The 72,089-nt window shown below is 47.0% G+C and overlaps 1 protein-coding gene across 2 annotated transcripts; it reads right to left on the reverse strand.

Moving 5' to 3' along the window:
* Nucleotides 1-14,573: 14,573 nt before the first annotated feature.
* LOC144807246 (uncharacterized) lies at nt 14,574-41,855 on the reverse strand. 2 transcript variants are annotated; one of them, XM_078673096.1, is made up of 3 exons: nt 41,809-41,855; nt 29,684-29,748; nt 14,574-17,686 (listed from the first exon to the last, which is right to left on the reverse strand). In XM_078673096.1, exon 3 carries the CDS (start codon nt 16,967-16,969, stop codon nt 16,136-16,138), a length of 834 nt encoding a protein of 277 aa, XP_078529222.1. In that variant the 5' UTR covers nt 16,970-17,686; nt 29,684-29,748; nt 41,809-41,855; the 3' UTR covers nt 14,574-16,135. The 2 variants fall into 2 exon arrangements, with proteins under 2 accessions (XP_078529222.1, XP_078529223.1); XM_078673097.1 differs by lacking the exon at nt 41,809-41,855 and adding an exon at nt 41,660-41,748.
* Nucleotides 41,856-72,089: the final 30,234 nt, after the last annotated feature.

The raw sequence follows: 72,089 nt of genomic DNA on the forward strand, positions 1-72,089 counted from the left end.
TGGTTGAGGTCACACGTGCTTCATGATCTGTGGCCAGGCTGTGCGTCACGTCCAGCTCCTCTCCTCCGGTGATTGTATCTTTGAATGGGTACAAAACAAGTTTTAGAAAAACTGGCAGGAGAAGACATTTATACATCTCAATTCCGTCCCCAATCCTAAGTAGGTGGGGGATAGGTTCATCGGTCACAGTCAGAAGTCATCACTTATGGAGCATGTAGGAGGGCATTTCCCCTGAATTCGTAAGCCTATTTGGCGTTCATTCGTGACGTACGTGGAGAGAAATCGGACTCCCATCGACAGTGTATTCTATCAAACTCGAAATCGAGTCCTTAGGTAGAGACTCGCCCCTTTTTTTTTAACCCAAGTACTGACAATCTTACATTTCCTTTCGGGGTCGGCTAACTCTTGCAAGCAGGGGGGTTATCATCATGAGAGGGGGCAGAGGTTAAACATGCTTTTCTTGGGGAGTGACGGTTAATCAAGGTCATCGATTACGCTTTGGGGATAGCTGATATGGAGCTGGGGTCAATCGGGAGAAGCGAGGACGCTTTGGACAGGGAGCTGGGGTCAATCGGGAGAAGCGAGGACGCTTTGGACAGGGAGCTGGGGTCAATCGGGAGAAGCGAGGACGCTTTGGACATCCGCACTTAAGTGCAGAGGGGTGAGGCAATCTGGGCATTGGGGATTGCATTTCTAACGAACTGAAAAACAGAAGACCATTGACGTTATAGTCCCCCTATAAAAAGGCCAGATTAGGGGACATCAGTCGTCTTACCTGTCCTTTCTTTCATTACCAACTCGGGTTCTATCGTTTTGCAGAAAGGAGAGGTAGTAATATGGCAAGTTACAATCGTTTTAATTCCTGTTAATTTTGCCGAACACCTTTGTGTTCGAAGAGACCCAATTAGGTTTGTGCCGGTGGGGCACAACGTTACCACACAAGGGAGGAGGGAACAGGGGGACCCTCAGAGAGAGAGAGAGAGAGAGAGAGAGAGAGAGAGAGAGTCGTCCGCACTCTAAACGAACCATTCGGTACACGTATGACATGGAGAGAGAGAGAGAGAGAGAGAGAGAGAGAGAGAGAAACGTGTACAATAATAGGCCATTTAGTGCGCACACAACACAGAACAGCAGGGGTCAAGTAATACGGAAACACAGGCAGAGGGACGACGTAGATCCATTGTGGGCTTTGGGTTTGGGCGGACCGGAATAACAGGCGTGGAGGCCGTATGAAGTGAGCTATGTCTTCAGCTCTTTTTATTAACACAAACAGATATAGAGTTCGTAGAGGTAGAGGAAACACAAGATTGAAGAGAGAAGGCTCCGGAGGGCAGTCGTCAGGGAGGAGGGATCCGCGATGAGCAGGTGCGGGGCGTCTTCTTCTTCCAGACTTGGGGATCCGGTGGCCCTCGGAGTTAAAGAGAGACAAAATAGGGCAGTTTAGTTCTCGACGTTGAGTACTGACCAATGACACCAACACCCGGTTTGTGATGGGGTAGAAGAGAGAGTGAGGAGCGGTCGGAAGGGTCGAAGACGGAAGGGAAGTCAAGCGGGAAAGGCAAAGGGTGAAAGCCGTGAGGGGTCCGGTGGCGGTATTCACTATATACAGTGTCTCGGGAAGTGCGCGTATATACAGTGCTCCTAGGAGTGCTATACAGTGAGGGGATTGCTTATATACACTATGATACAAGTCGACCTGCAGTTCAGGAGACAGGGTACATACATGCCCCGCCGCAACTCTTCTCCGAGTTGCGGCCGCTCTCCAGCCACCTCCACAGGACTCCACCAGTCCTCGCTCCAGATCTCTTCCTCCTCGCCTCCGCTCTTCTCTTCTCCGCTCTCTCCGTCCACCGCCTTCAGTTCTTGGTATGCTGTCTCCTGCCACGAGTCCGCCGTCAAGAACCCTGCTCCTTCTCCGCGGCGTCCTTTTCCGTATTCCGGTCCGGGATCGTAGGCGGGACTTCCGGGGTCAGCGACAGGTACTTCCGGGTTGCCGTCACTCGTACTCGATTCCTGCATGGAAAGAGAAAGGGGAATATGCCGGGTTGCCAGGGACGCGGTGGGACCATCATCGGAGCCCAGAGAATCGGTACTGAGCCACCGCCCAATAGAGGTAGGGGAGGGGTCCGTTCCACATCCCTTTCCCCTAGCCATCTTTCTACTAGAGTTAGTTGGGGGTGGGTGACGAGACAAGTAGTCGGCATTTCCCTGTTCCACCCCTTTTCGGTGTAGTGTTTTAAATCTGTAGGGCTGAAGAGTAAGGAACCATCGTCGAACACGGTCATTGTGTCCTTTGTTTCTTGCCATCCATTCTAATGGCGCATGGTCCGTATACAGGGTGAATTCGCGACCATCCAAGTAGTAACGAAGGCTTTCTACAGCCCATTTGATAGCCAAGGCCTCCTTTTCGATAACCGCATAATTCCGCTCCCGGGGAAAGAGTTTTCGACTTAGGTAGAGGATTGGTCTCTCATTACCGTCCCTGTCTTTCTGGGATAGCACGGCCCCTATACCCTGGTCTGACGCATCCGTTTGAAGGATAAACGCCTTGGTGTAGTCGGGACTAACTAGAACTGGTTCGGAAACCAGAGACTGCTTCAGTTGGCTGAAGGCATGAAGCACCTCCGGGGTTGGATGGCAGAGGGCCTCCTCGGCTTTTGTGGACTTCTTGAGGAGGTCTGTTAAGGGAGCAGCTGTATGGGAAAAGCGGGGAATGAACCTCCTGTAGTAACCCAGGAGGCCCAGAAAAGCCCTTAATTCTTTCCGTGTTCGCGGGAAAGGGATAGATTGTATGGCATCTATTTTCTTACTTTGAGGTCTGATGACTCCCTCGCCCAGGAGGAACCCCAGATATTTTACGGTTTGAGTGGCCAGCGTGGTCTTGGAGGGGTTGATGGTAAAGCCATGGCTTCCCAGCGAGGATATGACTTCTTGTAAGTGCTGTAGGTGTTGGGTCCAAGTGTCACTATAGATGATAATGTCATCCAGGTACGCCCCGGCGTATCGGGAATGGGGTTGGAGGACCTGATTCATGGCCCTCTGAAAGGTGGCGGGGGCACCGTGAAGGCCAAAGGGCATCACCTTGAATTGAAACAGGCCATCCGGGGTTGAAAAGGCTGTTTTCTTTTTGTCCTCTGCGCGGAGTGGGATTTGCCAATAGCCTTTACAGAGGTCAAGGGTACTGATGAACTTAGCCTTGCCTATGCGTTCTACCATTTCATCAACCCTGGGTAACGGGTATGTATCAAAACAGGATATTTTGTTGACCTCCCGGAAGTCGATGCAGAAACGTACCGAGCCATCCGGCTTCGGTACCAAAACAATAGGGGAATTCCAGTGACTGATGGACGGTTCAATGACGCCCATTTGTAGCATCATGTCAGTCTCCTCCTTGATTACCGTCCTTCGAGCCTCTGGAACTCGGTAGGGCCGTTGTCTCACGGTTTTCCCCGGTTCAGTCCGAATACAGTGTTCTACAACCGTGGTATGGCCCGGTAAGGAGGAAAACACCTGCTGAAGGGAGGTCAAGGCAGTACGTAGGTCTTCTCTTTGGGATTCCCGCAAGTCGGGATCAAAACAGACCTCATAAGGAAGGGCTGTTGGGGTTGCATGACTGGACAGAACAGGTCGGGGTCCTTCCCATCGTTTTAGGAGATTTATATGGTAAATCTGGGAGACCCCTCGTTGGGGATCCAACTCTATTTCATAGGTCACAGGGGTTACCTGACGTAGGACTTCAAAAGGACCCTGCCACTGACCCAGAAGTTTATGGTCTGAGGATGGCAGAAGGAGAAGTACCAGATCACCTGGGTTGAATGAACGGGCCCTAGTCCCCTTGTCATATTGACGTTTTTGAGATGCCTGTGCCGTCAACAGATTCTGACGCACAATTTCTCGTATTTGTCCCAAGTGGGTTTTCAGGTTAGCAACATATTCTGGGAGGGGTTTGGTGCGATCAGGTTCGGCCTCCCACGCTTCTTTTGCCATGTCCAACAGGGTTCGGGGAGCCCTTCCATACAACAATTCGTATGGGGAGAAACCGGTGCTTCTTTGGACCTTGCATCGGATTGCAAACAAGGCTAGGGGTAGCATCTCTTCCCACCTTTTGCTTTCGAGGGCCAGTAGTTTCTTTAACGTAGTCTTTAGGGTGGCATTATAGCGTTCAACCAGGCCATCGGTCTGGGGGTGGTAAGCAGAGGTCCTTATCTGTTTGACACCAAGCTGTGAGCACACCTGTTTCATGAGGGAGGAAACAAAGGGGGTCCCTTGATCCGTTAGGATCTCTCGGGGAAAACCTACTCGTGCAAATATTGAAATAAGCGCTTTTGCAATGTTCTGGGTGGTAGGTTGTTTTAAGGCCACTGCTTCTGGAAAACGGGTGGCATAGTCCACCAGAACCAGCGCATATCGACACCCACTTCTGGAAGGAAGCAGAGGACCGATAAGATCCATGCCAACCCGACTAAAGGGTACGTCTATGAGGGGCATAGGCAGGAGGGGTACTCGGGGAGGGCGATATCGGCTGTTTTTCTGGCAGACGGGACATTCTTGACAGTAGCGTTTTATCTGCTGATGGACCCCCGGCCAATAGAACCGGTCGAGAATGGATTGTCCCGTTTTTACATCACCAAAATGTCCCCCTAATAGGTGGCTGTGGGCCAGGAACAACACTTTCTCCTGAAAGGGGCCAGGGATTAACAACTGTGATGCTTGCTGAGGGCTGCCCTTCCTGTATAACAGTCCGTTCCGTTTATAGAAGTAGGGACCTACTTGAAGAGGGTCTTCGTTATCCAGAGCCTGGTTCCAGGCATTCTGTAACATGGGATCTTCTTGCTGAGCCGCTCGGAACTCCCTGTCAGTCTCCCAAGGATGGTCGTTCACTTGCACGGGATATGCGGTAGCGTGCTTTCTTTTCTCCTTCTTCTTTTGGCTCTTGGTTTTGTAGGGTTTGTCTGGCATGTTTGGATTAGCACTAGCTTGGGGAAACGGTGCTTCTGCCCACCACTTCTCAAGTGAGTCAGTTGTTTTCTGGAGGAGGTGAGGAAGTCCGCTATAGTCACTGCCCAGTATTATTTGTTCCGGTAAAGTGGGTACCAAGCCTACGTTCAGAAGGCTTCCCTGGTCTGCATGATGTTGTACCTGCACCCTGGCAGTGGGATATGTCTTGGTGTCGCCGTGTACGCACTGGATGGCGACAGTACCGGTCACGGGTCCTATGCGAGTGGGCAGTTCCTGAGGGCGCAATACGCTTTGCCGGCAACCGGAATCAGCCAGAGCGCTCAATGGTTGACCGTCAATCCTCACTGGACAGTGAAAACGAGGGGGTTCCATCTCCGGGGTGTCACATACCAGATTCCTAACCAGCCCCACCTCCATGGGTTCTTCTCTCTGGGGGCAAACCCTGGCGATGTGACCGTAACCTCCACAATGGTAGCACTGGGGTCCGGGGTTCGGTGGTCGTGGTAGGACAGGGTAAGGGAAAAGGGGAGTTGGTTCTGGTTTTCTAGGTGGCGGAAGTCTTTGGGTTCGGATGTGATTGGGGTGATGACCTCGGGTTGGGTGCTCATCCTTTATCCTTTGTGTCTCCTGGGCACGATTGAAAGCGCTGGCGATTTCCACGGCCGTTTCTAGCGTTAAACGGGCGTGCTGGCGTACCCACTTCTGCGTGGAGGGATGCAAGGAAGCCAAAAATTGCTCCAAATATATTTTGGCCAAAATATCGTCTTTGGAGGAGGTGGCGGGTTTCAGCCAACGATTAGCCAAATCCTGGATACGGAAGGAAAGAGCCCTGGGGTTTTCTTGTGGCCCTTCCTTCACTTGTCTGAGGCGTATCCTATAGGTGTCCTCGTCGATTCCTAGGCGTTCCAGAATGCATGTCTTTATATCAGCATACGGGGTCTGCCCCTGGACGTTGGCCTGCTGGTAGGCTGCCTGTAACTCTCCGGTAAGCAAAGGACCCAAATAATGACCCCAGCGGTCGGCTGGCCAAGCAGCAGCGTGGGCCAAGCGCTCAAAGTTTGTAAAGAAAAAGTCCGGGTCTTCGCCCGGAACATACTTTTGTAGCACTACCGACGGAAGGGAAGTAACGGGCCTCTGTTGTCCCAACACGTCAGTAAGTTTTCCTAGGGCTTGGTCCTGGGCCGTGCCTTGACCCTTCAGGACGTCGTGTAATTGCCCACGGTCCTCTTCGGCAGTTTTTAGGAATTGTTCCATGAGCTTTCCCATCTGCTCCTGGGATTCGGCCAGCTTTTTTACTGCAGCCTCCATGCTTCCGGTGTATCCCACTTCTGACACCACCTGTGGGCTTTGGGTTTGGGCGGACCGGAATAACAGGCGTGGAGGCCGTATGAAGTGAGCTATGTCTTCAGCTCTTTTTATTAACACAAACAGATATAGAGTTCGTAGAGGTAGAGGAAACACAAGATTGAAGAGAGAAGGCTCCGGAGGGCAGTCGTCAGGGAGGAGGGATCCGCGATGAGCAGGTGCGGGGCGTCTTCTTCTTCCAGACTTGGGGATCCGGTGGCCCTCGGAGTTAAAGAGAGACAAAATAGGGCAGTTTAGTCCTCGACGTTGAGTACTGACCAATGACACCAACACCCGGTTTGTGATGGGGTAGAAGAGAGAGTGAGGAGGGGTCGGAAGGGTCGAAGACGGAAGGGAAGTCAAGCGGGAAAGGCAAAGGGTGAAAGCCGTGAGGGGTCCGGTGGAGGTATTCACTATATACAGTGTCTCGGGAAGTGCGCGTATATACAGTGCTCCTAGGAGTGCTATACAGTGAGGGGATTGCTTATATACACTATGATACAAGTCGACCTGCAGTTCAGGAGACAGGGTACTTACATGCCCCGCCGCAACTCTTCTCCGAGTTGCGGCCGCTCTCCAGCCACCTCCACAGGACTCCACCAGTCCTCGCTCCAGATCTCTTCCTCCTCGCCTCCGCTCTTCTCTTCTCCACTCTCTCCGTCCACCGCCTTCAGTTCTTGGTATGCTGTCTCCTGCCACGAGTCCGCCGTCAAGAACCCTGCTCCTTCTCCGCGGCGTCCTTTTCCGTATTCCGGTCCGGGATCGTAGGCGGGACTTCCGAGGTCAGCGACAGGTACTTCCGGGTTGCCGTCACTCGTACTCGATTCCTGCATGGAAAGAGAAAGGGGAATATGCCGGGTTGCCAGGGACGCGGTGGGACCATCATCGGAGCCCAGAGAATCGGTACTGAGCCACCGCCCAATAGAGGTAGGGGAGGGGTCCGTTCCACATCCATACATTACGTACACACAAACTCAGGCGGGGGAGACAGTACATGTATTATTTACAAAAATCCAAGACAAAACATGGAACAGTTATTGGCAAAAATGATCTCTTCCTGTATGCTGCGCATCCTTAGCATCCTAAGCTCTTTTTACCTTTTTCTTCTCTTTTATCGTCGGCTGCCTTCACTGGTGGCTTTGGTTGTACACACTTACGCCTTTGGTAATTGGTCAAGAACTAACCTGGTCGGGCTAATGTTCACGGTGGGCTGAGGCAGCAGTGGGTGTCAGTTGGGGGAACAATGGGGCAGCTTTGAGTTTCATGTCTATGAGGGTGCGAAAAGGAGGTAGTAGACTTTAAACACTGGCAACATTCCTAGTCCTCCAAGCGGACGGTACTTGGGTAAACCTCACCTCGGAATATTCCTTAAACTTTCCCTATTTAGTTAAACGTAGGAATTTATTCATTAGTGCACGTCATTCTTGGTTGTATTATTCGGGGTGCCAAGCGAAGTCATATTTTGTAGTTTCCGCTTCAGGCTGTCCTCCCAAACGCTAAGTTCAGGGAGAGAAATAGTCATTGTTCGCTCGTCGTGTGTAGACACCATAATCGAACCCCTTTTTCCCATCTCTTCGTCCGCTAGATCACCATTTTTTTTTTGTACTTTAATCGACGTTCCGATGTGACCTGCAGAAAGAGGGAAAAAGAAGGGGGGCGGGGGCAGCATTTAAAAACACATTAGCGCACATAAACCCGAAAAGGCTTTTACTTACTACATACTCGGTCTATCTCCACGGGACGCAGTCCCTGCCAACTTGGCGTTTAAGCCCAGGTGGACCGTTTAGTGTGGGAGAGATGATTATCGGAAGCCTGTGGATAGCATAGGTCGCCCAAGTGTGCTATTACGGATCGTGTGCAGGGGGGGGGGGTCAGAACAAAGGGCAGTCGGTGCAAAGTGGGGCACGAGCTCGTGCTCTCCTTTGAGGAAAAGGGATAACCTACAGGGGTACGGGGTCGTTGTCGTTCGTACTAGGGGGTTCAGGTGGCACTCCTTCGGGGCGACTTAGGGGTATTTTAAAACAACTTTCCTGATACAGGTAGCATATAAAGTATAGGCTAAATACCAGGATCTTTAGCGGTTGCTTTAGGCTGTACAAAAATGAAAAACACATACAACAAAAACCTGGACCGTTCATATTTGCAATATTTCTGCGTACCATACTTTTTAACCCTTAACTAATCGAGCTGAGCCATTTCACCTGTATTTTAGTTATATCGGAAATAGTGGTCATTTATTCGAAACTTACCAATCTACGCGTGACAACTACGTTTGCTTTTTCCAAGAATCTTTAATAAGAATGTCGGTGCACAAATACGGGCCTACAACCACGTGGGCCGGCCACGGAGCAGGCTGGAACTGTACATGTGGGGATACTTATTAGTGGAAAACCTAATGGAGTCGGTGGTCGTTGATTTCATAATAAAAAGTGCGACAAGTGCAATAAAATCATATCGAAACTTCAGTGTGAGCGAGTATCATAAGTGTTGAAATTTGAACTTTCAATAATCATGATGCGCCAAAACTTTACAACAATTCATTGTCCGAATGTTCAATCAGTACCTATCTCATGTCAATTCATTGTCCGAACACATAATCAGTACCCATCCCATATCAATTCATTGTGTCTAAAAAAACTGCATACATATCTCATGACACCAAGGCTGAGTGATCGGGGTACAACAAGGAGTTGAAAGTTTCATTTGTACCAGCGCCATTTTGGGAGCAGCCAGGCAGATCCAGGCATAGTCAAAATCTCCACCAACTCGTGGTTGGCCCAGAGCCTCTTTCGGCAGTCCAAAAGTTCCGTTAAAGGGTAACAGAAAGGATCGGCGGTATGAACCATCAGTCAAAGGGGGAGCGAGGTAACAATTTTTTTTCTACCGGGTCATACTGGGTTTTCACCGGAACTGATCCGAACTGTAGTCTGCAGGATTTTAGTCATTCAAACTGAGGCTGGCGCCAGCATGGGAGCGCCGACGTTTTGCGGCTACATTTTCATCGTTCCGTGGGCAATCATGGCAGTCATTCCCCATCGGGGGTGTCCGCAGGGGTCGGGGGCCCCCGTGGCTCTTATAGAATCTTCAAAGTCGAGGAGAACACTTCTGATTGTGGGACTCATTTCTTAATTAACAAGCAACCGGGCCATCCCTTCACGCCGGGCCCGCTCCTGCAGGGTCGACCGCCATTTTACGAGTTCCAGCAGTCACTGCATCACAAGAGTGGACGAACCCTTGTTGGGTGAGTGGGGCGTTGGGGGTGCCGCTGGGGGCCTCCACCTGGGGAGGTGGGAGAGGCTCGTTCGCGCCGCCTCTCCCTCCCAGCGCACCCCACGCCGTTTTTCTTGGCGTTAACATTCATGATGGCCGGACCAGGCGATGAGAGGGGGGGGGTCGGAGGCATAGGCAAGACATCCCCCCCGGTGGCCTGCAAGGCGCCGCTTCAGGGCCGAACGGGGAGCCCATACCAAGCCGGGGCTGGACCAGGAGAAATGAGGGGGGGGGTCGATGGCATGAGCAAGACATCACCCCCCCCGTGTTGTCGCAGCCATTATTGAAGAAAGAAGAGGAGGGGACGCCCGGATCCCGTCGGCCTCGGCTCCTCTTCTGGCCCACCTTATGCGACGACCTCCCCGGCTGACGGCTGGCAGCAGGACCCGCCCTACACGTGCCGAAGATCTCGTCTTCCGGATGGGCGTAGCCGCGGACCTGTTGCACTTCGGGAGTTTCCAGAATGGGGGTAGGTATCTGCTGACTTGTATCTATCTCATGTTACCGTTATTGGGGCGTGGCAGGCGGTGGGACAGACATGTTTGGAGCAGTGAGGGGTGGCGAAGCCTAGTTGCCTCGTGGCCGTCGCGATGTCAAGCTTGGCTTCTCTCACCATTTTCATGTTTCTTATTACGGGCTTATTTCTAACATTTCTTATTTCTAGCAAAATCATGTGTTTTATCGTGAGCTATTTCTAACGTTTTCCTATTTGTAGCGAAATCAAAAACTCATCAGTGGCCTACTGATTTTGCTTTCTTATTTCTTTCTCTTTTTTTTTTCTTTTTCTTCCCTTTCTAGCGTGTTTCATGCTAAAGTTTCTGTTAACAGGATACAGTGATTACTTCGTTATTGTTGCATATGTCCTTTTTATTAGGGGTGCCCTCCGGTCGAGCCAGATGACCTACCTCTAATAAATGGTCCGGGTGGAACTAGTTTACCAATCAGTGGGGAGTAGATAGGCACGAGAGATTACAACGGGGGACAAAGGTCCACATTACCTACCCTTCACTACTTGCAAAGATTAGACAGAATATTTCTTTTCTACGTTATTTGCAAACAGGGAATGCCTCGAACGAACTATTCCTTTAACAATAAAATGTCCAAGTAATCAATCAATCAGTGGGGAGAAAAGATGGGCATGACGGATTACAATAGGGGACACAAATCTGCATTACCTATCCTTCACTATCTGCAAAAATGGGCAGAATATTTCTATTCTTCCCTGTTTGTAGTCAGAGAATATCTCAAAGAGCAATAATCGATAAAAATCGATAACAAACAATCAGTGGGGAGAAAAATAGGCATGACGGATTACAATGGGGGACAAAAGTCTGCATTACCTATCCTTCACTATTTGCAAAGAGAGAGGAACGTTCCTATTCATCGCTGTTTGCAAATAGAAAATGTCTCAAAGAGAACCAATACTTCAAGTACAATCAATCAATCAATCAGATGGATAAAGTCATCCTACCAATCGGACGTAAAGATGTCCTACTTAACCTTACCCGGACCGGACCGTGTGGGCAATTCTTCGCCTTCCCTTTTCCAGCGCCCAATCGTTCTCTTTCTCCATGTTTTTACCGCAGCATTCCTGTGGGATTCCAGTCAGGACAGTAGGTCACTTGAGAGAGGTCCGTTCGGAATTGGTGAAGTTCATTCAATCGGCAGCCGGACGAGGGCCCTCTCAAGGCAGGTATACTCCAATCGTTTAGATGTTCACCCCATCGTCTGGACCTCTCTTACCGGACCCTATGTCGCTGATGGGCCCCGCGTTGGGACGCCAATTGTGGAAAAGTCAGCCCATAACGCACCTGATGCCCAGGCTGCTGGCGCAGGACGCCTCTTAGTTCCCATCTTGAACAATTACCAAATAAAGAGACGGGCGCTGGAAACAGGAAAACAAGAACAGAGTTTTATTTCTCATGAGGAGAGCCTGTCATTTCGGACACTCGCATAGTGTCTTCAGGAGGTGCTCTAAAAAGTTTCTCTGAGGCTTCGTCTTTTATACACATGTTTATGATGCACAAACATTCCTTATTGCAATAAAGACGCTTTGAAGTAGGAAAAAACATGCTTGGAATCCCAGCTTCAGGCCTATTCCCATACCAGTCGCTCAGATGTCATCCTCCCCTCCTGAATGTAACAAGAGATTGTGATCTCTCAGCCGGACATTCCTACAGGACACGAGGGCAGGAGGGGATGATCAGATCAAAGGTTGGGCAGGCGATAAGATCGGGGACTTCGGTTGGTGTATCACGGTTTTGTTATGCTGGGCAGGAAAAAAGGGGGGGTGTACATCCACGAGGCTTGGTCTTAGGACTTGGGACTGGGTCGAAAAGCCAAGTGCAGCTGGGGGGGGGGGCTCGTCAGCTGAGGGGAAGGGTGTTCTTGGGAGGAAATGGGGGGGGTGTGGGTCAAGCAGGAGTGTTACTTCTAGAGCAGGGTCACGCAGAGGGAGAGGGTCTTATGGCCGATGCATGAGCAGTGCGCGCGGGGAGGGGTGCCGGGGGTTTAACAAACGGGCAGAGAGGCCATGGTGCCTAAAATGGCTGTCGTGTATGTGTGTGCATGGGTCTATGCTGGCGGGATAACACAGTCAGTGTTTCGCGATATCCGTTCTACTTACAACAGGGGGTACAGTGAACACAAATGAACGCCGCTTATGTACATATACATTGCCATTTTCAACACCTTGGGGTCCGCGGACCACAGTTTGGCAAACACTGGGCTAGTGCATTGGAAATGCTAAATTAGAGGATAGTGATAAATATATAGATCCATAGGTACATTGAAAGTATATAGATACATAAAGGAAGTAAGTATATTTAGATTAAATATATTGATAGAGGCACAGGATGAGAAATAGGGTAGTGCATTGGATATGCTTTTTCAGGAGAAAAGTAACAGACACACAGATCCAAGTACATGGAAGGTACATAGATGCACAATGGAAGTATGTACATGTAGACCAAAGATGATTTTTATTTATTGATTAACATTTTTATTATTATTATTTTTATTTATTTTTTCTTTTCTCTTAACAACATAATTATTTCACATGTTTTATAAAGTAATACACAAAGATAGGTACATATCTATATTGAAAACAAATGCTTATATACAGAGGGATATGCTGTAAATTTCTGTTTCCATATGGTGCTTATGTGGGGAAGAGCTAAATCTTGAGTAGTTTTCTGAAGATAATGTGGTTGTCGGTGGATCTTATGTTGAGGGGTAAAGAGTTCCATAGTTTGGCTGCTTGAACAGAGAAGGATGTGCCACCCATGGTTTTTTTCTTGTATGGTGGGATTTTGAGGCGAGATGCTCCTTTAGAGCAGAGGTTCCTTTGTTGAATGTGTTTGGTGATTTTATTCCTTGATGAAGAGTGGTCTTATTCCATGTATTGCTTTGTGGGTAATACAAAGCCACTTCAACGTGGATCTTCTGGCAACCGGTAACCAATGCAGGGCTTTCAAGGCAGGGGAGATGTGGTCTCGTGGTTTGATATGCAAGAGTAGTCTGGCAGCCGAGTTTTGAATCCGTTGTAGCCCTTTCTCGGTCGTTAAAGGTGATCCGTGGTAGAGGCTATTGGCATAATCGAGTTTGGATAGATCAAGAGAGATGGTAGCTTGGACCTTAGGTGGAAATCCCAAATGAGGGAAAATTCGTTGCAGCATTTTTATAGTAGCAAAGCTTGATCTTGCTAGTTTATCCACTTGGGCATTCATCGGCAGCTTGAAGTCCATGGTCATTCTGAGGTTTCTTACTTTCTTCAATACTTTAAGCAGTGATCCCAGTTCATTAGGCCATGCAGCAAGCGGGTTGTAATTTTTCCAATCGCCACACGTGAGTATTTCAGTTTTTGAAGCATTCAATTTGAGATGGCTCCAAGTCATCCACTGATCCACGGCTCTGAGACAGCTGAAAATTGGTGATTTTCCAATGTATTTGGGGCGTCCAGTTGAAGGAGTATTTGCGTGTGATCTGCATAGTTGTGCACGTGAGGTGATATTTATTGATCAGTACTGGTAAAGACTTCATGTAGATGTTGAAAAGCATGGGCGAAATGATAGAACCTTGAGGGACCCCTGCTTTTTGGAGTACGGTTTAGAGGAGAAAGGTGGGGTATGGATGACATTAGTTCTGTTTCGAAGGTAGGATACGATCCAGTCTAGAACAGTTCCCTCTATGCGGGCTTCATAAAGTCTTTGTTTCAGAGTGTCATGGTCAACCGTGTCAAAGGCAGCTGAGAGGTCCAAGAGGAGTAGCGCAGTAACCTCATTGCGGTCAACTGTATTCTTTAGGTCATCCCAGATGGCAAGTGAAGCGTAATACTGAGAAAAACTAACCTGGAGAATTGCTGCAAATTAAAGTAAACTAATAAGGAACTACATAACCACAGCTGTGTGACCTGGAAGCCGATTCTTTCTCAATATAGCCCTAGTTTGTGATTACCTTACAGTGCTCACATTATCACCCGCACTAGAAGAGATGGGAGCCTGGGGTGTCTGGTCACAGAAGGTCATTTGCATACAAAGGGGGTGGCAGCCTGTTCACAACGCAAAGCATAACTAGTTTACGTAAAGTTCTTGTACACAGAACAGGGTAAAGTCTTGTGTCTCTTTTTTATTTTCTTTAATATATACTGCACCTCGCTCTCTTCTTCTCTTTCTCTCATTTAAATTGATCATAAATTACTCAAATTCACTATTGCTTTATCAGCACGGCACAAGTCAGGGTAGTCACAGTTTGAAGGGGTTCCCCCACTAATATCTAGAAACAGGACTCAGTTCCACCTAGCTCATTATCCTGCGACTGATAATTGTTACTTTGTGCCCCAGCACTGCAGACACAGGCCTCTGAGTGTTTGTTTGTGTCAGTGGCGCAAGAGAGGAAAAGAGAATTTGAAAAAATTAGCCCTTCTTTTGCTTAATACATTGTAAATGTGAAACACTTTGGGGCTTAGGGGCTGGATAAAGAATAACATCAGGAAACAAACGCAAATTAAAAGTACATTTTATTTATCCGCTGAAAACTGTTTAAGAATGTAATTTCCAAGTTCCACATATCTGCTTAAAAATATTTACACTTTCAGTAATTTCCGAGTTTGGTCACAAACTAATAGTGGGTAAAACACATGATGTGTAAAAACTGAAACCAAAAACCTTATTTTTACGTTATTTTATGTTTCTTGTTTTTAAAACAGGCCGTCAACCTTTCACATGAGAATTATTATAAGGGGCTGACATCACGTCTTGTGATGTCACTACATGTGATGTCACTGTGATTTGCATATGATAATGGGATCCTTCACTATTTTCCTTCCTTGTGCCCTGTTTATTGGCATGACATGGGTATATAGGTATTAAAAATAAACATATCAATTCACAGGTGTTCAGCCCGTTTCTCTGGTGATGTCACATATTGACATGTATTCGGCTGCTTCTTCTATTTTTAGGTGGGTACAAAGAACGTGCTGTTCCCCCTTCTTCCATTTCTCTCTTTTTCTCCCCCTTTTTTTGTCTCTCTCGCTCTCTTTATCTCTCCCCCCTATCTATCTCCCACACACTCCTGTTACCGTTAGCTTCATAAATGTCACTGCCACTTCTGGCATTCGTACAAAAATCCTTTAGAACATTTGAGGACAAGGGACAATCAAGTGTGGAAGACGAGTTGCTGGGAGTGCAACGGATTGTCCTGGCACATATATGCTTTTGATGTGGGATTTCGCTATTTCACCACATTCTTCAAACAGAGTCTACTGCTTACAATGGCTCAATTCTGGTAAAAAGTAGAGTTTGGCAAGATACAAAATTAACAGGAAGAGCCAAGTCGGAGAGGAGCCACGGGTCACACTTAGTTATAAGGCCCGAGGCATGAGCTGATCCATCAACCGATAGCAGTGTGTAAAGGATGCAGCAAACGTTACTTGAAAACATGGTATATGCTATTTTATATCTAAAAATAGGTTATTTCGTGAACACCTGTGCTTTGCTTTAGTTCATTACACATACTGCAGTGGCATTTGTTAATAGTAATATATACATTTTACCAATGAAGCTTCCATCTCCAGAGCCCTTTCAACATGTCCAGTCTGGGTGTGTTTTGTTTGTAGGGTTTATCACTAATCCGACAAGTTAAAAGAAAATATCGTTGATAGTCCCAGTATTGTTCAGTGTTGCTTTTACTGGTAGTGTGATCAAGTGCGATTGAATGTTTTTCTTTGTATCTCTTCTTCACCAACTAAAAATCTAAAATGTTTCTTTTCTTTTAATTCACATTGTGCTCGCCTCCCACAGTGTATCCTAGTGCATCATGCCGCTTTGCTATGTGTATGGAAGTGAACAATCACTGGAAAAAAAACACTTTTATAATTCTGAAAATACTGTTATCTGTTTTTCTTCTCTACTGCTAGTCGGGTCTCCTATCATCTGGTATTTCAATGTCCCACATAATTTGAAATGTATTTTTCCCTAATTCATTCCTCTCACAATAACTGTGTGTTCGCTGATGTCTTTGTAGGTTTTCGAATTGACTAAAACTCTTCACACATTCACTGCATTTAAATGGTTTTTCTCTTGTGAGTTCGCTGATGATACCTTAATGCTGAATAGCCACCAAAACTACTGTCACATTCACTACAATGATAGGGTTTTTCCCCCGTGTGTGTTCGCTGATGACTTTGTAGCTGGGATAATCGACCAAAGCCCTTCCCACATTCATTGCACTTAAATGGCTTTTCCCCTGTGTGTGTTCGCTGATGATTCCTTAATGCTGAATAGCCGCGAAAACTACTGTCACATTCACTACAATGATAGGGTTTTTCCCCTGTGTGTGTTCGCTGATGAATTTTTAGGTCTGATAACTGACTGAAGCTTTTCACACATTCACTGCACTTGAGTGGTTTTTCCCCTGTGTGTGTTTGATTATGTTTTTGAAGGTGTGATAACTGACTAAAGCACTTTGCACATTCACTGCACTTGAATGGTTTTTCCCCTGTGTGTATTCGCTGATGTGTTTGAAGGCTTGATAATTGACTAAAGCTCTTTACACATTCATTGCACTTGAATGGTTTTTCTCCTGTGTGTGTTCGCTGATGACTTTGGAGGTTTGATAACTGACTAAAGCTCTTTACACATTCACTGCACTTGAATGGCTTTTCCCCTGTGTGTGTTCGCTGGTGTCTTTGCAGTTCTGATAACCTACTAAAGCTCTTGACACATTCACTGCACTTGAATGGTTTTTGTCCTGTGTACGTGTGCTGATGAAGCTTGAGTATTGATGTCAAACTAAAGCTCTTGCTGCATGTGTATGATTCTTCTTTCTTGTTTAGTGTCTGTGGGTCGGGTATATATTTGTCTAAATCCCATGACTGCATTTCCTGATGGGCCAACATGGCTGATAAAGCATTTGTGTTTTTCTCACACACTTTATATGTGTGCAGTATTTTGCATGTTTGATTTCTGTTTTAAAAATAAAATGCAATAGCCCCATATATTTGCCACACTCCTAATACGTAGAAGGTGTCTTTGTAGTCGATAGTGCCTTTTGATCGGATTATGGCTATGCACGATTGCGGGAAAAGATGTTTCTTCCTTCAGGCCGGTGCAAATCGGGACAGTCTGTTGTATTTTAGATAGAAGAACTCCTCTTTCCTTTACCCGTCAGTTGTCTGGCTCCGCTCTGTTGTGTTCTTCTCTGGTTACTGTTGTTTTTTCAGAAAGAGTTTACAATTCTCCTAGAGCATGGAATGATGGCTTGTCATCATTTTTAGAAAACAGAGCACTGTGGTAATCACATCATACCGATCCCATGATCAAAGCTGGTGTTGGACACTTGTTTATACAGGAGGCGGTTTCTTATCGTTGTTGCCTTAATTTTCCTAAGGTCATTTCTTCGTTTTGTGGCGTGGAGGTGCACAGCTCAGCCTCTTACAATCACTGAACTGCCTTGATGCTTCATCCGAGATCTGTCCGTTTGTGTGCAGGTTCCTCTGTCGCCGAATGCGCTGATGTTTTCCTGAATACTGTAGCTCATTATTTCTGCTATTATTGAAGATTTACAGAATTAGCTTCGTTATTGATGGTCATTTCATACATTCAAGGCTTGTTTTCTGTTGGATGTAAAGATATTTAAAATTACTAAATTGAAACATAATGGAATGAGAATTCACAACGTTTAACTGGTTGTAAAAGACATTTCGGTGGAGTTTTACCAAATCTCCATGCAATGCAGCGCAACTCCCCCTCCCCCCAGGGAACAGGAGAGCACCATATTTTCAAAGATATGACTCTCTCCTTCCCTTTCCCTTGCACCGGCACTGATTACAGCAGCCCTGCGCCATCCACACACCTTAGCACCAGAGTGCTAGCGTGTGTGTGTGACTCCAGCATAGGTTTTGTACAGGAAAGACACCCTAGACATGAGGGAAAGCTTTTACCACTTTGTATGCGTGTTGCACAGTGCATCACGCATGCAAAGTCAGAAAAGGAAGGAGAAAATAAAGCATTTCTCCTTCCTTGCGCCTAGTTTAAAAGGGTGCAGTTTTCTCACGCTAAACCCAATCTACTGTATTTGGTAAATTGGGTTTAGCGTGAGAAACCTTGGGTGGTTGCAATGGAACGCCCATGCACACCCTTAAAAGGCCCCCATAGTGCAAAGTAATGTGCAGCAGTGCTATGCGATGCTTCACATTACTTTTACATTATTTGCTGGAACGAAAATTAGGAAAAGAAATATTTTGCACTGTTTTGTGCCACTTTTGTGACACAAACACGGCGCAAAATCTTAGTAAATCAACCCCTTCTTCTTTACCACCTTTGAAACTTAGCAAGGAATATTTCATCATACACAGATATTTAACTAAAAGTTCTGTTGATCTGGTGACATCTTATTAATATCTGAAAAGGAGGTTCAAGATAGATGCATATGGTTAAGACATCATTCAAATAACAATAGATTTTAGAAAAAGAGATGGATCAGGCGGGGCTGCGAAATTTCCAGTAACTCTTTGCGAAGTATATAACAAAAGTAACTCCATTCACTCACTTCATCTCGTTTCTTTCCTATTCACTTAAGATCATCTCAAATACCAACTCCTGTCTTTACTCACTTTTCATAAGTCACCTTTGACACTGTCAATAGCTCCCTTGGTTCAAGAATTTCTGGGTTTTTCTAACCTGGAAGATTGGAACATTATTGTGGGTTGAGGGGGTTTCCTATCGCCATAACATCTGTCCATCTCCCTGAAACTAGTGCAGCTTACAGCACCTGGTTCTGACCCTGAAAGACAACTTTCAAAAGCAAGTCTTAAGTTCTTCCTAAAGTAGATGAAGTTCTGGAAGATGCAGCTCCTTTGGGGGCTTTTTGTAAAACAGAACGAGGGGTTCACTGTAGGGCCCGTCCTTCATATTATGTGCGCAGATAAGGCAAACAAACATTGATTCATATAATTTAATATTCAACGATATCAGTAATTTAGTACTTATAGAGAATCCTTCACAACTAACCCTGGGTGAAGTATTACACTACGCTTGTGTAGGTTGCAAAGTTTGCGGTACTTTGACCTACGTGTATTGCATGTAGCACAGTGCAAACACGCATAGCATAGCGTAGCGTTGTGCAGCAGTCATTTTGTGCTTGCTCGTGGTCCTCAACGTCAAGTTGGCGACCGCGAGCGAGCAAAAATTATATCCCGGCAAGACTTTTTCCTTGTTCGCGATCAGCAACTTCAAGTTGCCGATCGCAAGCGTGGAAAATAAACCTCCAGGTGAGATTCTCAATGCGGGGAGGTCAGGTTTCTCATTGCAAGTGGGCGCGTATGCTTGCGACCTCTCACGATGCGAAACTACCAGTTTGCGTTGAGAAAGCTGCTGCTCGAGTAGAAATCTACTTGAGCGCCAGAAAACGACTGCTTGCACTGTGCACGATGCAGTTTGCCTAGCTACACGTAGCTCGCGTAGTGCGAAGTACACTTTGCGTAGCTACGCGTAGTGCTACTACGTGACCTACGCTCAGGGTTAATCACAACCAATAATTTACCTGACACATCCCCGCAACAGATGTGTGTATATTACTCTTTTTCCCCTCTTTTCCACCATTACTTTGCGAAGTACATAACAAAAGTAACTCCATTCACTCACTTTGTCTCGTTTCTTTCCTATTCACTTAAGATCATCTCAAATACCAACTCCTGTCTTTACTCACTTTTCATAAGTCACCTTTGACACTGTCAATAGCTCCCTTGGTTCAAGCATTTCTGGTTTCTTCTAACCTGGAAGATTGGAACATTATTGTGGGTTGAGGGGGGTTTCCTATCGCCATAACATCTGTCCATCTCCCTGAAACTAGTGCAGATTACAGCACCTGGTTCTGGCCCTGAAAGACAACTTTCAAAAGCAAGTCTTAAGTTCTTCCTAAAGTAGATGAAGTTCTGGAAGATGCAGCTCCTTCGGGGGCTTATTGTAAAACAGAACGAGGGGTTCACTGTAGGGCTCCTCCTTTATATTATGTGCGCAGATAAGGCAAACAAATGTTGATTCATATAATTTAATATTCAACGATATCAGTCATTTAGTACTTATAGAGAATCCTTCACAACTAACCCTGGGTGTAGTATTACGCTAAGCTTGTGTAGGTTGAAAAGTTTGCGGTACTTCGACCTACGTGTATTGCATGTAGCACAGTGCAAACACGCATAGCATAGCGTAGCGTAGTGTAGCAGTCATTTTTTGCTCGCTCGCGGTCCTCAACGTCAAGTTGGCGACCGCGAGCGAGCAAAAATTACATCCCGGCAAGACTTTTTCCTTGTTCGAGATCAGCAACTCCAAGTTGCCGATCTCAAACGTGGAAAATAAACCTCCAGGTGAGATTCTCAATGCGGGGAGGTCAGGTTTCTCATTGCAAGTGGGCACGTATGCTCGCGACCTCTCACGATGCGAAACTACCAGTTTGTGTTGAGAAAGCTGCTGTTCGAGTAGAAATCGACTTGAGCGCCAGAAAACGACTGCTTGCACTGTGCACTACGCAGTTCGCCTAGCTACACGTCGCTTGCGTAGTGCGAAGTACACTTTGCGTAGCTACGCGTAGCGCTACTACGCGACCTACGCCCAGGGTTAATCACAACCAATAATTTACCTGACACATCCCCGCAACAGATGTGTGTATATTACTCTTTTTCCCCTCTTTTCCACCATTACATGGTATCTGGCATGATGTTGTTCGTTTGGGGCCCAGGATGCCATTTAGTGACTGAATAGGTATTTGGCAGAGTGGGAGGAGGTGTCAGTTATCCACAGGTGATGCGGCATTTGTACCTTTCCATATTTCTCATATTCAAGTTTACCTTATTTCCTGTCCTTTGGCCCCCCTACTGCCCTCTGGCTGCGCACTCACTGTGTGGGGTTAATCAGAAGTCAGATAACGGGCTGATAGTCACAAGGCCATGGTTCTTACTTTTTCTACAACACTGATTGCAGACATAGGGCCTAGTTTAGAGTTTGTCTAACAGATTATTGCCTCAAAACCAGGGGTGGGTGAAGAATTCCGTTGTGCCGGCGGAGCTCATTTCAAAAAACGCCACGAAGTGATGCACAACTGATTTTTTTTCTCAAGCGGTTCGCCAACTGTAAGGTGGCACGCGCTTGGGAGAAAAAATAACATGCTAGACCTCCTCCTGGCGAGATTTCTCATTGCGGCAGGTCGCGGCAGGTCACGACCACTCGAGTGTAGAAATCTGCCATTCTCATTGATGAAGCTGACACTCAAGTAGAATGTCAATTTGAGTGGCAGGAAGCAGCAGCGCCCTCTGGCCCTCTGGCGTGACGCGTAGTGCCTTTCGTGCTGATTTTATAGTGCGGGACAAACTCCGGGAACTAAAAATCAGTGCGAGCAGCACGACTTAGCAAACTCTGCCACTTGCGGAAGTCCGCAGAGTAGGGCAGACTTTTTCTGGCACTTCATGGAGCTCCCAGGAGTAAAACTCTGCAAACTACACCAAAGCCTAATCAAAATGTGACAGATATCCTGTCTGCCTTATTATAATTGCCACAGGATGTAATGCATTTTTAATGGGTCGGGCAGGACGCCTGTCACATTTGTGATGGAATAAACAATTTGCTGAAAACTAAATTAGTTGGTGTACATTGTGTCCAGTGTGGCTAGCTGGGCTTGAAGGATCTTGTGGTTTGTGGGTCTCTCACTGCTTTGAGGTCACCGCCAGGCAGAACTTCTGTCAGTCGTGCCTTGTGCAGATATTCCTTTCCTTCTTTGACAGATAACTAATTGTGTTTTCTTTAACCCCCCAGTTTTTCTTTTTGTTTTGGGTACATAGTTGTATATTTTGTATATATTGTAATTACTAGTTTCGATTACTGTATATAGTCTGGTCACCTCCCTTTTTTGTGATTCAATACCTTGTCCTTCGTTGAAAATTATATCATTCATTGTTGATAAAAAGATTGTAAAAAACAGGTTAATAAATGGTCTCCTGTTTTGAAGTAGTGTTTGCTTAATTCGTCCCTTAGTACCTTTTGTTCTACTTCTTCATCTATGTGATGCTCCTTGCCTAGGTATGGGAGGGTAATTTGGGCAGAACCCCTGTTCATTGCGTGATATTCCTTTCTAGGCAGGACTTCTGTCAGCTGCGCCCTGCGCAGATCTTCCATCCAGGCAGGACCTCCGTCTGCTGCACCTTGTGAAGATTTTCATTCCAGGCAGGACTTCTGTCAGCTGTGCCTTGTGCAGATCTTCCTTCCAGGCAGGACTTCTGTCAGCTGCACCTTGTATCGATCTTCCTTCCAGGCAGGACTTCTGTCAGCTGTGCCTTGTGCAGATCTTCCTTCCAGGCAGGACTTCTGTCAGCTGCACCTTGTATCGATCTTCCTTCCAGGCAGGACTTCTGTCAGCTGCGTCTTGTGTAGATCTTCCTTCCTGGAAGGACTTCTGTCAGCTTTTCCTTGTGCAGATCTTCATTCCAGGCAGGACTCCTGTAAGCTGCGCCTTGTGCAGATCTTCCTTTCTAGGCAGCGCTTCTGTCAGCTGTGCTTTGTGCAGATTTTCCTTCCAGGGTGGACTTCTGTCAGCTGCACCTTGTGCAGATCTTCCTCCCTGGCAGGGTCTTCTGTCAGCTGTACCTTGTGTAGATCTGCTTTCCAGACAAGGGCTTTTTTCCTCAATGATGAGTTCAAAAGTCGGGAGAGGTAGAACTGGTCTAGGTCACCTTCTTTATTGGAGTTTAACTGGTCAAGCCACAGAGCTCGAGCTCTGAGATGAAGGAGAGTCTGGATGTTCTGAGCTCCGTAGAACATTGGGACAGTCCTAGCACATCTACCACACACTACAAGACTTCAAGAGTCACGCTACAAGTGTGCTCCAAGGTTTTATTAAACCACTGTATATCAACACCTCCTTCGACACCACCACCTTCCCTGAGAGCTGGAAGCACGCCGAACTCAGCGCCCTGCTAAAGAAACCTACAGCGGACCCCACCGAACTCAAGAATTACCGCCCCATCTCGCTCCTCCCGTTCCCGGCCAAAGTCATCGAGAAGACCGTCAACAAACAGCTGGCCGCCTTCCTCGAGACGAATGGATCCCTCGACCCATCACAGTCTGGCTTCCGAGCCAACCACAGCACCGAGACCGCCCTCATCGCTGCCACCGATGACATCCGAGCCCTGATGGACAACGGAGAAACAGCGGCCCTCATCCTCCTAGACCTCTCCGCGGCATTCAACACTGTCTGCCACCGCACCCTAGTGCAGCGCCTCAGCAACGTCGGAATCCAGGAGAAGGCACTGGAATGGATCATCTCCTTCCTCGACGGAAGAACACAGAGAGTCCGTCTACCACCGTACAAGTCAGAGGCCACCGAAGTCATCTGCGGCGTCCCGCAAGGATCCTCGCTGAGCCCCACCCTCTTCAACGTCTACATGAGCCCCCTCGCGGCCATCGCACGCCAACACAACCTCAACATCATCTCCTACGCCGACGACACCCAGCTGATCCTCTCCCTGACCAACGACCCCGCCGCCGCCAGAGCCAACCTTCACGAAGGGATGAAAGACGTAGCCGAGTGGATGACGACCAGCCGCCTGAAACTGAACTCAGACAAGACGGAAGTCCTCATCCTGGGCTCCTCGCCCTCCGCCTGGGACGACTCCTGGTGGCCCCCCGCCCTGGGCAGCGCACCCAAACCGACAGACCACGCACGCAACCTGGGCTTCATCTTGGACTCCTCCCTCACCTTGACCAGACAAGTCAACTCCGTCTCCTCGTCATGCTTCAACATCCTGCGCATGTTACGGAAGATCTTCAGGTGGATCCCCACCGAGACCAGGAAGACGGTCACCCAGGCCCTCGTCACCAGCCGACTGGACTACGGCAACGCCCTCTACGCCGGAACCACCGCCAAGCTCCAGAAGAGACTCCAGCGGATCCAGAACGCCTCAGCCAGACTCATCCTCGACATCCCACGACACAGCCACATCTCCGGACATCTGAGAGACCTGCATTGGCTCCCCGTCAACAAAAGAATCACCTTCCGCCTCCTCACCCACGCACACAAAGCCCTACACGATCAAGGCCCGAGCTACCTCAACAACCGCATCAACTTCTACGCTCCCAAACGTCATCTCCGATCAGCCAGCCACGCCCTCGCTGCCGTCCCCCGCATCCGAAGAACGACAACAGGAGGAAGGTCCTTCTCCTACCTGGCCGCCAAGACCTGGAACTCCCTCCCTCCCGACCTGCGCCTGACCCAAGACCACCTCTCCTTCAGGAAGAAGCTCAAGACCTGGCTATTCGAGCAGTAGCAGCACTCCCCCCCCCCCAAGCGCCTTGAGACCCTCCGGGTAAGTAGTGCGCTCTATAAATGTCTGTGATTGATTGATTGACTGTATCTGAACATCCCCTGGCAAATGCCAACTAGAGAATAAGCATCCTGCCTGCACCAGCAGAAAGCAGAAAGCTTTTCAGCACATTGAGGTATACATGGACTTTCTCTATCTTAACTGAAGATGTTAAGCATTGGTAACATCTATCGCCTTTGGACAAGGTCCACCATTTCAGAATGTTACTCATCCTGTGCAGGCACAAACCCTCAAGTCCGTATTGCATGAAGCTGGGTGGTTCTCACCCAAAAGAGGGCCCTCCACTAATTGCTGACATTTTCTTACAGCCCCTGGACAGCCGTGGCAACACACAGACCAACTACACCCCCTCAGGGATCACCCGTCCATCTGCCAGGATGAAGACTCAGATCTTTCAACCTTCTCTGTTACCGTCTTTGGAACGGCCCGTCTCTGAGATTCATGGAAGCTCCACACTCAGAGTTGCCTTGTAAAACCATCTCATGAGAGTGGAAGAAAAGAACAATAAGTGACACGCACTGCACAGAAGTGTAAATAAATCTACCATTTTAATTCCATGTACCGTTGTCCTACTGCTGATGTTTTGACATGGATGTTTTGCCGTCTATCACAGCAGCTTCTTCGCTTAAAATCTTACTCAACAGTTTGTTTTGCATCATACCTACTTACCTATGTACTGTTTCTGACCTTACAACATCTCTGGCAGACATGTTGTGCTGTCTGTTGCTACATAAATAGGAAGTAGATTGCTACTGCAGGAAGAGTGCAGTGTCCTTTCAGTCAGAGGCACTTGATTGGAATGAAAGGTGCCATGTTTTTTAGAAAAGCTGCAACTATTAGAATAATAACATACCAAAAGCAGCACATACAATGCAATAACACAGACTAGGTACTAGAAAAACGTGACGCAAACAATGCAATAATACAGGCCAGGCACAAAATCTAATGCAAACAATGCAATAACACAAGCCAGGCACTAGACGCAAACAATGCAATAACACAGGTCAGGCAGTAGGATCGATGCAAACAATGCAATAACACTGGCCAACCACTATGAGAATCTGATGCAAACAATGCAATAACACAGGCCAGGCACGAGGAGAATCTAAGGCAAACAATGCAATAACACGGGTCAGGCACCAAGAGAATCTGATGCAAACAATGCAATAACACAAGCCGGGCACTAGAACAATCTGATGCAAACAATGCAATAACACGGGCCAGGCACCAAGAGAATGTGATGCAAACAATGCAATAAACGTGCCAACCACTATGAGAAGCTGATGCAAACAACGCAATAACACAGGCAGGCAATGAAAGAATCAGACGCAAACAATGCAATAACACGGGCCAAGCACCAACAGAATCTGATGAAAACCATGCAATAACACCGGCCAACCACTATGAGAATCTGATGCAAACAATGCAATAACACAGGCCGGCACTAGAAGAATCTGATGCAAACAATGCAATAACACAGGCCAGTCACTGGGAGAATCTGACGCAAACAATGCAATAACACAGGCGAGGCACTAGGAGAATCTGATGCAAACAATGCAATAACACAGGCCAGGCACAGGGGGGCCGATTCACAGAACTAACTTAAGACAAAATCCTAAACTTACTACTGTTGATATTCACAGAAGGCATTTAGTAGTAGTAAAGTTAGGATTTTGTCTTACGTTTGACTTAAGACAAACTTAAGACAGACTTAAGACAGACTTAAGACAAAATCTTAACTTAAGTCTAGGAGGGACCGAGGGGAGATATAACATATAATCCCGGCTTTACCACTTTACCTAAAAATTCTGGAAATAAACACCAAATGTTACTTCTCGACAGGGCCACTAAAGAGGTCCTTATCCTGGGATTGTAATGCCTCACAATCTCCACCACCCTACGTGTGGTTTACTGCACTTGTAAACTGTGCAACCTAGGAGACTCTGTGTTTAACCCTGACCTACCAATTTGTGAAATAGCGCGCTTCAGGAACACTAAGTAAATGTATGCCTCTCCCCCCATTTATGTCCAAGATCAGGGGTATTTACAACCATCCTAAAGTTGTAAGTAAAACTGTGTTTTTCAAAATGGGCCCAGACTGTGGTGATGCGTCTTTAACTAAAGATTAATTCCTGCGGCTACTGGACTGTTGTTGATGCATTGCCAGGAGTGTTCCCGGCAGTTACGTTTCTGGTGCAGTTGGGTGAGTGGTGAATAAATCTTACCCTTAGCCTACGGATGACACAAGAGTTTGATTACCACATAGACATTGCCTCTGAGGGGGTACACAGCACTTACTCTCATGGACTAGTCACCAGAATGTAACGTGGCCAAGTAATAACCTTTGGAAAAAGTAGTTCTGCGTTCATTAGACTTAAACTGTTTAGTAGTAGGCAAATACTACTCTTTCTGTGTCTCTATCCCCTGATCTGACAATGTGTGCACCTCAAAGGAGGCTGGATGGAAGAAATAAACAGCAAAGGCACGTTCCCAGCACAAACCACCAGCATGGATTTCATTCACTCGTTCAGAGCTGCTGAACTGCAGGTCTGCGCACTCTATATCAGCATCTCTAAAGGCAAACACTGTCGAAGCAAAAGGAGGGGGAGAGACCATATGGCCCTCTAGAGCCTAGGCCGCTCACTAGAAAACAACGATGAAGGACAGGACTCCAGTAGGATAAACCGATCCAACTCAAATATGAGGTCAACGTATTATTTATCGCCTTAATAGTGCAAAAGTCACTCTGGAAATAAATCAATACTAGTCGAATAATCAATGTTTGATTTAGAATAGAGGCATTGCTGTGCTGCAATAAAAGAAATCACCAGCAACAATAGCTATTCTCACAACAAAATGTACTTATTTCAAGTTAGGTTGGCATATTTTACAAGAAGGGGATAAAGCGAGAATGGATAGACAACATAATAAAGCTTACTAACTTGGCTTATAAAGGTTACTGGTACTTTTAGAACAACACAAAGGTTAAGGAAAAGCAGAAGTATTAAGGTAGACAGTGTATCCGCAATGGCGTACAATAAACCCTTATTAATAGTGACCACATAACAACCGTCTCCAGGTAGGAGCGCCTAATTACAAAAGACCTGCAAATACGGTGCACGACTACAGCGCATCAAACTGTGACTATGACATTGGTCTATCAAAACATTTGAGTTCTGCGTTTGTTCTTCTCGTTAGGTGTTGATCCTGGAAGATATAGGTCGATGGGTTTCGGGCTCGTGCTTTATGCACGCTTCAGGACTACGTGGAACGAATGTCACCCAAATATCACACCATGTTGAGGAGGCCACTGGGGAAAGAGTGGGTCGCGTAAAATGGAGGGCCACGATAAACGAACTGTTCGAAGAAGCACTGGGGTTACCAGCTTCTCAAAAGGCATGTCCTCTGTTTAGATAGCTGTCCAGAGGGCCAGAGACCTGGGTGGGGCCATCAACGTAAGCAATGGCCCGGAGCCGCCATGGCTAATTTGTAACTTATGGGTCAGTTTGCTTGTGTGGTGGCGGCAAAGATTCGTACTATTCTGATATGGTTGCGTTGGGTTGCGAACACGATCCACAAACTGGCATGTGGACACTCACTTTGGGATCCTTCCTGCCCGCAACTCCTGCCACCCAGCATCAAACAAGCAGGGCTTTTAAACCTGAGATGTGTGCACCCTGCCAGGCTGTTGCGGTTGTGCTGGCATCACCGAGCCGCACTCGATGAGTGCGGGCAATGGAGCAGACCACCCGAGGGCGCGACAAACCTGAGCAATTCTTTTTAAGATTACTGTGAGGGTGTTACCAGTACCTCTGGAATGCAGTATTTTCATGGAAACCTTAAGAAATGGTTAACACTAGCTACAGTATGATTGTGGTTACTAAAAATATAACATCTGATACCACGGTACGTGTTTACACGTTCTCTCTTTTTGAAAATTATACTCGAGTGATCTTATACTCTGTACAGCCCATTCTATAATTTGTGTAGCCTATTTTATATTTTGGTGAATTCTTTCTTTAAACTATTGGCTTTCCTATTCAAAGTGCTGTCTCTCATGGGCAGACGTCACAGCACTGTAAAAATATACAAGTCACTATTCCCTAGTGCACCAACCAGGATTCAAATTAGCGACCCTCCAGTTTGAGACGCAGACATCAGAAACGATAACACTAAGCCCAGTGCCCCAGGCGATCTGAATGGCGTCTGAGTTGAGCCCATTTACGTAAACGCAGGCCATAGGTTGTGTGTCCAGCAGCATCATACATGATCTTAAACTCCCTGACATACCAAGTCGCCTACACTTCTTGATCATAAAAAGCTACTCCAGGGAGTCAAACGCCTTATCGGCATCAGCTGACTTCATGTTTGGGTTTACCTGATGCAGCACTGCAAATACTGCGAATACCGTCCGTAGATGAACCGCTGTGGATTTATGTGGGACAAATCCCAACTGTACAGGGGAGACTATTTTCTCTAGTAGGAAGGATAGCCGAGTCGCATCACCTCAGGCAGGAATTTATTATCACTGTTACGCATTGGCAGTGGGCGATAAGATGTACACTTACAGGGTTTCTTCCAGGCTTAGGGGGCACTGATATGACTGCATCACTTATAGACGCCAGCGACACACCGCCCTTCAATGCCTCAGCATAGACCTCCTGGATTGGCCGCACCTCCACTGCACCCCCGGCCCAGGACAGGCCTCAACTCCTCTGCACCCCCTGAACAGGTCTCACCTCCTCAGCACAGTACAGGCCTCACCTCTGCTGCACCCCCTGGACAGGTGTCAGGGTGCAGGGAAAAGGAATCAAAGCTCTTCTTTGTCTCGCAGTATCTGCCATTGAACCGGCATTGCAAAGATCACCCGCTCGCAAAAGGTCGCAGGTCATTATAGCGCGGAACCGGGCATTCTCCGCTGTACTACCAACAGGGAGAACCACGGTGGAAGTTGCCGGTCTAGTCCTGAGTTCCTGGACAAGGGCGTGAGGTCTAGACCAGCTGTGAAGTGCGCCGGTTGATTTTAGAACCGAGGCACTTCACCAACGGATTTTTTGAGATTAGTCACGTTCTTTCTGTAGTCTAGTTAGATAGAAATAGTGCAGTTTTATGCCAGGCTTAGGCGCTGGTTAGAGTGCGTGGGTGCGTCGGTTAGTTAGTTTGGGAATTTAGAACTAGAGAGAAATACCAATTTAAAGTAAATAGGAACAAAGAAATATAAACAGAAGTATTAATACTTACCCATTGAATACTTCAGTTCCTGATTTCTTCGTTGCTTGGTTGACGCCGGAGACTCCAGAAGGTTTCTAAGGGAGAAGTGAGATGAATTCAGAAGATAAGAAAGTAAGGCAGAGAGTGAATGAACGAATGAGTGAAAAAGAATAAATGAACTCACAGAGTTAAAGGGTGCTAAAATGTTGTTTATAATGCAGGTTACCAAAGAATAAAATACTTATATTGAAGAATAGATGAGGAGCAAAAGCCATAGGCACTCTGGGTAAGGAAATAGAGAGAAAGAGAGTAAGAAAGTGGAGAAGGAATTGAAGGAAATTAGTAATGGTGTGCTTTTCTTTTACAGCGATTTCCACTCATACTTGAAGATAGAGAGGGAGTAAGAAAGGAAAAAAATGGAGTAAGGCAGAAAGGAAGAGTAGAGTGGAAGAGCCAGAAGGTCAGGCAGTCTCTTCTCTGTCCCATTCCCCTTTCCCCTGGCTGGGTCCGCACAGCCATTAGTTAACTCTTCAGTTGGTGGCTGTGGGAAAACCAGTGGTTGAATTTGAAAAATCTCATCATTCTGCTCCTGGGAGTGTCGGCACTGTCAGTAAACACAACCCTTGACAACAGGCCTAACCTCCTATGCACCCCCTGGACAGGCCTCACCTCCTCTGCACATCTTTGGACAGGACTCATCTCCTCTGCACCCCCTTGGACAGGACTCACCTCCTCTGCACCCCTAGACAGGCCTTACCTGCTCTGCACCTCTGGACAGGCCTCGCTTCCGCTGCACCCCTGGACAGGCCTCTCCTCCTGTGCACCCCTGGACAGGCCTTACCTCCTCTGCCCCTCCTCTTGACAGGCCTCTCAGTGAAGTATCTCTTTAAGGACAGAGGAGCCCAGAGTTCATTCTACCCCATACAGCGCCTCTGACTCTGCCCCGAGCCTAGGGGCGCTATGCACAGGCCCCGAAGAGAGACACTGCCCCCCTGAACAGGCCTCTCCTCCTCTGCCCCCTGGACAGGCCTCTTCTCCTCTCCTCCTCTGGACAGGCCTCTCCTCCTCTGCACCCCTGGACAGGCCTCACCTTCTCTGCCCATTGGACAGGCCTCACCTTCTCTGCACCCCTAGACAGGCCTCGCCTCCTCTGCACCCCTGGACAGCATCTCCTCTCCTCCTCTGACCCCTGGATAGGCCTCTCCTCCTCTGACCCCCGGACAGGCCTCACCTCCTCTGCCCCCCTGGATAGGCCTAACCTCCTCTGCACCCCTGGACAATCCTCACCTCCTCTGCACCCCTGGACAGGCCTCACCTCCTCTGCACCCCTGGACAGGCGTCACCTTCTCTGCACCCCTGGACAAACCTCACCTCCTCTGCACCCCTGGACAGGCCTCACCTCCGCTGCACCCCTGGACAGGCCTCTCTTCCTCTGGACAGGCCTTTCCTCTTCTGCACCCCTGGACAGGCCTCTCCTCCTCTGGACAGGCCTCACCTCCTCTGTACCCCTGGACAGGCCTCTCCTCCTTTGCACCCCTGGACAGGCCTCACCTCCTCTGCACCTTCTCTGGGCAGGCCTCTCCTTCTCTCCTCCTCTGGACAGGCATCACCTCCTCTGCACCCCTGGACAGGCCTCTTCTCCTCTCCTCCTCTGGACAGGCCTCTCCTCCTCTGCACCCCTAGACAGGCCTTTCCTCCTCTCCTCCTCTGGACAGGCCTCTCCTCCTCTGCCCCTCCTCTGGGCAGGCCTCTCCTCCTCTGCACCCCTGGACAGGCCTCACCTCCTCTGCACCACTGGACAGGCCTTTCCTCCTCTCCTCCTCTGGACAGGCCTCTCCTCCTCTGCCCCTCCTCTGGGCAGGCCTCACCTCCTCTGCACCCCTGGACAGGCCTCTCCTCCTCTCCTCCTCTGGATAGGCCTCACCTCCTCTGCACCCCTGGACAGGCCTCACCTCCTCTGCACCCCTGGACAGGACTCTCCTCCTCTGCAACCCCGGACAGGCCTCACCTCCTCGGCACCCATGGACAGGCCTCTCTTCCTCTGCCCCTCCTCTGGACAGGCCTCACCTCCTCTCCCCCCTGGACAGCCTCTCCTCCTCTGCCCCTCCTCTGGACAGGCCTCTCCTCCTCTGCACCCCTGGACAGGCCTCTCTCCTCTGCACTCCTGGACAGGCCTCACCTCCTCTGCACCCCTGGACAGTCCTCTCCTCCTCTGCACCCCTGGACAGGCCTCTCTTCCTCTGCACCCCTGGGCAGGCCTATCCTCCTCTGTCCCTCCTCTGGACAAGCCTCTCCTCCTCTGCCCCCCCTCTGGACAGGCCTCTCGGTGAAGGATTCTCATTAAGGACAGAGGAGCCCAGAGTTCATTCCACCCCATCCAGCGCCTCTGACTCTTCCCTGAGCCTCGGGGTGCTATGCACAGGCCCTGAAGAGAGACACTGCTCCCCTGGACAGGCCACACCTCCTCTGCACCCCTGGACAGGCCTCTCCTCCTCTGCACCCGCTTGGACAGGCCTCACCTCCACTGCACCCCCAGCCCAGGACAGGCCTCAAATCCAAGCACTCACCCCCAGTCAACTGATCTGGATTTAATCCATCACCGTTCTTTATCCCACTCTGCCACTCCAGTGCAGACATGGCCATATGCAAATCAGTCTGACCCTGTGCCTCATGGGAACAGTCCAGCCTGAACTGCCAAGCCATGTCTTCCCTGGACCGGAAGCAAGCATCCTAGGACCGGGTTCTGGTTAATCAGCCGTCATCAGCCAAGCTACCTTGAATCCACTGGCAAAGTGAGCACGGGACCCACTTCTGGGCATACCCTGCCAACTTAGGGCCAACAAAGCGATACCAAAGGGGATGATGGACGGAGTGTTGAACATTGCAAGCACTCACCCCAAGTCAACTGATCTGGGTTTAATCCAACATCATTCTTTAGCTCACTCCGCCACCCCAGTTCAGACATGGCCATATGCCCTGAAGGCATGCCAAAGGCAAGTCAGTCTGCGCCCATCCATGCATGGACGATGTCCAGTGACAGGAACCCTGGTCCCTCCACTCTCACTACTACCTACTGCGACCCTCCGTGCCCTCAACCCCAGCCACCCTTCCACAAGTTGGTGCCTCACTGCCCCAAACAACATCGAGGGAGCGTTCTCTTGCGCTTCCTGCAAGTTTTCATGCACTTACCCACACCCAAAACTCACCGCATCCGCACCAGCAGCAACCAACACCCCACTCTCTTGCACACACAGTCTCGCAACTAGTCACACAACACTCCGCACTCAAATGCAAGTTCATCAACATCCACTTACTCACTCACTAAGCCACAGAGATCTGGGACCTACTGCACAACAAAACACTGACCTACTTTTCCTCACGGAAACCTGGCTGAACCCTGCATCAGCACCTGGCATCTCCGCAGCCACCTCCCCCTCCCAGGTGTAAGATCACCAGGCAAGACAGACTTCACAAGCTCAGAGGCGGAATTACCATAATCCACAAGAACTCCATTAGCTGCACCACCTCCAAAGACACAACATCACAGCCAACTTCACCCTAAGCGGCATTTTCATCTGCAGACCACCAGGACGCACACAAACTTCACTGGCTCCATAGCGAACATCATCACACCACTAGCCCTGTACACTAGCAATATCATCCTACTCGGAGACGAGAAGTTCTATCTGGAAGGCTACGACAACTCCAACTAAAAATAAGACTTTGCAAACATGGGTCTAAACCAAAGAGTACAGGGACCAAACAAAGTCGCTGGACACCTCCTGAATCCTATTTTCACCACCTTTAACAACATCAGATTCGAGGAGCCCTCACCAGTCTCCTGGACAGACCAGGCCCTCATCAAGTTCAGCATCCTGGTCCAACACACACACCCCCACCAGACCAGCCTGCAAAAACAAGCAAAGCCTCACTGACAAGGACTGCAACAGTGCTCTCACTTACAATTACTACTCCAGGAAATGATCGGAGTAATCCCTTCTTTCCTGAACTCCCGCGATAAACTGGATTACTCAGTTTTGTTGACGTAGTTTGTTGGCCAACGTTTCTTCAGCTGAGCTCTTTGGTGGTGAATACGCTCACGCTGTGAGTGATCCAGCCTTCACTTGGGACAGTGTGGATGCCCCCTAGTGAGGGCTGAGAGAGGCAGAGAGAGCTGATTCCTTGGCGTTTCAAGCCTCGTCATAGTTTTGGTTCTAACTTGAAGTAAGAGACTAAATGTAACCTAATTTCTTGTGCTACCACTAAAGACCATTTTTAGTCAAAACAATTCCAGGGAAGGCAGCTCCATAGAGACAAACCCATTTGACTGAAGAGTAAAGAACATGATTCATGAATATTATTGTTCAGTTCATATAACTATCTTTCGCAGCCAGATGACTTAACCTGGGGCATTGAAATATTGAAGAAGAAGGAGAGAAATGTTTAATGAAACTCTTTAGGGAATGTATCCTTGTAGCAGTGTCTAGAATCGGGTGTAGCTAAGGTGTTAAAAGGTTAGCATTGAACAAGTGACTTCACCTGATCACCTTTATCTTACAGCCTAATTTTAAGAGAGCCAGTATAGAAGCAGAAACCCTCAAAAAAGCAGAATAGAGAGAGAGAGTTATTCTAAGTTCACCAAACAGGGTAAAAAACCTAATCCTTCAAAAGCGGGGGAAGTTTTATGGGGAACTCAAAACTCAAGTTCCATCTGAATATTATGTGTGTTCTCTTTTTGAAATCTCGCTCCTCGCAGTTCCTATCTCCTAAACCCCTTTCCCTTGCCTGGCCACTCCAATACTCTGCGCTAATACAGCATTCAGAGTTGGTGGTGCCTGGGGGTGGATCTCTCGATCTTACTACAGACCCCGAGGAAGAACTGATTGAGAGAAAGACACCACTGTCCTCCCACTGCTGAAGAAACCCCCTCAACCCCTTTAACGCTCGGCAACCACAGGCCGATCCCCCTGCTACCATTCTCGGTTTACGTCCTGGAGAAAATGGTCAACAGACACTTTGTTGAATACCTCAAGGACCACCAGCTCCTCAAAACCACTCAGTCTGCTTTGAGCCCCAACCACAGCTTGGAAACTGTCCACATCCCTGCCATGGATGACATCCGCATGACGCTGGGCACAAGAGACATGGTGATCTCATTCTCCTAGTCCTCTCTGTAGAGTTTGAGACAGTCTCCCACCCCATCCTTGTCTAACGCCTCCAGATCAGAATCCAACGAGACGCACTCCAATGGATCTGCTTCTTCCTGACTGGAAGAACCAAGTCAGTCATCCTGTCACCGTACACGTTGCATGCCGGTGACTTTGTCTGCTGAGTTCAACGCAGATCTTCCCGGAGCCCGACCCTCTTCAACGCATACATGATCCCTTTAGCTAGAATCACCACTCTCACAACATCAACGTCCTCTCTTATATTGACACACAACTGTCTCTCATGGCCAAGACGCCCAGTACCCGGATGAAGTTTTATTCCTGTTTGACTGGAATTGCCCACTGGATGAAGATCAACTGTCTAAAACACTGACAGACTTAAACCGTGATCTTCGGGAAATGAACGTCAGCGTGGGACTCCACCTGGTGGCTACTAAAGATAGGACGAACATCTACCCTCACCACCCATGCCAAGAATCTCAGGATCGTCATAGACAGCAAACCTTGACCCACCAGGTCAACGCAATCGCCTCCAAATGCTTCAACTCCCTCCACATCCTCTGCAAGACCTTAAAGTGGATCCTCACAGAATGCAGAAAGACCGTCACCCATGCACTCATAACGAGCAGACTAGACTACGGCAACGCCTTCGATGCCGGAATCAACAAAACCCTGCTACACAAACTTCAGACCAACCAGAACACCTCAGCCAGACTCGTCCTCTGAATCATATTCTAGTATGGGCACCCTTAAATTTAGAGATGTACAAATAACAGTTTTGTAAATTGGCCATTGTGACAGAAATTCACAGATGAAAATGTTGTCACAAATGGCATTTTTGTCCTACTCATTTTCAATATTTTGTTATTTCAACAGTCATCTTGAGGGATCTACACATATGACCCCCTTTCTGAATTCTGAGTTGTGTCTACTTTCATAAATCTGCAGCTTTCCTGGATCCCCCCTGGGTTTCACAGTGGATTACACCAAAAACTGGAAGAAAGTTGAGAGCACAAAAAATAGGCAAAATGGGCTAAAACTCTTGTAAAAAAACAGTTTTGTCCCTACAAGCTGGGAAGATGGTGACCTTAGCACAGCAAATGTACAACAATGTCATTTATAGGGAAAAAACTGTTTTCTCTGGAGCACTTTTTCCCTGTTTTTTCAAAAAATGTAAACATTTTGCTATATTTTGCCTATTTTCTGGCTCCCCTCCAGGGGAATCCAAAAACCCTGGGTACCTTTACAATCCCCTGGATGTTAGACATAAGAGGTTGCCAAATTTGCCATCGGTACCTTTTGTGAAAAAAAGTTATGTACCCTAAGCACAAACTACCCAAAATACGTTAAAAGAAAGTGCTCAGCACGTGGGGGAGGGGAGAGAGAAGGGCCAGCATTTAAGGGGTCAATGTGAGCAGTTAACAAACATTTCAGGTAGATTTTTTTTCCAGAGCGAACAATTAGGGGAATTTTTCAGCACAAAACTACTAATCCTAACAAATCTGTGGTATTTGCACATTGGATCTTTCGTTAGTTGAAAGGGTTCTTTAAACATGAAGCTCCTGGTTTGAACGGAGTCAATTACAGGGCAGAAGTTACACAACAAGACAGAGGCAACATTGAGCACAGGGAGGCAGTAACATTTGTTGTACATGCACATGCAGTGTATACCTTTGAGATGTTTTATTCATGAGTAAACTTTGATCCTATAAATGCCGGTACTACGCTTTCCACTCCTACAAAGATGCAGCCGTTCCTACTCAGCCCCAAGCATATCACGACCTGGTGGACCTTTTCACCCGTCCAGTTCACAAGATTGGTTTGTTGGTCACTTACCCCCCACATACCTCAGAATGTCAGTCAGGGTTCCCTAAAGTGGGGTCACCTGATACCGTACTGGCTCTGTACACACAGTATCCTGTATAGGTGGCTCAGACGGTATGTATTGCAGAATAAAGCAGGCAGAGCGGGTCGAGTGGGACCTGTACCACAGACACAGGGTTCCATACAAGCAATCTGTCCACGGACTATAAGCGCCACTACGGGCAAAGTGCCCGTAAAAAGCAACAAAACTGCCTTCTGGATCGCTTGTAACACCAACCAGAGGAGCAGCATTGTGGCAATGAGACGTCCCCTCGGAATGGAGCCACCTTCAGAGGCGTATAACACCTGGGAAAGTATCTACACTGCTTTGCAAGGCACACCCTCATTGGTGGTACTACCTGATGTACTAAGGAAAGTACAAATGAGCACAAGGCTGCACCCTCCCTAGATCTAGGAATGAGATGAGGTATCAACCGTACTACCCATGGCACGCCGTCATTGGTGGTACTACTGGATGTACTAAGGCAAGAACAAACGAGTACAAGGCTGCACCCTCCCTAGATCTAGGAATGAGATATCAATCATACTACCCATGGCACGCCGGCATGGGCGGTACTACCCGATGTACTAAGGAAAGTACAAATGAGTAGAAGGCTGCACCCTCCGTAGATCTAGGAATGAGATGAGGTATCAATCGTACTGCTCATGGCACGCCGTCATGGGCGGTACTACCGGATGTACTAAGGCAAGAACAAACGAGTACAAGGCTGCACCCTCCCTAGATCTATGAATGAGATGAAGTATCAACCGTACTACCCATGGCACGCTGTCATGGGCGGTACTACCGGATGTACTAAGGCAAGAACAAACGAGTACAAGGCTGCACCCTCCCTAGATCTAGGTATGAGATGAAGTATCAACCGTACTACCCATGGCACGCCGTCATGGGCGGTTCTACCCGATGTAGTAAGGCAGAGGTCTTCAAACTGGAGGGCTCGCCCCCCTGGGGGTCCGTGTATGCATTCCCAGGGGGGCGCCAATGTCTCCGTAAAGACTTGTAAATCTTGTAAATAGAGATGGCCTGGTAGCGCGAACTTGTTTATTTGTCCTGTTTCTACGCTATCATTTGCATGCAGCCAAAGGCCATAAAAAAGCATGAGGACTGTGATTACAAGTGTAATGGCGAAGAGGTCCGTTACTAGCATGCCAGGAACAACATTTTTCAGTAGCTAGTTTGATGTGGTGTAACCATGTTAACTGCGTATAAAATAATGCACACACTTTGGATGAAAAACAAATGCTAATTATTCTGTGGGAAAGGATGAAATCTAAGCTGGTTAGTGCAATCACTTCAGCTTGGTGCAGTGGGGAATAGTGACTTTTGTTTTTATAGTGCTACAAGCTACCTGTCCTTGCCAGAAAGTACTGTGAATGTGTCAATGTTGTATAATTTAATTACACACAGCATGAGACAGGCTGCAGCAAAAGATTTAGGCCCAGATTTACAAAGACTTTGTATCAGGTTTGTGTTACTTTTTTTAACAGAAACTTGACGCAAAGTGTGTTGGTATTTACAATCCAGCGTTAATCCCGATTTGGCTTGGATTGTACCTAAACATTATGCAGGTCTGTGCAGCAACGCTCTTGGACCCAGATTTACTCATGCTTTGCAACAGGTTTGCTTTACTTGTGTAATGTAAACCTGATGTAGAGTGTTACACTGGGATTTACTATCCAAAGCAAGTCAGGAATTACATTGGATAGTTTGCATCAAAGGGGTGTTCCATTGTTAGCGCATGGGTGTCTTTACAAAAAAGACACTTGGGCTCATATTCCTTGCTAGCATTAGAGCAAATGGAACCATTGCTGCAGAGGGGACAATGTGAGGGAACAATTTTTTGTGGGAAAGGGATAGAGGGCCTATGTTAAGATTGGAGTGATGGCCAGGCATGGTGGGGAAGGGGTGAAAGAGGCACACAAGACAGACTACTACTACAGGAAAGAAGCTATCATTAGTGAAGCAAGTGGTGTTGCATTGGGGCTGATGAGTGTGTGAAGCTCACAACTGTCCCAATTTTGGGGAGCAGTGTTTGTTGATCATATTCTGTTTTTGGTTCAAGCATTTACTCTCTTATAAGTCTCATATTACTGTACATTAGAAGCTACAGGAAAAGTACCCCTAAAACTGTCTCAAACCTCTGTGCTTATCCCTGTGGTTCCAGCTCCTGCAGTTCTTTTCATAAATTTTTGAAAGGGGGGGGCCCGAGTTCAAAATAGTTTGCTTAGGGGGGCTCAGCGCAGAAAAGTTTGAAGACCTCTGTACTAAGGCAAGAACAGCCCGGATAGAAGAGCCCATCTCAGACCCGAGGTCCCTGGATAGAAGAGCCAAGCTCAGCCCCAGGGCCCCCAGATAGAAGAGCCGGGCTCAGCCCCAGGGGCCCCGGATAGAAGAGCCCAGCTCAGCCCCAGGACCCCTGGATAGAAGAGCCCAGCTCAGCCCCAGGGGCCCCGGGATAGAAAAGCCTAGCTCAGCCCCAGGGGCCCCCCGGATAGAAGAGCCCAGCTCAGCCTCAGGGCCCCCAGATAGAAGAGTCCAGCTCAGCCCCAGGGGCTTCTGAATAGAAGGGCCCAGATCAGCCCCAGGCCCCCCCGGATAGAAAAGCCCAGCTCAGCTCAGCCCCAGGGCCCCCAGATAGAAGAGTCCAGCTCAGCCCCAGGGGCCTCCGGATAGAAGGGCCCAGATCAGCCCCAGGGGCCCCCGGATAGAAGAGGCCAGCTGAGCTCAGCCCTAGGGACCCCCCCGGATAGAAAAGCCCAGCTCAGCCCCCAGATAAAAGAGCTCAGCTCAGCCCCAGGGGCCCCCGGATAGAAGGGCCCTGCTCAGCCCCAGGGGCCCCGGATAGAAGAGCCCAGCTCAGCCCCAGGGGGCCCCCAGATAGAAGAACCGAGCTCAGCCCCAGGGGCCCCCGGATACAAGAGTCCAGCTCAGCCCCAGGGGCCCCGAGATAGAAGAGCTCAGCTCCGCCCCAGGGGCCCCGGATAAAAGAGCGCTCAGCCCCAAGGCCCCCGGATAGAAGAGCCCAGCTCAGCCCCAGGGGCCCCCAGATAGAAGTGCCCAGCTCAGCCCCAGGGGCCTGGGGATAGAAGAGCCAAGCTCAGCCCCAGGGGCCCCTGGATACAAGAGCCCAGCTCAACCCCAGGGGCCCCAGATAGAAGAGCCCAGCTCCACCTCAGGGACCTGGATAGACGAGCCCAGCTCAGCCCCAGGGGCTCCAGATAGAATAGCCCAGCTCATCCCCAGAGGCGACCGGATAGACGAGCCCATCTCAGCCCCAGGGGCCCCCGGATAGAAGAGCCCAGCTCAGCCCCAGGACCCCCAGATAGAAGAGCCCAGCTCAGCCCCAGGGTCCCCGGATAGAAGAGCCCAGCTCAGCCCACCAGGGCCCCTGGATAGAGGAGCCCAGCACAGCCCCAGAGGCCCCCAGATAGATAAGCCAAGCTCAACCCCAGGGGCCCCGGATAGAAGAGCCCACCTCAGCCCCGGGGTCCCCAGATATAAGAGCCGAGCTCAGCCCCAGGGCCCCCAGATAGAAGAGCCCAGCTCAGCCCCTGGGGCCCCCGGATAGAAGAGCCCAGCTCAGCCCCAGGGCCCCTGGATAGAAGAGCCCAGCTCAGCCCCAGGGCCCCCCGGATAGAAGAGCCCAGCTCAGCCCCGAGGCCCTGGATAGAAGAGCCCAGCTCAGCCCCAGGGCCCCCGGATAGAAGAGTCCAGCTCAGCCCCAGGGCCCCCCTGGATAGAAGAGCCCAGCTCAGCCCCAGGGGCCCCCGGATAGAAGAGCCCAGCTCAGCCCCAGGGGCCCCCGGATAAAAGAGCCTAGCTCAGCCCCAGGGGCCTACCGGATAGAAGAGCCCAGCTCAGCCCCAGGCCCCCGGATAGAAGAGCCCAGCTCAGCCCCGGGGCCCCCGGATAGAAGAGCCCAGGTCAGCCCCAGGGGCCCCAGATAGAAGGGCCCAGGTCACCCCCAGGGCCCCCGGATAGAAGAGCCCAGCTCAGCCCAGCTCAGTCCCGTGGCCCCCAGATAGAAGAGCCCAGCTCGGCCCCAGGGGCCCCAGATAGAAGAGCCCAGCTCAGCCCCAGGGGCCCCAGATAGAAGAGCCCAGCACAGCCCCAGGGGCCCCCGGATAGAAGAGCCCAGCTCAGCCCCAGAGGCCCCCCGGATAGAAGAGCCCAGCTCTGCCCCAGGGGCCCCAGATAGAAGAGCCCAGCTCAGCCCCAGAGGCCCCCCGGATAGAAGAGCCCAGCTCAGCCCCAGGGGCCCCCGGATAGAAGAGCCCAGCTCAGCCCCAGGGGCCCCCGGATAGAAGAGCCCAGCTCAGCCCCAGGGGCCCCCGGATAAAAGAGCCCTGCTCAGCCCCAGAGGCCCCCGGGTAGAAGAGCCCAGCTCAGCCCAGGGGTCCCTAGATAGAAGAGCCCAGCTCAGCCCCAGGGGCCCCCGGATAGAAGAGCCCAGCTCAGCCCCAGGGGCCCCGGATAGAAGAGCCCAACTCAGCCCCAGGGGCCCCCGGATAGAAGAGCCCATCTCAGCCCCAGAGGCCCCCCGGATAGAAGAGCCCAGCTCTGCCCCAGGGGCCCAGATAGAAGAGCCCAGCTCAGCCCCCAGAGGCCCCCCGGATAGAAGAGCCCAGCTCAACCCCAGGGGCCCCCGGATAGAAGAGCCCAGCTCAGCCCCAGGGGCCCCCGGATAGAAGAGCCCAGCTCAGCCCCAGGGGCCCCCGGATAAAAGAGCCCTGCTCAGCCCCAGAGGCCCCCGGGTAGAAGAGCCCAGCTCAGCCCAGGGGTCCCTAGATAGAAGAGCCCAGCTCAGCCCCAGGGGCCCCCGGATAGAAGAGCCCAGCTCAGCCCCAGGGGCCCCGGATAGAAGAGCCCAACTCAGCCCGGCTCCTGCAGAGATTCCCTCCAGGATTATTCAGTCTATTTCTACAAACACAGCTGAAAGTGCTGACAATCTCCTACCTGAGCAGAGACCTGTGCAGACATGTCCAGGCTCGCTCCTCCTACTGGGGGGCTGTGGGGAGGAGGGGTCAGATCTGGGGGGTGGTGAGGGGGGGCAGGGGCAGATCTGGGGTCTGAGGGGGGATCTGCAGATGAAGGTAACTGCTCACCAGACAGGGCTCCTTCCTCCTCTGCTCCAGGCTGAACACACAAAGAGAGGTAGGAAGTGATGTCAGCATTTGCTGCTGGTGCTGTCTCTGCCGCCGCTGACCCGGAAGAGGAAACCCTTCTCCTTTCATCCAATGTGCAGCTCAGTGGATTTATCAGCAGGCGAGGAGCTCCCTCTGGTGGCCGCTGACGGAACCGCCGCCTCCAGCAGGGAAACAAGCATTGGCGCCTGTAAAGACACAGACATGGGTGTTATGGGAAACAAGCATTGGCTCCTGTAAACACACAGACATGGGTGTTATGGGAAACAAGCATTGGCTCCTGTAAAGACACAGACATGGATGTTATGGGAAACAAGCATTGGCGCCTGCAAAGACACAGACATGGGTGTTATGGGAAGCAAGCATTGGCACCTGTAAATACACAGACATGGGTGTTATGGGAAACAAGCATTGCCGCCTGTAAACACACAAACATGGGTGTTATTGGAAACAAGCATTGGCGCCGGCAAACACAAAGACATGGGTGTTATGGGAAACAAGCATTGGCGCCTGTAAAGACACAGACATGGGTGTTATGGGAAACAAGCAGTGGCTCCTGTAAAGACACAGACATGGGTGTTATGGGAAACAAGCATTGGCGCCTGTAAAGACACAGACATGGGTGTTATGGGAAACAAGCAGTGGCTCCTGTAAAGACACAGACATGGGTGTTATGGGAAACAAGCATTGGCTCCTATAACCACACAGACATGGGTGTTATGGGAAACAAGCACTGGCGCCTGCGAACACACAGACATGGGTACTATGGGAAACAAGCATTGCCGCCTGTAAACACACAAACATGGGTGTTATGGGAAGCAAGCATTGGCACCTGTAAATACACAGACATGGGTGTTATGGGAAACAAGCATTGCCGCCTGTAAACACACAAACATGGGTGTTATTGGAAACAAGCATTGGCGCCGGCAAACACAAAGACATGGGTGTTATGGGAAACAAGCATTGGCTCCTATAACCACACAGACATGGGTGTTATGGGAAACAAGCACTGGCGCCTGCGAACACACAGACATGGGTACTATGGAAAACAAGCATTGGCGCCTGCAAAGACACAGACATGGGTGTTTGAGTCCATGACAGGGTCTCGTATGAGAAACAAGCATTGGCGCTGGCAAAGACACAGACGTGGGTGCTAAGACACTCACAGTCGGAACACTTCTACTTCCTGGTTTCTTAAGCAAACACCAAGCAGGGTCCATCTTCGACTACTTTTGAGAAATGTCACTCGAGGGGATTTAATTCAGTGTAATCTCACGCATCCTTAGCTCTTTCAAATTTTAGTTTTTGTTTCTGTTTTGTTTCTTGTGCATCGAGGTCTGTGCATGAGACTGGCTTCTCTGAGCCAAAGCAGGGACCAGAGCTGCACACCTGTGTGTGTGTGCGTGTATCTGTGTGTGTGTGTGTGTGTCTGTGTGTGTGTGTGTGTGTGTGTGTGTGTGTCTGTCTGTCTGGGTTTGTGTTACTATACTTGTGGGGACTTGGGTGTGATAACACACTCACGCTGTGGGGACTTGATTGCACTGTGGGGACCTGAACCCAGGTCCCCACAAGGCAATGCCCTTTAAATAACAAAAAATGACGTCAGGAACATCTGTGTCAATTTTTACAACTTTAAAAGCAATTGCCTTGTGGGGACCTGTGTTTCATGAAGTGTGTTTATTTTTTTGCTCGCTCTGCCTCTGTAGAAAGGAGAAGGTACTGCAGGCTTAAACACACTGCATTTAAATACACTTTCTTCACCAGGAACACATGCTAGCAGCAGAAAGCACAGATATTTGAAGGAAAAAGCTGCATAACACAGTGTTAAAAATATTTTTCCTGCAAAGTAACCTTTTCCCTCTTTATTAAAGTAAACCTTTATTTACATGAAGCTTTTGAATTCAGACCATTTGTGTCTAAAATTGTTAGCTGTTTTATAAACAATTCTAAAAGCAATTTGGGTCAGTTTCGAGTTAAGAACCTGTGAAAGTGCCTTGATACCGCTTCAGGATAGTCAGTGCTATATAGATCGACTTACAATATAATACGATCAACACAGAGCTGAAAATTACAAATTACGCAGTTGTAATTAATCTTGTTAAATAGATAAATACGTTATGAATTCAGGGTAGCACATGAATGTAATAATTTGGACAGCTGACGTTGCAGAATAACTACTTTTATCCTGTCTGAACTTTCTTTGATTGTACACAACCAAAATATATAATACAAGCCACTTTTGTTAGTTTAGTAATATTGATTACCTATTTTGGTGAAAAGCCTTTTTACAACAGTAAGTGATTAATAAATATGAAACGTAAAGACTTCACAAATACTTAATTTGATGATAACTACATCCTGTTTAAACTATCTTGAACACACTTGAGGAACTGCTGATGTCGACGAAAAACGGCATACAATGGCCCATTGTTCAGTTTAGACACAATTTATTATAGCAGAGTAATACAGCACATTTTGTAAGTATTAAGTGTTCACATTCGTTATTTACATATATAGTGTAAATAAACATAAGCACGTTGCCATTCTTAAGTGACTTCTGAGTGTGTAGATGCGAGAATTGTTAACTTGATTGGTTTACTGCAAAAAGGTCAAACTTTGCGCAGTGTGCGCGCACACAGGGCTCTCTTTGGAATCCTCTGCTCTGTGTCTCTTTACATTACAGAGTTTGAGAGCAGGCAGCTGAGGTGTGGCTGTGGCAGGAGGAAGCGCTGATCCATAAAAGCGGCCGCTTTGGAGTGCCTTTCGCCTACACACCTCGGATAAAGGATCGCATTAGCATATCTATAGCAGGTGGGCAGACGTCCCATCCCCCAGAGCAGCCCCTGTGCTTTCAGCATTCTCCCCAGAAAAGCTTTAGGAAGCAGTTTTCAGCCTCAGAGTTTCCAGTCGTGGGAAGTAAACGGTGGTAACACAGAGAGGCCTCACAGGTGCGCAGTCACCAAGAAGCCTTAACACTGTTTAGAAATAATATATATTTATAAAAGAACTGAAAAGTTAAGTTAAATTGCTCCTTTATTATTCTCTGCATGAAAGGGTGCTTTTCGTCCTTCGGTTTCCTACTTCGTATTTTTTTTAAATGGACCGAAATATTACTATGAAATTAATACTTTTATTTGGTAAGATAGTTTACCCGACTGCATGTTAGGTTAATCAATTGTGCACTTAGCAATTCAAAGAGGGCACTGAAGGTTGTTAGTAACCCCAGCAGTAGGCAACAGTCTGACATGTGAGCACATTTTAGTTTTTTGTGATCATACACAGGCTCTTTGCATCACATCACATTACCATCAGCCTTGAGTTGAAACAGAATGATGGTACACAATTTAAGAAAATAGCTCTTAAGTGACCATCGTTCTAGGGGTCGAGCCAGGATTTCACACAAATGCCCTCATTAACGACTTATTTTATAATCTTCCATAATATAAATGTACAGCAATTCCGTCTCTGTGTAAACTCTATTTTTTATTTATTTTACTTCTCAGAATGATCAACAGACGCAATCCAGCTGCATGAGGTGTTTATATACTCTATAATCGCACCATCTGACACAGTAGTGTAACCTGAAAGATGGCTCCACTGTCTGTCTGTATGCCTTGAATTTACAGTTTATCTGAGCCCTGCAGTTGTAAGCAGAGGCTGTGTGATGTACGTTATCGAAGAGAAAAGTATTGCAAGTGCAGAGTGTAAGAACTGTATTTGAAGGGATAGCTCTACTGTAATTTATCTGGATTTTGCACCTTTAGGATCCTTCATGTGTCACTGATTATTGTAATCAGTACACTAGGCTTAGACCACGGGTACTCACAAACATTTTCCCAGGGCCTGCAAAGTTTGGTCGTTTGTGTGACCGAGGGCCGCAATGATGCCAGCAAGGGGGGGGGGGGTAAAGTCAGTGTAGGGGAAGCAAAGCATGTATAATCAGTGGCTGAACAAAACTGCTCAATGTGAAACCGGAATACCTAGAATGAATCCTGACTTCTCCACTTGACCAAATTGTGTGACCCTGGGCAATTGTTTTTTTTTTATTTCCCTCCTTTTTCTTTATCATCATATAAGAGGAACTTGAAATACATGACCTAAGGATGCATGATATTCAAAACCATCTCCTGTGCTTGGATGTAGTCACTAATGGCAATGAAATACTTCTGAATGCACTGCTATACTTTGATTTACTAAGGTGAAATAGTTCTACAGGTCAATTAAATACACTTTTCGAATTTTTAAAAGACTATCGTATTTTGAAACATTTGCGGTCTTTAAAAATGAAGGTGTTCCTAAAGTTAAGGGCCTTGTTACTGCCTTTCCCTAACTGCAGGTAACCTTTAAATGCGTTCTTGCTATATATTTAACATTTTTCTTCATGTTAGTGCTGAGTCGAGTAAACAGCAGTCGAGTGATGCTGCCCAGGAGCACCAGGAGGCGCATAAAGGCTGCTCGGGATCCTGTGACTCCTGCGGCACGAGATGCTCGCTGGCCAAGGGTGGGCCCATATACGCCTGTCGAAGTCCGGAGGAGGCTGGGCTGGGACACCCCTCTAACCCCAGTAGTACAGGTCGTCTGGAGCCTGCATCAAGCTGGGTATGAAAGATCCAACCCTGAATTCTTGTCTAACTATCTCTATTATTGACTCATTTTTGCCAAAGCTACTAATGCCATATCTAAAGAGATAGCCCTTACGGAGCGCAGACTCTCTCTGGGGGACGGTGCCCACGGCTCCAATGATGGGCTTACAGTACTCTTTACCAGTACACCTGCTTCCTCAGAACTCAGTATAGAGCCCAAGTCACGGCTTAACATTCAGGGGGCTGACGAACATTGTGACCTCCCATCAAATATCACTGCACCTGTTATTGACATTCCTCCCTCCCGCACTCACTAACCTCACTGTCCCCAAGCCCCCTCCCTTTCTGACTACGAACGGTAAGAGGAAGAAAGGTCCCACTAAAGAATCTCCCTCAACCCGAGCAAAGAAACTCAGGAAATCATCTCCTCAACAACCAAGATCTAAGACCGGTTCTGATGTTTATGAACTCCCACGGTCGCTGGTCCCATTGGAAGACTCTCTCTATTAATTAGCCTGATATTATCATAATTGGATAATATTGAACAAAAAATGGAGGAGTTACTAGGCCCCAGTAAAGTTCCAACACAGCCACCCCTTACACAATAACAACTATTACACCCTATGCACACAACAAATAATCCTGTTTGTACCCTTTGTTCTCAGTCAGGATGATCATTAATTGTGGCCAATCAAGGGTGTGTCCCGCAAGTAGGGACACTACAAAGAGGGGGCATTCAGTTATTGTCAAGTGAACCTATCAACACTCCCTTCCCACTATCTGTAACACCCACCTCTCAGAAACCTGTGATCAGATTGGTTATCCCTAACCCTCCTGAGGGCTCTGGAAAAACCATTCAAAGATATGTCAAGTAGCCATCATTTGATCTCACGCAGAAATATTCTAAACCTCAATACCTTGATCTCCCACCCACAGCCCGCCCATCTATATTAGTTTTATTGAATGTTCCTGCTCTTAATTTCTCACAAAGTGAATCTATCAACCAGCTCATGGCCGAAGCACGCCACTGGTTAAACATTCACATGAGGCCAGGACCTCTGATATGGAACCATCTCTTAATGGCGTGAAGAACCTCTTGGGTGGGCCCTTCTCCAAAATCTTATGAAGGCGATTGTGTTGTTTTAAACTTTGACAGCCCCCATTTGGTAAGAGATTTACTCTCACAACCCATAGCTGATCCGAACCTATTTACTATGATCGTCTCCTCACCTCTGGATTTCTTGTATAAACTACAAACCCTGCATCTGGGAGGGGTCCAGCATACAGTTTCAGATCGCCATCCACATGTGAACAGGATTCCAATGATTAATCCTGTACATTATTCCACCTCCAATAGATTTGCCCCTTTATCAGGTCTAGATTCTTCTGATTGACATACGGGTGAAAACCAGTTGTCTAACAGAATACAGTTTGAAGGGGTGAAGCAAATGGATGTTTGCCAGCTCTTACCGCGGGAAAGGAACATCAGAGTTGTGCTGTCTCACACATATCAGCTCCCGACCAATGCACTAATTTATCTCTTATTAGGGACACACAGACCTAACATACTCTTTTGCATCCTGGAACATAGCTGGATACAGCAGCAAGCGTAACAATGAGGAATGGCTTTCTGTTTTGTCCAATTACCAGATTATCCTTATCCAAGAAACCTGGGAGACAGACCCAATATACATCGATGGATATAGGTCTTTTCAAACTTTGGTCTTACCATCTACAGGGATTAGGCCCAGGGGTGTCTTATTAACACTGATTTCCAACGTGGTGGCACTTAAAGTCCGGACATATATAAATAATTCTCCAAATTTTCATTTTCTGGTTATTAAAGGCACTGACACCTGGGATCTATTATTGGTAAACTATTATAATAACAACTTTTTGGACCCAGTAGTGGTACCCCAATCTCTGGATACTTTGTTAGAGGATTTAGTGGAGTCTCATCTCAAACCCCTATATGTAATTTGGTTGAGAGATTTTAATTTGAAACCTTGCTCTCGAAATTCTACAGAGCTATGCGGAATTTTGGATCACAAAAATGTCTGTATCCCCTATTTTCATCACGACACTCAGGGGAACGTCCTCAATACCATACTAGTGAAATGGTAACTTTTGATCCATAACGCTATAGATACACACACGGGGACTTTCTTTCCAACTTTTCGTAGAGGTGAATATATATCTACTCTAGATTATATCATCTAATCTGAGATCCTAAATTCAAGGCTTTCAAAACCAAAAACTAACTTCACTGAATTTAGTGATCATACCACACTGTCCAGTGGTCTGTTATGGCTGGTGCCTTAGTCCCAAAATGGCCCCAAATTTTCCAAACCAATTATAAGTAGATCCAATGGCATCACTTTGAAATGGGAGAAGGTCGATGTGGTCACTCTTTTCATTATTTTTGTTTTGGCTAACCCGGAGGGCATAAAAATCTGTCAGGATCCATCACTTGACCAGATCTGTATAGCTGAGGCGTTTAACAAGTTACTAATGTATCTAAAATCATTTGATATGCCCGCCCTCTACTAGAGATTCCATATCTCATCGATAGTTTGTTAAGAATTGCACGATTGCTTCCTCAAATCTGCACTAGGCACTCAAGTCATCACCTAGGAATGCAGATCAGATTCACGTGCGGAGGAAAACCTATAAGCTATCCACGACAAACAGGCTGAGTCAGCTGAAACTAGAGCAATGGGACAATCTAAAGAAATCTTCTTCCCTTCGAGTTAGCACGGCCTTTTGATAAGTTATCAATACTCCCTTCCTGAATGACAATAATGGTCCATCCTTAGATACCAATATTGAAGAAGATTCTTGGGCAAAACGCTTTCAGGGTATTTTTCAGGGGATAGAGGAATCTACAGGCGCAAATGTTAGCCTTACTATTGATTCCCCTATGCGCCTCTTATTTGACATTGATTAAATCAAACTTGCCCTGACCCAATCTCCTTCTGGCAAAACACAGGGGCCCGGTGGGGTACCTATACATGTTTTTCTAGCCAATATCCCTTTTTGGTCTCCTCTATTAACTGTGGCTTTTAACACCATAGCTGAGAGTGGTCCTCCCCCTGTCCTGGAAAATATCAGTAATCATCCCGATACACAAAAAAGGGGATGCTTCGGTCACTGCAAGTATCGTCACATTTATTTGCTCAAAAGCTCAGCCAAACTAATGGGCCAGTTATTTTTAAATAAACTAGAAATATGGGCAGAGGCAAGGGACATCCTCACAGAAGTTCAGTATGGGTTTAGGCAGGGTAGGGGAACATTGGACCAATATCTCAACTTGACTCATAATTGGTAAATACACGAGAGCAAAAAATGCCCAAATTTATCTGGCATTCATGGATTTATGTAAGGCCTTTGACTGTGTGGTTCACAGCAAGCTATGGGAAATGTTAAAGAAGATGGGTGTGGAGGAAGCTAATATTAACTTTATTAGGGGGCTATATCTGGATGCTACCGCTGTGGTACGATACAGGAAAACGGTGAATGCACCAAACCGTTTAAAATTGAAAGGGGTGTCAGGCAAGGCTGTATCCTGGCCCCCTTCTGTTTGCTCTCTATAAAAATAAACAAAATGACGTCCTGATCAAGAGTGCGAAAGATACCCCGCTAGTTCCATCTTCTGCTCTTCCTATCCTCTACGCAGACGATGCTGTCCTGCTGGCAAGGACACGCATGGCATTACAAAAACTAATCACACACTAAACAGATTTTATGCATAACCTAGATCTGCACGTTAATAAAACTAAATCCTACGTCATGGCAATAGGCAGTGACAAAAAGAAGAAAATGAGATATAAATTAGATGGGGAAATAATAAAGCAGGAACATTGTTTTAATTATTTAGAGGTTGTTTTTGATAATAAAAAAAACATTTGGAAGGAGATGATGCAAAATCAAGTTAATTTAATGATTCAAAGTATCGAAGCCTTATTTGATTTTCCCAAAAACTAGGCCATAAGCCGATACTTGAAATGTCTACTATCTATATGGCAAAACACTCCCAATGGCCACCTTCGGAGCAGCAATATGGGGTATCACTGATGTAATACCACTCCAAGTACAAGAAGATAAATTCATAAAACGACTGTTGTCAATTTCACAATCAAGCAATATTGTTATAACCCATAAAGAAGCTGGTATGCCTTTTATGACAGATGCCATAATATTAGCACCACTTTCTCTCTATCAGTTTGGAAAAGGGAAACTGTGGGTTTTAACCAAAAATTCTTCAAAGATGTCCTGAATTTGGACTATGCCACCAGAATCCCCTGGATATCATATGTCAGAAAAACCCTTATTTCTTTGGGTCTTGGGTTTTTGTATGATACCTACATCTTTGGAAACATTTCCCCAAATCAATACTAAAGGTGATTTTTCTAAATCAAGTCACACAGGATAGGTGGAATACCCACAAAGGGAAACAAACCGTAAAGTTGTATGCATCTATACCGCAGATATTAAATCATTCGCACTCATACCTACGGATAGTTCAGAATAACTAGCATTGATTCATTCTGACTAGATTCAGACTGAACCTTATTCCGTTAATGCTTGGTTATCCAAATAATCAATTTGTTCTTAAGAACTTACTGCCTTGTCCTTGTGACAAAAAGACAGCCCAATCGACTTTACGCCTCCTTTCTGCCCATTATATCTAAAAGAGAGGAAGGTTTTTATTGTCATGCTTTTAAGAAAACTATCAATGTGAACTGTAGCCTCAGCTCTCTTTTTATTTTACTCATTAGATACCCCATTGGTCTGTTTTGCACTAGCCTCCTTTTTACTAGCTGCTTTAAGAACTCGCAAGGCCTTTAGCACTATTCTTATAGCACCATAAGATTATTTCTCTTACCATCATATTCGGCCTTTTTATATCTTCTGAATGTACTTTTAGATCTAACCCATTTTATGCGAAGGATATTATTGTGGGCTCAGTATTGTTTTTAAATTTCGAATTTATTGCATATCTAATTTTAATGTATTCTATGATGTCTTTTTATATGTGAACTTTCACGCATTTTAATGAAGTGCGAAATAAAGTCGAATGGTGAGGAGTATCACTGGCTTAGACTACAGAAACATTACTCAAAGAGCACTCTTAGTGAACTCTTCTATGGCAACAGATGTTTGAATGTTTTTCATTAAGATTTTAATACATTAACAACTTAAACAACTAGGCAGCACTAAGTATTCTCAGTATTTCAATCATGAATTATTTGTGACAGATGCAATGTAAAATAATATGAAAGTAATCAGATCTAAGGACTACAGAGTTGGGGGACACACGACAAACTGATGGCAAGTAAGAGTTTACACAGACATTACATCATGAGGGTGGCTCCACCATCGGCCCCACGTTTCAGTGGTGCGCTTTGGGGTTTGTAAACCAGTTCCTCTGATTTTGCAGACAAATCCATGTCTCTGGTCCATTTACACAGTTCAGAGGCCTCTACACATCATCAGTGATGGGCCACATCTCTCTTGGTGACCTGCAGGTCAATTGCAAAAAAGGCATGGATATGGTGAGGACCGCCACCTGGGCCCAGATTTGCTAACATTTGATGCAATGCAATGGAGAAAGACAACTTGCTGTGCTGCGTCAAATGGAGAGAGCAGGAATGCGAATCAACAAAAAGAGAGGTAGGGTAGACGGGGCACTCTCACTCCCCACTCTGACTAGAAAAATAACAACAAAAGAGTGCTACTTGATGAAAAACAAAAAGGTAGCTGAGCACAAGAAATCAACAACACCAATTAGGTGTGTTTAGAAAGCCCTCACTCACCGACCTAGTCGGTGACATGCTTCATCATCGGGCCCCACTGGGTGTGACCGAATGTCACCCCAGTGTGCTTCAACGCCAGATTTACTGCGGAGCGGGTAATGTGAAGGTGTGAAGGCTAGGTAATAGATTTACGTGGATAGAGTGATGTGGTGACTTAAAAATGGCTTGTGTGTATCAAAAACTGATTTAATGGTTGATCACCAAGGGCATATTAAAAAATGTGTTGGTAAACAAGGTCAACAAAATTGGATGGCCTGTTTCCAATAACATTACGTGAGCGGTCAACATGTTTCTGCCAATGTTGGTGTAGTTAACCTGGCATTCGTCAGGACCTAGAGTGATTAAACCCCGGCGGTATGGGCACGCTAAGGCCCACCCTACCAAGGGACGTGAAAGTAAAAATATCTGTCGAAGTGCACTGAAAAGGTGGCTTCACCGATCAAAAAACGGGAGGCACAACCCTTCTGGTCTCAGAATAAGAGACTCAAAAATTAGATGCACCTGTGAAGATAAAAGGGTACAGACAGACATGAACAGACAAATACACAATTAGTTATTGTTCTGCAGGCCGATGGACACACAGTGGTGACTTGTGCTCATTTGTACAGGCAAGTGCACAACACACGACTAATTCGCGGAGGTGTGTGGTTCTGCCTGTGGTTATATCTTATCATACTACATGATAGCATTATTAGTGTAATATCATTATCACGTAGTGCTGGTGTTAGATGGGCGAACAGAATTATAGTCCACCCGTGAGCATGTGTCATTTCATGCGGCGCGTAGAAACTGCGTGGTATAGTGGGGGATGGGCGTTACAATGAGGATCCCAATCTATAACGCGTTCTTTGGTAAGAACTATACGATCAATGGGCCAAAGGCCAGTGACCAATATCCCCAGGAAAACGAAATGCTCGTTTAATGGTTCTCACTTGGAAGGAGAGAAAATATCACCCCATAGACTGTGGGAGGGGGGTGACGGCGTATTTGGCACATCCTGTAAAATGTAGAAAGACAAACAAACACGAGACGAACTTAATAAGGAAGCCTCGAAGGTACTTAGCTCAAGACGAAGACAGAAGAAGAGGAGGGCCGAAAACACACTCACGCCCACGACGCCAGGCACCCGTGTGTAAACCTGGCCAGCCCTCAAGACCGCGTCTCGACGATCAAGAGCCGGTATGGTTAAGTTGTATATGAAGCCGGGGCTTGGTCACCAGCGCGCGCTCTTCCGGGAATGGGTGTGGCCAAAGGCGCGTATTACGTGCAGTCGACCAATGAGGGAAAGCGGTCGACGTAAACTCCCAGTCATAGACATAAAGAGACTGGTGCGTCTCAACTTCTATCGTATTGTCTGAAATAGCAACCAGAACAGAAGAGATGGTTTATATACGAAAAAACAACAAGAGAAAGTATACAGTTGGAATAGGATTCTCTTGTAGACAGTAAACTCGGGCCATGCCTCATTTAATACAACAACTACAGGACCTATCGCGGTTGTTGTGAATTTGGGAAGGGAGTGTTCCCATAATCATTTTTGTTGATTCGTAATTTGCAGCGCACAGCTGTGAGAGCTTTTCACATCCAGGGCTCAGGACCGTGTCCTGATTTCCCTTCTTTAGCACATCCCCTGTAACCATGGCAAACTTGGGACTTACTTACTCAGAAGCCGAAATTGAAGCAATCATGGCCGATTCCACCCTCTTCGCAGACCCGGCAATCTCGCAGGCCATAGCACACACCTCTGACTGGGAGAAGTTGACCGAACAAAAACGGGACCGAATCAGAACTATATTACACGGGACCATCATGAAACAATATTTGTCATCAGACTCTGCACCGAAAGGCCTCTTGGTGACCAACGCACCGCGTATCTTTCTTAATGATGCCACGTTTCGTAGAGAATGGGCCATGATCGCATGGCATTGCACGCGACATTGGCTCGTTCTTATAATAAAACCTGCTTTACGTCTCTCAGAGGCTCTACTAATAGAGATCCAAGAAACTGAATCGCAATTTAGATCGACAGTGACCGGTTATTAGAAGAAACTCGATGAGATTAATCGGGAGCTCAATGAGTACAAAGAAAATCTGTTGTAGGCTAAAATAACAAAATTTCAAAAGGATTTAAAAAAGTTTGAATTTAACAAAACTTATCCTTATGCTGACCCAAACTACACGGTCCTAACTAAAAGTAATAACGATTCAGACCTCGCAGATGACAACTCCTCCAACAGTAGCGGATCCAGTACAGGTTCCAACAGACAAGGAAGGAGACTAGGGAACAGAGGGAACCAGCAATTTTTCAACCATGCACCTAATTGGCCAGCAGTACAACCTGCCGGTTATGGACCCCCACCTTTCCCCTTTCCCCATCCCCAATTCCCCATGATGGGTTGGAATCCAGGCTGGCACCAACCACCACCCCCTCAGAATCAATACCAGCAGCCTTTTTTAGAGAGGGGTTGGAGAAGGAGAGGCAAAAGCAGACGAACAACCAACCAAGCATCCTGGCAGACAGACGACCCAGTTGGCAACCACACCAGGAGCAAGACACCACAAGCAGGAACGAGCAACCAACAAGTCTAATCACCAACCTTTCGGATCTGCAACTGACAAGCACTGAACAACAAGTCCTTGAGAAAGGACTGGGCTTCGTGCCATCAGCCCGCCCAGACAAATTTAAGCTCCATTGCGAACTAACTGACTTTTTTCGGAAATTGAAATTAAAGGCCTTCTTCGAAGGAAAGGAAGACCCCAATGCAGACCTACGCAAGGGCGATACGGGTCTCAGACTGAAATCTACATTCACACCGCCCCCCCATACAGTACCAGCAGCTATCACAGCATTTGAACAAGCAGTGTTCCTTGATTTGGAAACCTATCAAAATCCTGAGGTATATGGGAATTTCAAGGCTGAGGAGTATCAAGCACTTGAGACACTGAAGAACAACACTAAAATGACCATAAAACCCGCCGATAAGAGCGGGGGAATCGTCATCCAGAATACCGTTGACTACGAGAAAGTATGTGAAGGTTTGCTTAATGATACCAACAATTACGTTCCTCTCACTCATGACCCTTCGGCTGATCTCCAAAATCGAATCACCACCATGGTCAAGGAAGCTGAACAGAATGGATATCTGTCAAAAAATGAGGCTGATTTCTTGTCCACTAGTAAAAGTATAGTCCCTTACTTTTATACACTTCCTAAGACTCATAAAAACAAACTGCCACCTCCGGGTAGGCCTATAGTATCAGGAATTGGGTCTCTATTAGAACCCTTGTCCACCTTTTGTGATCAGTTTTTGAAACCCATCGTTCAAAACACACCCACATATTTGAAGGACACTAAGAGCTTACTCCACCAATTACAGTCTATGTCCTTTGACACAAACTCGATAATACTGGCTACCCTAGACATAGAGAGTTTGTATACGAGAATTCCTCAAGATGAGACGATCAAAGTTGTAAGTTCAGCTCTCAACTCAGTCCCTTGGGAGTACACCACCCCCAAAGAATTTATAATTGACTGTGCGACAATTGGACTCAAAGAAAACTTTTTTTCATATAAGGGACAACTGTTCCTTCAATGCTCTGGCTCCTCGATGGGCAGTACATTTGCCCCGAGTGTGGCGGGGTTATATGTGTCTGACTTTGAAGCAAAGAATATCCAATCCATCACGAATCCCTTCATTAGAAATATATTCTTTTGGAAGCGCTATATAGACGATGTGCTACTCATTTGGAAAGGGAGCATGGAACGTCTAATGGAATTTCTTAGATGGATCAATACCATCAACAGATATCTGAGATTTACCCACACTGTAAGTACCACGGAGGTGGTATTTCTTGACATAGTGATAACCAACAGTGGAACAACTTTAACTACGAAAACTCACTATAAAGCGACAGCAAAAAACAACTTGTTACAATTTTCCAGTTTTCACCCACGCCCATTGAAGGAAAACTTGCCCTATGGTCAGTATCTGCGGATTCGGCGGAACTGCAGTAGCACATATGATTTCAAACAACAATCAACTGAATTGACTGAAAAATTACAACAAAGAGGTTACCCTGATCGTATCCTGAATAAAGGATTCAAACGGGCACGGAATCAGCCTCGTGAAGTTCTTTTGGAACCACAAATGAGAACTGTGGAGGAACCTCCCCTCACATGTGTTACTACCTACAGTACCTTGTCAAACCTGATGAAAAAATCTATGAATAAAAACTGGAAAATTATTTCCAGTACCAGGAAGGACTGGCAGAAACCCCTTTTCTCATTCAGAAAAGGTCGTAGTTTGAGAGACTCCTTGGTGCACACTAGACCAAAAGAACCAGCTCCCTTGCCAACACGCAGTATCACTGATGCATGGAATCTACCAAGGGTCACCGGACACTATCCATGCTCCAATTGCTCCGTGTGCCATCTGACAACGGCCACTAAATCATTGTCCTTGGAACCGGACAAAACCTGGTGGCAAAGATCGCACACCAATTGTAACTCAGCCAACGTGGTCTACCTTATCACATGCCCCTGTTCACACCGATACGTGGGCATGACCACGAGGAAGGTTAAGCAGAGGGTATGTGAACATAGGAGTAATATAAGATGCAAGAAGACCACCACCAAGATGAGCGATCATTTCTTACAAGTTAACCATACCACCAACGATCTAAGATGGACTGTCATTGAACAGCTCACTGAAGGCCCAAATATTGCTGAAAGACTTTTTGAGAAGGAACAGCGATGGGTGTATCGGCTTGGCACCCACCTCAATGGTCTGAATGATGACATTCCATGGGGGGCTATCAGAAAATAAACCTTCTCGTGTGATTGAACTTTGAGTATTGATCTGCTGGTCATTAGATTACACCAGACCTCTATGTTGTGTGTCATTTTCAATAGACGACCTCCCTTACATTCCCTAATGCAGGGGTTCAACCTAGCTTCATAAAGTACATCTCTAACACCTTTAAGTTGAACCCATGTGCTCACCTTCAACAGAACCCTTATTGGGACCCGTTGCTATTCTAGCTTTAATGTTGGTATTCCCTGTGATCACAAATTATTATGGGAACACTCCCTTCCCAAATTCACAACAACCGCGATAGGTCCTGTAGTTGTTGTATTAAATGAGGCATGGCCCGAGTTTACTGTCTACAAGAGAATCCTATTCCAACTGTATACTTTCTCTTGTTGTTTTTTCGTATATAAACCATCTCTTCTGTTCTGGTGGCTATTTCAGACAATACGATAGAAGTTGAGACGCACCAGTCTCTTTATGTCTATGACTGGGTGTTTACGTCGACCGCTTTCCCTCATTGGTCGACTGCATGTAAAACGCGCCTTTGGCCACGCCCATTCCCGGAAGAGCGCGCGCTGGTGACCTAGCCCCGGCTTCATATACAACTTAACCATACCGGCTCTTGATCGTCGAGACGTGGTCTTGAGGGCTGGCCAGGTTTACACATGGGTGCCTGGCGTCGTGGGCGTGAGTGTGTTTTCGGCCCTCCTCTTCTTCTGTCTTCGTCTTGAGCTAAGTACCTTCGAGGCTTCCTTATTAAGTTTGTCTCGTGTTTGTTTGTCTTTCTACATTTTACAGGATGTGCCAAATACGCCGTCACCTCCCTCCCGTAGTCTATGGGGTGATATTTTCTCTCCTTCCAAGTGAGAAACATTAAACGAGCATTTCGTTTTCCTGGGGATATTGGTCACTGGCCTTTGGCCCATTGATCGTATAGTTCTTACCAAAGAACGCGTTATAGATTGGGATCCTCATTGTAACGCCCATCCCCCACTATACCACGCAGTTTCTACGCGCCGCATGAAATGACATATGCTCACGGGTGGACTATAATTCTGTTCGCCCATCTAACACCAGCACTACGTGATAATGATATTACACTAATAATGCTATCATGTAGTATGATAAGATATAACCACAGGCAGAACCACACACCTCTGCGAATTAGTCGTGTGTTGTGCACTTGCCTGTACAAATGAGCACAAGTCACCACTGTGTGTCCATCGGCCTGCAGAACAATAACTAATTGTGTATTTGTCTGTTCATGTCTGTCTATACCCTTTTATCTTCACAGGTGCATCTAATTTTTGAGTCTCTTATTCTGAGACCAGAAGGGTTGTGCCTCCCGTTTTTTGATCGGTGAAGCCACCTTTTCAGTGCACTTCGACAGATATTTTTACTTTCACGTCCCTTGGTAGGGTGGGCCTTAGCGTGCCCATACCGCCGGGGTTTAATCACTCTAGGTCCTGACGAATGCCAGGTTAACTACACCAACATTGGCAGAAACATGTTGACCGCTCACGTAATGTTATTGGAAACAGGCCATCCAATTTAGTTGACCTTGTTTACCAACACATTTTTTAATATGCCCTTGGTGATCAACCATTAAATCAATTTTTAATACACACAAGCCATTTTTAAGTCACCACATCACTCTATCCACGTAAATCTATCGCCTGGCCTACACACCTTCACATTACCCGCTCCGCAGTAAATCTGGCGTTGAAGCACACTGGGGTGACATTCGGTCACACCCAGTGGGGCCCGATGATGAAGCATGTCACCGACTAGGTCGGTGAGTGAGGGCTTTCTAAACACACCTAATTGGTGTTGTTGATTTCTTGTGCTCAGCTACCTTTTTGTTTTTCATCAAGTAGCACTCTTTTGTTGTTATTTTTCGAGAGCAGGAATGCACCATATTTACAAAGACATGGCGCTTTCCTGCTCTTTTTCTGCGCTTGCGCACTGAGTGCTGCCAAGCTCCAACTCAGGCACTCTTGTGCCATGTTGCAAGGGTGCCTGCATTACAGGCAACATTGTTTTTATGCAAGAAGTGACATCTTCCTGCAAAAATAAAATCCTCAGAGGCATTTTCTTCTTTCTATGTGTGCTGCAAAATAAAGCATACATAGATAGAAGAAATAACGAGGATAAATAAACATATTTCTCCTTGTTAAATCTCTGTTCGGAAGACAAAGAATTTTGACGCATTGCCAGGTTTACTACCCTTAGTAAATCTGGGAATAACCTAAAATCCATGGGTGGATGCTTGGGAACGCCCACACTTCACCTATTGAATGCCTTCCCAACACAGCGTACTGAAGGGGACGATTTGTGCTGCCTTGAGTTACTCTGCATTTACTAAGCCACGCAAGATGGTTTTGAGTGGCTTAGTAAATATCACTTCAACCCTTGCGTTGTTTGGCATCACCTCGTGTGATGCAATGGCAATGCAAGGGCTCAGTAAATTTGAAACCAGGTGTCTATCGGCCCCAATAGGATCATTTTTGGGCGAGTTATATTTCTCGCCCAATGGTGGACAGAAAGATAAAGCATACAGTGTTCCAGTAGCTGGCCTTAAAAGAGCTCAACCAAACCATATGAAGCCAGCCCCTGCTTGGTAATATCTGATTTCCCCATGTGCCACAGTCTAGCAGGTGTGTAATAAAAACAATGGAGATATTTGAACTGGTTTAAGTGCAGGCACGAGGATATGGCAGTCTGGGAAGTCATCCATCTCACCCAGGTCGACTTCCCATATCCTCCTTAGTGTCATCAATGGGTCTGGGACATTATTCACTAACACTCTATGCTGATTAGAATTAGCTTTCTGCTCTAGTACACCTTGGGTCACTTTAGCCTTGATGAGATAAAACTCTCCCGGGTTGCGACGCCTGATGAGTTAAGTGGTACAAAACGGGGTGGTGATGGACAGAAACCGGTCCTAGGAAGCTTGAATCCGGTCCAGGGAAGGCATGGCTTGGCAGTTCGGGCTGGACTGTTCCCATGAGGCACAGGGTCAGACTGATTTGCATATGGCCATGTCTGAACTGGGGTGGCAGAGTGGGCTAAAGAACGGTGATGGATCAAAACCAGATATGTGGACTGGGTGTGAGTGTTTGATTGGTTCAGGTGCTCCGTCCATCACCACCCCCTTTTGTACCGCTTTGTTCGCCATAAGTGTGGCAGGGTATGCTCAGACGTGAGTCCCTGGCTCACTTTGCCACTGGATTCAAGCAAGCCTGGCTGAAGATGGCTGTAATGCCAGAAACCGGTCCTCGGAAGCTTTTTTCCGGTCCAGGGAAGGCATGGCTTGGCAGTTCGGGCTGGACTGTTCCCATGAGGCACAGGGTCAGACTGATTTGCATATGGCCATATCTGAACTGGGGTGGCAGAGTGGGCTAAAGAACGGTGATGGATTAAACCCAGATCTTTTGACTGGGTGTGAGTGTTTGATTGATTCAGATGCTCCGTCCATCGCCACCCCCTTTTGTACCGCTTTTGGCCGCTGTAAGTGTGGCAGGGTATGCTCAGACGTGAGTCCCTTGCTCACTTTGCCACTGGATTCAAGCAAGCCTGGCTGAAGATGGCTGTAATGCCAGAAACTAAGCATGAGCGCAAAATCCGCTCCGATCGCGGATTTTGCGGATTTTCGGTAAATCCGCGATCCGCGAACTCTCGCGAATTTACCGAGAATCCGCAATCCGCGATTGGAGCGGATTTTGCGGTCAAAAGTTCAAACCTAAATAATTTACGATGGCGCCGGCAAGCTGCCAGCGCCATCCTCAAATGGTTACTTAATTAGCTTCGACAGGAAGCTCTAACAGATAAGATAAAGCAGGGGCTCGAGCGCCTGCTTTATTTTATCAGTTGGAGCTTCCTGTTGAAGCTAATTAAGTAACTTTTGCAGGATGGCGCTGGCAGCTTGCTGGCGCCATCGTAAATTAGTTACATGGTGTGTCTTTCTTCGTGAATAAATATGTGCCCTAGTTGAAGCTTAAATTCAGTGACTCATTCATCAGCCCAAAAATAATCACGTGGCTTTCACGTGCGCAATCCCCGTGCTGTTCCTGTGACCAGGGGCTTCTGTCTCTTAATCTGCTGCTCTGATCGGTCTCTGACCTTTTGTATTCACACAAGGGGCATGTGCGCTCGCATGGAAGCCCCGTCCGTTTGGCCCCGCCCACACACTCGAGGTGTGCACCCGCCCGTCTTCCCGCCATTTACCCACTATGATGGACATTTCACTCAAGGGACCCCTGCGCACTTCGGCGCGATTGCATAGTAACACACACTTGGTCGCTGGAACTAGTTGAAGCGCAAATGCAGTGACTCATTCATCAGCCCAAAAAAAATCGTGAGCGTTGGGAGGCTGGGCAGATGTGCCTTCTTCCCAAATATACCATCGGAAATCCGCTGTGATGCTGCCCAGAGGCATTTGCATCTTTGGCTTTCACGTGCGCAATCCCCGTGCTGTGACCAGGGGCGTCTGTCTCTTAATCTGCTGCTCTGATCGGTCTCTGACCTTTTGTATTCACACAAGGGGCATGTGCGCTCGCATGGAAGCCCCGTCCGTTTGGCCCCGCCCACACACTCGAGGAAGCCCCGCCCCCAAATCCGCCAATCCGCCAATCCGCAAAGATCCACGATCCGTGAATCCGCAAATTCGTGAATCGTGGATCCGCAAAATCCGCCCATGCTTACCAGAAACCGGTCCTGGGAAGCTTGATTCCGGTCCAGGGAAGACATGGCTTGGCCTTCACACACTATCACTGTGAGGACTTGAACATCACTGTGTTCACACTATCTCTGTGGGGACTTGAACATCACTGTGTTCACACACTATCACTGTGAGGACTTGAACATCACTGTGTTCACACTATCTCTGTGGGGACTTGAACATCACTGTGTTCACACTATCTTTGTGGGGACTTGAACATCACTGTGTTCACACACTATCACTGTGAGGACTTGAACACCACTGTGTTCACACACTATCACTGTGAGGACTTGAACATCACTGTGTTCACACACTATCACTGTGAGGGCTTGAACATCACTGTGTTCACACACTATCACTGTGAGGACTTGAACATCACTGTGTTCACACTATCTCTGTGGGGACTTGAACATCACTGTGTTCACACTATCTCTGTGGGGACTTGAACATCACTGTGTTCACACACTATCACTGTGAGGACTTGAACATCACTGTGTTCACACACTATCACTGTGAGGACTTGAACATCACTGTGTTCACACACTATCACTGTGAGGACTTGAACATCACTGTGTTCACACACTATCCCTGTGAGGACTTGAACATCACTGTGTTCACACACTATCACTGTGAGGACTTGAACATCACTGTGTTCACACACTATCACTGTGAGGACTTGAACATCACTGTGTTCACACACTATCACTGTGAGGACTTGAACATCACTGTGTTCACACACTATCACTGTGAGGACTTGAACATCACTGTGTTCACACTATCTCTGTGGGGACTTGAACATCACTGTGTTCACACTATCTCTGTGGGGACTTGAACATCACTGTGTTCACACACTATCACTGTGAGGACTTGAACATCACTGTGTTCACACACTATCACTGTGAGGACTTGAACATCACTGTTCACACTATCTCTGTGGGGACTTGAACATCACTGTGTTCACACTATCTCTGTGGGGACTTGAACATCACTGTGTTCACACACTATCACTGTGAGGACTTGAACATCACTGTGTTCACACACTATCACTGTGAGGACTTGAACATCACTGTGTTCACACACTATCACTGTGAGGACTTGAACATCACTGTTCAGACTATCTCTGTGGGGACTTGAACATCACTGTGTTGACACCCTATCACTGTGAAGACTTGAACATCACTGTGTTCACACACTATCTCTGTGGGGACTTGAACATCACTGTGTTCACACTATCTCTGTGGGGACTTGAACATCACTGTGTTCACACACTATCACTGTGAGGACTTGAACATCACTGTGTTCACACTATCTCTGTGGGGACTTTAACATCACTGTGTTCACACTATCTCTGTGGGGACTTGAACAGCACTGTGTTCACACACTATCACTGTGAGGACTTGAACATCACTGTGTTCACACACTATTACTGTGAGGACTTGAACATCACTGTGTTCACACACTATCACTGTGAGGACTTGAACATCACTGTGTTCACACACTATCACTGTGAGGACTTGAACATCACGGTTCACACTATCTCTGTGGGGACTTGAACATCACTGTGTTCACACTATCTCTGTGGGGACTTGAACATCACTGTGTTCACACACTATCACTGTGAGGACTTGAACATCACTGTGTTCACACACTATCACTGTGAGGACTTGAACATCACTGTGTTCACACACTATCACTGTGAGGACTTGAACATCACTGTGTTCACACTATCTCTGTGGGGACTTGAACATCACTGTGTTCACACTATCACTGTGAGGACTTGAACATCACTGTGTTCACACTATCTCTGTGGGGACTTGAACATCACTGTGTTCACACTATCTCTGTGGGGACTTGAACATCACTGTGTTCACACACTATCACTGTGAGGACTTGAACATCACTGTGTTCACACACTATCACTGTGAGGTCTTGAACATCACTGTTCAGACTATCTCTGTGGGGACTTGAACATCACTGTGTTGACACACTATCACTGTGAAGACTTGAACATCACTGTGTTCACACACTATCTCTGTGGGGACTTGAACATCACTGTGTTCACACTATCTCTGTGGGGACTTGAACATCACTGTGTTCACACACTATCACTGTGAGGACTTGAACATCACTGTGTTCACACTATCTCTGTGGGGACTTTAACATCACTGTGTTCACACTATCTCTGTGGGGACTTGAACAGCACTGTGTTCACACACTATCACTGTGAGGACTTGAACATCACTGTGTTCACACACTATTACTGTGAGGACTTGAACATCACTGTGTTCACACACTATCACTGTGAGGACTTGAACATCACTGTGTTCACACACTATCACTGTGAGGACTTGAACATCACTGTTCACACTATCTCTGTGGGGACTTGAACATCACTGTGTTCACACTATCTCTGTGGGGACTTGAACATCACTGTGTTCACACACTATCACTGTGAGGACTTGAACATCACTGTGTTCACACACTATCACTGTGAGGACTTGAACATCACTGTTCACACTATCTCTGTGGGGACTTGAACATCACTGTGTTCACACTATCTCTGTGGGGACTTGAACATCACTGTGTTCACACACTATCACTGTGAGGACTTGAACATCACTGTGTTCACACACTATCACTGTGAGGACTTGAACATCACTGTGTTCACACACTATCACTGTGAGGACTTGAACATCACTGTGTTCACACTATCTCTGTGGGGACTTGAACATCACTGTGTTCACACTATCACTGTGAGGACTTGAACATCACTGTGTTCACACACTATCACTGTGAGGACTTGAACATCACTGTGTTCACACACTATCACTGTGAGGACTTGAACATCACTGTTCACACTATCTCTGTGGGGACTTGAACTTCACTGTGTTCACACACTATCACTGTGAGGACTTGAACATCACTGTTCACACTATCTCTGTGGGGACTTGAACATCACTGTGTTCACACTATCTCTGTGGGGACTTGAACATCACTGTGTTCACACACTATCACTGTGAGGACTTGAACATCACTGTGTTCACACACTATCACTGTGAGGACTTGAACATCACTGTGTTCACACACTATCACTGTGAGGTCTTGAACATCACTGTTCACACTATCTCTGTGGGGACTTGAACATCACTGTGTTCACACTATCTCTGTGGGGACTTGAACAGCACTGTGTTCACACACTATCACTGTGAGGACTTGAACATCACTGTGTTCACACACTATCACTGTGAGGACTTGAACATAACTGTGTTCACACACTATCACTGTGAGGACTTGAACATCACTGTGTTCACACACTGTCACTGTGAGGACTTGAACATCACTGTTCACACTATCTCTGTGGGGTCTTGAACATCACTGTGTTCACACTATCTCTGTGGGGACTTGAACATCACTGTGTTCACACACTATCACTGTGAGGACTTGAACATCACTGTGTTCACACACTATCACTGTGAGGACTTGAACATCACTGTGTTCACACACTATCACTGTGAGGACTTGAACATCACTGTGTTCACACACTATCACTGTGAGGACGTGAACGTCACTGTGTTCACACACTATCACTGTGAGGACTTGAACATCACTGTGTTCACACACTATCACTGTGAGGACTTGAACATCACTGTGTTCACACACTATCACTGTGAGGACTTGAACATCACTGTGTTCACACACTATCTCTGTGGGGACATGAACATCACTGTGTTCACACACTATCACTGTGAGGACTTGAACATCACTGTGTTCACACACTATCACTGTGAGGACTTGAACATCACTGTGTTCACACACTATCTCTGTGGGGACATGAACATCACTGTGTTCACACACTATCACTGTGAGGACTTGAACATCACTGTGTTCACACTATCTCTGTGGGGACTTGAACATCACTGTGTTCACACACTATCACTGTGAGGACTTGAACATCACTGTGTTCACACACTATCACTGTGAGGACTTGAAAATCACTGTGTTCACACACTATTTCTGTGGGGACATGAACATCACAGTGTTCAGACACTATCACTGTGAGGACTTGAACATCACTGTGTTCACACTATCTCTGTGGGGACATGAACATCACTGTGTTCACACACTATCACTGTGAGGACTTGAACATCACTGTGTTCACACACTATCACTGTGAGGACTTGAACATCACTGTGTTCACACACTATCTCTGTGGGGACATGAACATCACTGTGTTCACACTATCTCTGTGGGGACTTGAACATCACTGTGTTCACACACTATCTCTGTGGGGACATGAACATCACTGTGTTCACACACTATCACTGTGAGGACTTGAACATCACTGTGTTCACACACTATCTCTGTGGGGACATGAACATCACTGTGTTCACACACTATCACTGTGAGGACTTGAACATCACTGTGTTCACACACTATCACTGTGAGGACTTGAACATCACTGTGTTCACACACTATCTCTGTGGGGACTTGAACATCACTGTGTTCACACACTATCACTGTGAGGACTTGAACATCACTGTGTTCACACACTATCACTGTGAGGACTTGAACATCACTGTGTTCACACACTATCTCTGTGGGGACATGAACATCACTGTGTTCACGCACTGTCACTGTGAGGACTTGAACATCACTGTGTTCACACTATCTCTGTGGGGACATGAACATCACTGTGTTCACACTATCTCTGTGGGGACTTGAACATCACTGTGTTCACACACTATCACTGTGAGGACTTGAACATCACTGTGTTCAGACACTATCACTGTGAGGACTTGAACATCACTGTGTTCACACTATCTCTGTGGGGACTTGAACATCACTGTGTTCACACACTATCACTGTGAGGACTTGAACATCACTGTGTTCACACTATCTCTGTGGGGACTTGAACATCTATGTGTTCACACTATCTCTGTGGGGACTTGAACATCACTGTGTTCACACACTATCTCTGTGGGGACATGAACATCATTGTGTTCACACACTATCACTGTGAGGACTTGAACATCACTGTGTTCACACACTATCTCTGTGGGGACTTGAACATCACTGTGTTCACACTATCTCTGTGGGGACTTGAACAGCACTGTGTTCACACACTATCACTGTGAGGACTTGAACATCACTGTGTTCACACACTATCACTGTGAGGACTTGAACATAACTGTGTTCACACACTATCACTGTGAGGACTTGAACATCACTGTGTTCACACACTGTCACTGTGAGGACTTGAACATCACTGTTCACACTATTTCTGTGGGGTCTTGAACATCACTGTGTTCACACTATCTCTGTGGGGACTTGAACATCACTGTGTTCACACACTATCACTGTGAGGACTTGAACATCACTGTGTTCACACACTATCACTGTGAGGACTTGAACATCACTGTGTTCACACACTATCACTGTGAGGACTTCAACATCACTGTGTTCACACACTATCACTGTGAGGACGTGAACGTCACTGTGTTCACACACTATCACTGTGAGGACTTGAACATCACTGTGTTCACACACTATCACTGTGAGGACTTGAACATCACTGTGTTGACACACTATCACTGTGAGGACTTGAACATCACTGTGTTCACACACTATCTCTGTGGGGACATGAACATCACTGTGTTCACACACTATCACTGTGAGGACTTGAACATCACTGTGTTCACACACTATCACTGTGAGGACTTGAACATCACTGTGTTCACACACTATCACTGTGAGGACTTGAACATCACTGTGTTCACACACTATCTCTGTGGGGACATGAACATCACTGTGTTCACACACTATCACTGTGAGGACTTGAACATCACTTTGTTCACACTATCACTGTGAGGACTTGAACATCACTGTGTTCACACACTATCTCTGTGGGGACATGAACATCACTGTGTTCACACACTATCACTGTGAGGACTTGAACATCACTGTGTTCACACACTATCACTGTGAGGACTTGAACATCACTGTGTTCACACACTATCTCTGTGGGGACTTGAACATCACTGTGTTCACACACTATCACTGTGAGGACTTGAACATCACTGTGTTCACACACTATCTCTGTGGGGACATGAACATCACTGTGTTCACACACTGTCACTGTGAGGACTTGAACATCACTGTGTTCACACTATCTCTGTGGGGACATGAACATCACTGTGTTCACACACTGTCACTGTGAGGACTTGAACATCACTGTGTTCACACACTATCACTGTGAGGACTTGAACATCACTGTGTTCACACTATCTCTGTGGGGACTTGAACATCACTGTGTTCACACTATCTCTGTGGGGACTTGAACATCACTGTGTTCACACACTATCACTGTGAGGACTTGAACATCACTGTGTTCACACTATCTCTGTGGGGACTTGAACATCACTGTGTTCACACTATCACTGTGAGGACTTGAACATCACTATGTTCACACTATCTCTGTGGGGACTTGAACATCATTGTATTCACACACTATCACTGTGAGGACTTGAACATCACTGTGTTCACAAACTATCTCTGTGGGGACTTGAACATCATTGTGTTCACACACTATCACTGTGAGGACTTGAACATCACTGTGTTCACACACTATCTCTGTGGGGACTTGAACATCACTGTGTTCACACACTATCACTGTGAGGACTTGAACATCACTGTGTTCACACACTATCTCTGTGGGGACTTGAACATCACTGTGTTCACACACTATCTCTGTGGGGACCTGCACATAACTGTGTTAACACTATAATCATACAACAACTCTATGGGGACTGGACATCTCTATACTCACCCTATCTCTGTGGGGACCTGGGCATTCCTATAATCTCACACTATCTTTAGGAAGAATTGAAATGATTATTATCACACATAGGTCTGTGGGGACCTGGGTATGTCTATAATTTCACACTATCTCTGTGGGGACCTTAGCATCAATATACATTCACTTTCTGGGGACTTTAATAGGGCTGTCATCACATGCTACCTCTGCAGGCACATCAACATGTCTATCATAAGACTGTTTCTAGAGGCACTGGAACTCGACAGTTATCACATACTTTCTCTACACGTCTAAAACCATTATTTCTGTGGGGCATGTGGGCATTTCTATTATCACACACTATCACTTTTGGGACCTGGGATTCACTATAATCACACACTATCTCTGCATCACTTGAGCATGACTGTTCTCACAAACTATCTATGCAGGCACCTGGGCATCACTATAATCACATACAACTCTGCAGGGAACAGTGTATGACAATTATATGACACCATCTCTCCAGGAACCTCAACATTACTATCATAACACTATCTATGTAGAGGCTTGAACATGACTGTAATCACACACGATTGCTGCAGAGATATATACATAAATAATCGCACACCATCTATGAGGGGAATTGAACCCAAATATAGTCACACATTATGTCTATGGGTACTTGAGAGTGACTATAATTAAATGTCATATCTGTGGAGATACTGTAATGGCACTATTACTGGATGAATGTCAGCATGCCCATCATCATACACTATCTCTATAGGGATTTGAACACAGCTATCATAATACTCTCTATGTGGGGACATTAATCTTATTATAATCACACACTATCTGTGTGGGGACCTGGGCATCCAAAAACCCACACCCTATCCCTGTGGGGATCTGGGCATCCTTATACTCACACCCTATCCCTGTGGGGATCTGGGCATCCTTAAACTCACACACTATCTCTGTGGGGACCTGGGCATTGTTATACTTAAACACTATATCTGCGGGAACCTGGGCATCCCTATAATCACACACATTATCTCTATGATGACCTTTGCATCCCTATAATCACATACTACATCTGTGGGGACCTGGTCATCCCGATAATAACACACTATCTTTGTGAGGACCTGACATCCCTTTAATCCCACACTATCTCTGTGGGGACCTGGCATCCCTATACTCACACACTATCTCTGTGGGGACCTGTGTATCCCTATAATCACACACACTCTTCATGGGGACCTGGGCATCCCTATAATCACACACTATCTCTGCGGTGACCTTTGCATCCCTATAATCACACATTATCTCTGTGGAGACCTGGGCATCACTATACTCACACACTATCTCTGTAGGGACTTGGGCTTTAATATGATCATACAAATCAAATACCATCTTTTGAACATCACTATAATCACAAACTATCTCTGTGGGACCTGGGCATTTCTCCAATAGAACTTTTTCAACATAAACTGCAGCATGACTATCATCATACACAAAAAACAATATTAGTGGTCACCTATATATTACTATTATCAGACATTATCTTTTGGGGGATTTAAACAAGACTATAATCACACAATATCTGTGTGAAAATCTGGGCATCCCTTTAGTGACATACTATGTCTTGTGATTTGAACATATCTATCATTATGCACTATGGTTATGGGGACTGGAAAGTAACTATCATTAAACACTATATATGTGGGGAGCTGGCATTAATGTAATCATGCAGTGAATATGACTATCATCACACACTCTTTGTCAGCTCCAGAACATTACTGTAATCTCAGGTCATATCTGTGGGAACTGTTAATGAACAGCCATACGAACATGATGCCAATCAGTGAAGATGATGAAAAAGTACTAGGTGGTCAGATGGCAACTTGGTTTTGCCACCTGACCACATTGAATGATCTTCGGCTCTATGTGTTGTTTTCATGGTCCATAAAGTTTGTGAGCACTCAACAATAGGCTAGATATCTGTGGATACCTATCCATGCATGTGAAACGCTAATATTTTCTGCTGAGAAATGTGTTATGACGAAAATCCCTGTTCTGTGTGCTCTTAGGACACAATAAACTATTCATATTTAACTAAACTGTCATGTAATTTAGGCACATCACTGAAAAATAACATTTAGCCATTTGATTATGCATGTATTCAATCACAAATGATAATTACTGAGTAAGTCCCCACAAGGATGGTAACACATGTTCAAGTCCCCACAAAGATGGTTCTGTGCGCGTGAATAAATAACAACATATTTGCAGAATTGAAGTAGGATCCAGTATTATGATTTTTTTCTTAATATTTTTCTGTTATTGGTATAGTTTTAAAACATTGGGAAGTGTTAGTCCCCACAAGGCAGGTGAAAACACATAGTCCCCACAAGGATGGTAACACGTGTATGTGTGTGCGTGTCTGTGTGTGTGTGTCTGTGTGTGTGTCTGTCTGTGTGTGTGTGTGTGTCTGTCTGTGTGTGTGTGCGTGTCTGTATGTGTGTGTCTGTGTGTGTGTGTCTGTGTGGGCGTGTGTGTCTGTGTGCGTGTGTCTGTGTTTGCGTGTGTGTGTGTCTGTGTGTGTGTGTGTGTCTGTCTGTGTGTGTGTGTGTCTGTCTGTCTGTGTGTGCGTGCGTGTCTGTATGTGTGTGTCTGTGTTTGCGTGTGTGTGTGTCTGTGTGCGTGTTGTGCCTGTCTGTGTGTGCGTGTCTGTGTTTGTGTGTGTGTGTCTGTGTGCGTGTGTGTCTGTGTGTGTGCATGTATGTGTGTGTCTGTCTGTGTGTGCGTGTGTGTCTGCGTGCGTGTGTCTGTGTTTGCGTGTGTGTGTGTCTGTGTGCGTGTCTGTCTGTGTGTGTGTCTGTCTGTGTATGCGTGTCTGCTGTGTGTCTGTGTGCGTGTGTGTGTCTGTGTGTGCGTGTCTGTGTGTGTGTGTGTCTGTGTGCGTGTGTGTGTCTGTGTGTGCGTGTCTGTGTTTGTGTGTGTGTGTGTCTGTGTGCGTGTGTGTGTCTGTGTGTGCGTGTGTCTGTCTGTCTGTGTGCGTGTGTGTGTGTCTGTCTGTGTGTGTCTGTGTGTGTGTCTGTGTGTGTGTCTGTCTGTGTGTGCGTGTCTGTGTGTGTGTCTGTGTGTGCGTGTGTGTGTGCGTGTCTGTGTGTCTGTGTGTGTCTGTGTGTGCGTGTGTCTGTCTGTCTGTGTGTGTGTGTGTCTGTCTGTCTGTGTGTGTCTGTGTGTGTGTCTGTCTGTCTGTGTGTGTGTGTCTGTCTGTGTGTGCGTGTCTGTCTGTGTCTGTGTGTGTCTGTCTGTGTGTGTGTCTGTGTGTGTGTGTCTGTGTGTGTGTGTCTGTGTGTGCGTGTGTGTGTGTCTGTGTGTGTGTGTGTTTGCCTGCCTGTGCGTGTGTGTGGCTGTCGGTGTGTGTGTGTGTGTGTGTGCGTGTCTGCGTGTGTGTGTCTGTGTGCGTGTGTGTCTGTCTGTCTGTCTGTCTGTGTGTTTGTCTGTGAGATGTGTGTG

The sequence above is a fragment of the Lissotriton helveticus genome, unplaced genomic scaffold, assembly GCF_964261635.1.
Source record: "Lissotriton helveticus unplaced genomic scaffold, aLisHel1.1 SCAFFOLD_400, whole genome shotgun sequence".
Taxonomy (NCBI): domain Eukaryota; kingdom Metazoa; phylum Chordata; class Amphibia; order Caudata; family Salamandridae; genus Lissotriton; species Lissotriton helveticus.

Bases quoted from the DNA above. Each gene is read 5' to 3' on its own strand.
- LOC144807246 (XM_078673096.1), bottom strand. From the start codon at position 16,969: ATGTTGGCCCATCAGGAAATGCAGTCATGGGATTTAGACAAATATATA.